The following is a 70,871-nucleotide window of genomic DNA, read 5'->3' as shown; positions in this document are numbered from 1 at the left end:
TTACTTATTTATTATATTTATTTATATTTATTTATAATATTTACTATATTGTCTTTATATTATATTTGCTGATATTGTCATATATTATAATATATTATGGTATATAATATATATATTATCTTATATATGCTTGACAAAATAAAAGGGTTTTTATTATGTTAAGCATATATGTAACATATATGTAAGGCCCTTCATGGCATTGGACCAGAATATCTCTGGGACCGCCTTCTGCCGCACGAATCCCAGCAACCAATTAGGTCCCACAGCATGGGCCTTCTCCAGGTCCCGTCGACTAAACAATGCCGTCTGGCGGGCCCCAGGGGAAGAGCCTTCTCTGTGGCGGCCCCGACCCTCTGGAACCAACTCCCCCTAGAGATTAGAACTGCCCCCACCCTCCTTGTCTTTCGTAAGCTATTGAAGACCCACCTATGTCGTCAGGCATGGGGAAGTGGAGCCGCTGGGTTATTTATTTATTTATTTATTAGATTTGTTATATTATTTATGTATGGTACGAGTGTGTTGTATGGTTTTCAAATAATGGGTTTTAGATTTCTTTTAATGTATTAGATTTGGGCCGCTTTAAGATGTGGACTTCAGAATTCTGGGAGTTGAAGGCCACAAATCTTAAAAGTGGCCAAAATTGGAGACCCCCTCCTCCAAATCACCCTCTAATTGGAATTTATGGCTTTATACTACATGCTGCCCTCTGACACAAAAAACACACATCCCCCCCCCCCCCCCGTTCAACACCTCTGATTGCAACCCCACCAGTATGATTTGAACAATGGACTTTATTCCCCTCATTTTTCCAAACCAAGAACTGATTAACTTTCCTGCTTGCTAAAAGAGACCAAAAAAATTTCTGTGAGGAGAAATGATCGATGCCTTCTTGGTATAGCCAAGCCGTTGGCCGCCATCTTGAAATTGTATTTTCTCCTTTCTTTCGCAGCCTAAAAAGCCATGATTGCAAACTAGTAAAAGATGTAGGTTTATTTCATGGTTGGCATTGTCAGATACAGCCCATAATGGGCACTGAACAATTTATTTAATGTAATGTAATGTAATGTAATGTAATAATTTATTTATTTATTTATTTAATTTATTTATTTATTTATTGGATTCCGCAGACTCGGGGTGGCTAACAACAGTAATAAAACAGCATATAATAATAATCCAATACTAAAAACAGTTAAAAACCCATTATTATAAAAACCAAACATACATACAGACATACCATACATAAAATTGTAAAGGCCTAGGGGGAAAGAGTATCTCAATTCCTCCATGCCTGGCGGCAGAGGTGGGTTTTAAGCAGCTTACCAAAGGCAAGGAGGGTGGGGGAAATTCTAATCTCGGGGGGGAGTTGGTTCCAGAGGGCTGGGGCTGCCACAGAGAAGGCTCTTCCCCTGGGTCCCGCCAAGCGACATTGTTTAGTTGACGGGACCTGGAGAAGACCCACTCTGTGGGACCTAACTGGTCGCTGGGATTCGTGCAGCAGAAGGCGGTCCCTGAGATTTGATTTGATTTAATTTAATTTAATTTAATTTAATTTAACTTAATTTAATTTAATTTAATTTAATTTAATTTAATTTAATTTAATTTATTGTCAAAACATGTACAAGATAGCAGGTATTGGTATGAACATAAACAAAAGCAAAATAGGTACAGGAAAATTTGGACAATAGGACTGTAAGACAGGGACGGTAAGTACAATGGTGCGCTTATGCACACCACATACAGACTTCTTGGGAATGGGGTGAGGTCGACTGCAGATAGTCTCAGGTTAAAATTTTGGGGGTTTGGGGAAGAAACCACAGAGTCGGGTAGTACATTCTAGGCATTGAGCACTCTGTTGCTGAAGTCAAATTTTCTGCAATCGAATTTGGAGCGGTTTACCTTACGCTTGTATCTAGTGTGTGCTCGTGTATTGATGCGGTTGAAGCTGAAGTAGTCATTGACAGGTAGGATATTGTGGTGTATGATTTTATGAACTACATTTAGATCAGTTCAAAGGCAACTTCAGATCGTGCAGAATGCAGCTGCGAGAGCAATCATGGGCTTCCCAAGGTATGCCCATGTTACACCAACACTCCGCAGTCTGCATTGGTTGCTGATCAATTTCCGGTCACAATTCAAAGTGTTGGTTATGACCTATAAAGCCCTTCATGGCACCGGACCAGATTATCTCCGGGACCGCCTTCTGCCGCACGAATCCCAGCCACCGGTTAGGTCCCACAGAGTTGGCCTTCTCCGGGTCCCGTCGACTAAACAATGTCATTTGGCGGGACCCAGGAAAAGAGCCTTCTCTGTGGCGGCCCCGACCCTCTGGAACCAGCTCCCCCCAGATATCAGAGTTGCCCCCACCCTCCTTGCCTTTCGCAAGCTCCTTAAAACCGACCTCTGTCGTCAGGCATGGTGGAATTGAAATTTTTTTCCCTTCCCCCTAGGCTTATAGAATTTATACATGGTATGTTTGTATGTATGATTGGTCTCTTAAATTGGGGTTTTTTAGATTATTTTTTAATATTAGATTTGTTAGATTGTCTTTTTTATTGTTGTTAGCCGCCCCGAGTCTTCAGAGAGGGGCTGCATACAAATCTAATAAGTAAGTAAGTAAGTAAGTAAGTAAGTAAGTAAGTAAGTAAGTAAGTAAGTAAGTAAATAAATAAATAAATAAATAAATAAATAAAGGAACAAACAAACAAACAAACATAGCTCTAAGCTATCCAAGCCCAAAATTTCAAGTCTGGTGGAATAAGGTATTCTGTTATGAGCAGAGGAGTGGAGGACTCTTCTCATGAAATATTTCTGGACTCTCTCAATTGTATTCATCTCCGATATGCAGTGCAGATTCCAGACAGGGGGAGCTGTATTCGAGAATTGGTCTCGCAAATGTTTTGTATGCTCTGGTTAGCAGTGTAATATTGCCAGAGAAGAAGCTAAGCAGGATTAGATTGACAACTCTTAGTGCCTTTTTGGCAATGCTGTTACAGTGGGCTCTGGCACTTAGGTCATTGGATACGAGTACTCCAGGTCCTTAACTACCATTTGGTGTCTGAAAGCTTTACAAAAGCTAATTAACTTGGTTAATTCGTGGATGAGTGATCACAAAGGGCTCCTCTGGGATGGTTTAAAACAGAAAAAGAAAGAAAAAAAATCCAAGAAGGCAATTAGCCAAACTACCCCAAAAATACCTCCATGGACTGATCAGGTGCAAACCTCAAAATTGCAAAATAAAATAAAATAAAGCACTTTATTACAAGCTAAGATCAGGGGAAACTTCTAAATCCGTGATTTGAGACAATCCGAGACGAAGAAAAACAAAGAGGAGGAGGAAGTAAGAATGATAGATTGGAAATAATAATGTGGTGGTTTGGAGATCCTATCTAAAGGACGGAATCTAAAGGAAGGAATCCCTGACGACACAAGGGTTTGTTTTTGGAAATGCACTCTGCACATGTTCAGAGGACTCTCCATATTTATTAACACAGCAATAAATCATTGTTATCCCTGTCCACATACACCCCACCAGTGAGGCTGTCTTAGCTCAGAGATCATCCAACCTTGATTTGGGGGTGCGGCAAAATACAAGAAAAAGAGAAAAACGAACGAAAATAAGGTTCCTTTAAAATTAAAAAAATTAAAAACACATGTTCAGAAACATCCTATCTTCCACCTTTTGGACACACATTCATAAAACGAGCTTTAAAAGCTTTGTTTCCAGGATCAAGTGGTCAGCAGGCTTCTTTGAACAGAGATCTTTCTTGCGTCTGAAGCAGGATTTTCTCTTGGGCAATCTCTTCGTCGTTCGCCTTTTTCGTCTTTTTGGATCTGGGGTTTGAAAGGGGAGAATAAATCTTAGGTCAGCTGAAAAGCATCTCCATCATGTCATTCAATTGATATCGATTCATTAAGATGGATGGACTTCAATTCCCAAAATTCCCCAGCCAGAATGGATTCAATTCCCAGAATTATCTAAGTAGCATAACAACAACAACAACAATAATAATAGCAGGAGGAGGAAGAGAGTTGGAAGGGACCTTGGAGGTCTTCCAGTCCAACCTCCTGCTTAGGCAGGAAACCCTACACTACTTCAGACAAATGGTTATCCAACATCTTCTTAACAACTTCCAGCATTTGAGCATTCACAACTTCTGGAGGCAAGCTGTTCCACTGGTTAATTGTTCTAACTGTCAGGAAATTTTTCCTTAGTCCTAAGTTGCTTCTCTCCTTGTTCAGCTTCCACCCACTGCTTCTTCTCCTACCCTCAGATGCTTTGGAGAATAGGTTGACTCCCTCCCCTTTGTGGCAACCCCTTCTTCTCATCAAACTAGCCATGCCCAATTCCTGCAACCGTTCTTCATATGTTTTAGCCTCTAGTCCCCTAATCATCTTTGTCGCTCTTCTCTGCACTTTCTCTAGCATAGATGGACTCAAATTCAATTCCTAGAATTCCCCAGGCAAAAACTTCCTTTGTTTTAACATATTTTAGTCTTTATCTTCTTACTTAACACTTTTATTTGTACGTTTGTTAGATTTATGGGCCATCCAGACAGTCAAGAAGCAATTTTTAAAAATGATGTCAATAAAAAGGATTTGCAAATTTGCTCAGCTGTTTGGCTCCAAATCGCCCAACATCATCCCAACCCTAACCACTCACCTGTTCTCAACATCTTCAATCGTATCTGGCAACGGGACATTCAAAGTCTCTGGCAAAAGACAGGCAATAATTCCGGCCGAGATGGGGAGCACCCCATACACAATAGGTGGAAGGAAGGAGTAGTAATCATATAACAAGTTGGTCAGTGGTGACACCATGCCTCCTACTCGGGCCATTGTGCTGCCGAAACCCAGCCCGGTCTGTCTGGGGAGGACAAAGGAAGGGGATGCAAAGATCAGTGAGATTAGGGTGGAGTGGGGTGGGGTGGGGAGAGGGTCCAGGATCCTGAAACTCTAGATCCCTTCCTTCACCCAAGTGAGATGAACCACAGACAGTCCTGGACTTACGATCGTAATTGGGACCAGAATTTCTGTGGCTAAAAAAAGCATTTGATAAAGTAAGTTGTGCCCAATTTTACAGCTTTTTCTGCCACGGTGTTTAAATGAATCAACTTGCAGTCGTTAAGTGAGTCAAATGACTGTGAAGGGAATACTGTTTCCCCCATTGACTGTGCTTATCAGAAGCCAGCTAGGAAAGTCACAGATGGCGATCGTTTGAACCCAGGACCCTACCATTGTCTTAAATGAAAGGCCGTTCGCCCAACTCTCCTATTTTGATCCTGTGGCCGTAGAGATGCTGGTGGGAAAACCGGTTATAAGTCCCCTTTTTCACTTCTCACCTGACAGGGGTCGGGTACAGTTCGGTCGTAAAGAGGAAGACACAGTTGAAAGCCGCTGAGAGGCAGCCTTTGCCAATGACCGCCAGTGCCGTCCGTAGTGTCTGCATTTCTGAGGGAAGAAAAGGAAGAAAATGTAATTACAGATAGTCCTCAACTTACAATGGTTCGTTTAGTGACCTTCAAAGTTACAATTCTGGGAGTTGAAGTCCACCCCTCTTAAAGCATGCTGGCTGGGGGATTCTGGGAGTGGAAGTCCACCCCTCTTAAAACATGCTGGCTGGGGGATTCTGGGAGTGGAAGTCTACCCATCTTAAAGGATGCTGGGTGGGGAATTCTGGGAGTTGAAGTCTACTCATCTTAAATCATGCTGGCTGGGGGATTCTGGGAGTTGAAGTCTACCCATCTTAAAGGATGCTGGGTGGGGAATTCTGGGAGTTGAAGTCTACTCATCTTAAATCATGCTGGCTGGGGGATTCTGGGAGTTGAAGTCTACCCATCTTAAAGGATGCTGGGTGGGGAATTCTGGGAGTTGAAGTCTACCCATCTTAAATCATGCTGGCTGGGGGATTCTGGGAGTTGAAGTCTACCCATCTTAAAGGATGCTGGGTGGGGAATTCTGGGAGTTGAAGTCTACTCATCTTAAATCATGCTGGCTGGGGCCTGGGGGATTCTGGGAGTGGAAGTCTACCCATCTTAAAGGATGCTGGGTGGGGAATTCTGGGAGTTGAAGTCTACTCATCTTAAATCATGCTGGCTGGGGGATTCTGGGAGTTGAAGTCTACCCATCTTAAAGGATGCTGGGTGGGGAATTCTGGGAGTTGAAGTCTACTCATCTTAAAACATGCTGGCTGGGGGATTCTGGGAGTGGAAGTCTACCCATCTTAAAGGATGCTGGGTGGGGAATTCTGGGAGTTGAAGTCTACCCATCTTAAATCATGCTGGCTGGGGGATTCTGGGAGTGGAAGTCTACCCATCTTAAAGGATGCTGGGTGGGGAATTCTGGGAGTTGAAGTCTACCCATCTTAAATCATGCTGGCTGGGGGATTCTGGGAGTTGAAGTCCACCCATCTTAAAGGATGCTGGGTGGGGAATTCTGGGAGTTGAAGTCTACTCATCTTAAAACATGCTGGCTGGGGGATTCTGGGAGTTGAAGTCTACCCATCTTAAAGGATGCTGGGTGGGGAATTCTGGGAGTTGAACTCTACTCATCTTAAATCATGCTGGTTGGGGGATTCTGGGAGTTGAAGTCCACCCATCTTAAAGTCGCTAAGCTTGAGAAACACCAGTCTAAAATAAACAATTCTGTTCTCTGGGTGGGATACCCTTGAATAAACATGCTACAATTTGGCTTTCTCAGCAGAGAATATCCTGATCTGGCTCCAAGTTTATTTATTTATTTATTCGTTGTATTTATATGCCGCTGACTCCAAAACGGACTCAGGTTGCTGGTGGTTCTTCTTCTGAAGGACGCCCCTGAGGAAGGCACCTAAAGGCACAGGACACAGGAAGGAAAGCAACACACACAACAAGCAGATCACCCGATTACCCACCGAAGGGCACAAATAAGTTGGTGATGATGATGGTGCCGGCGGTCACCAGGAAGGCGGTGAGGCTGACTCTCCGCCCGATGTAGCTCATGGTGATCGTGACGATCAATTTGGCGGGAAAGTCCACTGCTCCGAAGATCACCTGGATGAGGTAAATGCTGACCCCGAAATTTTGGAGGTCCATGACCAGCCCGTAGTAGGAGAAGCTGACAGAGAACCTGAAGTACACAGAACACAATGGCTCCTGGTTGTTGTCGTTTCCCCACTGTCGAACTTTTTTTGGTCCAACCAACCAACACGGAGTTCCACTATTATCGGTCAAGATAATTACTATACCTTCTTTTCTATTCTTTCTTAGATATATTTTACTATGAGTATCTCCTCTATAACCTTCATCATGTATTTTACTATGTGTATATAGATAATATACCCACTAAACCCCTCATTGTGTATTGGACTAAATAAATAAATAAGAAAGAAAGAAAGAAAGAAAGAAAGAAAGAAAGAAAGAAAGAAAGAAAGAGACTGACTTTCTCTCATGAAACCCCAGAAAGCAAATCAGAAGATAGCCACCTCAAAGGAGGGAGATTTATTGACTTGTTTATATTCCATGTTTCTAGCCCTCACCATCTTCCTCAAGGAGACCTTGGTGGAACTCTTCTAACAGGTGGTCCTTGAGTTATGACCATCGTGCACTCTACATATAGTTGTAACAGTCATCAAATCAGTCGTTCACAGAACCAACTCAGTTTTACAATGATTATTTTTTGCAATGGTTATCAAGCGAATGTGGTAGTCGTAAGTATGAATGCTAAGGTTGCTCATTATAATGGATGTTTTAATTTAAAAAAATAATAATTTTAGTGGGGTTTCTAAAAGCTATTTTTATTGATTTGAAATGCTTGTCAGACTTTACCAGTAGATATATGTTTTGTTGAGAGGCACTGCAGAGATGGTTAGTGAAAGAATGGAAAGGAAGGGAGGGAGGGAGGAAGAGAGAAAGAGAAAAAGAAAGGAAGGAAGGAGGGAAGGAAATGAAAAAAGGAAAGAAAGAAAGGAAAAAAAGGGAAGAGAAAAGAAAGAAAGAAAATAAGAGAAAGAAAGAAGGAAGAGAGAAGAAATAGAAAGAAAGAAAGAAAAAGAAAGAAAAGAAAGAGAAACAAAAAGAAATAAATAAAAATAAGACAAATAAAAAAGAGAGAAGAAATAGAAAGAAAGAAAAGAAAGAGAAACAAAGAAAGAAAGAGAAATAAGAGAAATAAAAAAGAGGAAAGAAAGAAAGGGGAAAAAAGAAAGAAAAAGATTAAATTCCTTGTTCACTATGATGTGAACACTTGCTAAAGAAAACAATTCATCCTTGAAAAAGCCTTATGCAGTTTCTCCCCAAAGTTGTTTTATTCCTGCTTTTTTGACTGGGGATCAAACGGTGGGCTTTTCAAATATAGAGCATATCCCTCCCTCTTCCTGTTCCCGGAAAACTGACCAACAGGGAATGGTTTCTTTAAGGACGCCGTCCTTCAGGCTGACCCTCTTACCAGACCATGGAGAGACAGAAGAAAATGCGACGGATGGTCGGGGTGCGCACCAAGTCGGAAATGGAGTAGGAGGATTTGCACGAAGCCAATTCCTTCTCCATACTGGAAAGCAGAACCTACCAGGAAGAAGGGAAAAAATGCTTGAGAAAAAGGAAGCTCCAACTGCCCAAGGAGCTGCTGATCCAGTTCTACAGAGGGATCATTGAGTCTGTCATCTGCACCTCTATAACGTTCTAGTTCGGTTCTGCAACCCAACAAGACCGACACAGACTTCAGAGGAGAATCAGAACTGCGGAAAAAACAATGGCTGCCAATCTGCCTTCCGTTGAGGACCTGTAGACTGCACAAGTCAAAAAGAGGGCTGTGAAAATATTTACTGACCCCTCGCATCCTGGACACAAATTGTTTCATTTCCTACCCTCAAAACGTCACTACAGAGCACTGCACACCAAGACAACTAGGTACAAGGACAGTTTTTTTCCTGAACGCCATCACTCTGCTAAACAATTTCCTCAACACTGTCAAACTATTCACTTTGTGGCTTGTATCCTTACAATTTTTTTTGACTGGTCCCTAAAATGATTTGATTGCTTATTTATATGTAATGACAATCACTAAGTGTTGTACCTCATGATTCTTGACAAACGTATCTTTTCTTTTATGTACACTGAGAGCATATGCACCAAAGACAAATTATTTGTGTGTCCAATCACAACTTGGCCAATAAAGAATTCTAATCTAATCCAATCTGGTTCGGTCATCGGGACCAGACATTTTGTCTTTCGAGCTTTTGGACTCATGCCGGCACCCTTTATCAAGGAACTTCTCTCTAGCAAGTGTGTGTGTTTTGGGCTGTGTAGTATTTGCAGGGTGTCTATTGTATGTAATTTTCAGATGTTGATTGGGGTGTGGGTGGCCAGCTATTAAGTTGTACCTTGTTGTTTCCTTGTGCTCAGCTCCTAAGTACTTGATAAGCTGGTGGTAAATCAGCAGTCCGGCTTCAATCATTTCCCTTGCTGTTTTTGTCCCTGCTCTGCCAACAATCTTAGTAGCTGCGAAATTGAATATATGTCTTTGTTTTATTGCAGTGCAAGACTACAAATGAACTCGGGTCTCCTCGTCTGATTGCTCGCTTATCACTTCGACGAGGGAATAAGAAGTTGGGATACAAAGTGGATTAATTTGACTAAGGTAAAAATATCTGTGTTGCTATTTCTGTATGCTCTTACTGGATTTGTTGCTGATGAGGACTGAGTAGTAAGTTTTTTACAATTTGTTTACTGACAAGAAATAAGAAAGGAGAAAAATATTTTTTTTTAAAAACCCCTGAACTACCGTACTAGAAAAGTTGTGAAGTTACATGAATTGTTTATAGTTAGTGGAGGGCCATTTATATATCTTTTTTTAGTCATTTTACTTTATTTTACTCTCTCTTTGTGGTCTTTTCTTTTTTATACTTTATTTGAACAATTTTATTTATTAGGTTTTTTTTCAACTTTAAAAACATCACCATAGTTTAATACAGATCTATGCCAATTTTCTTACATTTCTTACGTTTCTTGCAATACATAGTTTTATATATTGTATTTCATATTTATACATTTCTCGTTTTTCATGCGTCGTTTCACATTTTATCACAGTTCTTTGCTTCTATTGTCAATCCAGTTATACCAATTGTTCCAAATCTCATAATATTCTGAATTACTTGTTCCCTTAATCTCCATTATCAGCCTGTCCATTTCCGCACATCTATAAATTTTATCTATAATATTATTTTCTGACGGGATAGCTTTATTCTTCCCAAATTGTGCATATGATATCCTTGCAGCCATTATTATATGGGTCATTAAATATTGGGTTGGGTTTTTTTTTAAATATTGTTTCTTCCTAATTCCTAATAACATGAATTCCGGGTATACAGTGATCCCTCGATTTTCGCAGGTTCAAACTTCGCGAAACGGCTATACCACGGTTTTTCAAAAAATATTAATTAAAAAATACTCCGGGTTTTTTTTTCTATACCACGGTTTTTCCCACCCGATGACGTCATACGTCATCACCAAGAGTCACTTCTGTCTCTCTTTCTCTTTCTTTCCTGTCATTCTCTGCTTCAATCATTTTCTCATTTCTCTTTTTTCTCCCTTTTTCTATCATTTTTCTCTCTCTCTCTACCTTCCACTCTCCCCCCTCTTGCTCTCTCTCTCTTTCTCCCTCTCCATCTCTGTGAGAACGCCTGCCCCACCTCTCCTGCAGCCCCCTCGCTGATAGCTGGGACGAAAGTGCTCTCAGCTAAGGGACTGTGAGAGGGGCGAGGCAGGCATTCTCAAAGCGCTCAGAGCGGCTACCGGCCGAATGAGGAGGATGAGAAGCCATAGCCGCCAGCGCTGCTGCAGGAGGACCCGTGTCCGAAGAAAGCCGGTGAGAGGGGTGGATCGGGCGGGCGGGCGGTAGCGGCGAGGGGGCCAGAGGTGCTGGGGGGCCGGGGGCAGCCGACATTCAAAGCAATCTTTGCCGGCCTCCGCACTTTCATTGCTCCCTGCCCTAATTTCAAGCCCGGCTCCTTGCGCTGCCTTGAAAAAGGGTGCGTAGGGGTAGTTTTTGGCTGTCCATAGCCAAAAATGGTGTTTTTACTTCCGCACCGCTACTTCGCGGAAAATCGACTTTCGCGGGAGGTCTTGGAACGTAACCCCCGCGAAAATCGAGGGAACACTGTATTCCATTTCTATGTCTGGAGATAACATTTCTATGGTATAAATCTATTTCTATGGTATATTCTATTTCTATGTATATTTCTGGGCTCCATTCATTCTTTCCTAATCTGGAACAACCTCTCAAGGTTGCAAAGATTCAGAAATTTTTTTACAACTGCTTGTTGATTCTCCTCACCCTCATCCCCACCCTTGTTTCCTCCATACCTCCGTGGTGATTCTCGCACCCGCTTCCTGCTTTTTGTTGATCCTGGCCACTCTCTGGAGAACCCCAACAGCCTTATTGGCCTGGCCGGACTGGATCAACCAGCGCGCCGATTCAGCGTACCACCTGCAAGATAGAAACCCAAGTGGCTGTGAGTTCCACGGGTTATCAAGTCTTCATTCATTCATCCATTCATTTGGGGCCCGCCCAATTCCTTGCAGACTCTGGGAGGCGGACAGCAGAATAAAAACAACAAGAATTGTATTGTTGTAAAATGGTACTTTTAACTGGAGCATACAAAACATTTGCTAGACCAATTCTTGAACACAGCTCATTCGTCTGGAATCCACACTACATATCGGACATTAACACAATTGAGAATGTCCAGAAATATTTCAAGAGGGGAGTCCTCCACTCCGCTGTTTGTAACATAATACTTTATTCCACCAGACTTGAAATTTGGGTTTAGAAAGCTTAGTACTACATCGCCTTCAATCTGATGTAAATGTAGTTCATAAAATCATCTACCTGTCAATGACTATTTCAGCTTCAACCACAACAATACACGAGGACACGTTAGATAAAAACTAAATATAAACTGCTCCAAACTCAATTGCAGAAAATACAACAGAGTGATCAGTGTCTGGAATGCACTACTCAACTCTGTGGGTTCTTCCCCAAACCCCCAAAACTTTAACCTTACTGTCTACTGTTGACTTCACCCCATTCCTAAGAGGTCTGTATTGGCAGTAGGGCTGATATTCCTGGAGGCATCTGTAATATGGCAAATGAATTAGCTTTACTAGATAAGTGGTCAAAGCAATGGAAACTGCAGTTTAATGTTTCCGAATGTAAAACAATGCAAAAGGAATCCTCAATCTGAGTATTGTATTGGCAGTTCTGTGTTAGCAAAAACTTCAGAAAAGAAGGATTTAGGAGTAGTGATTTCAAAATGGATGAACAGTGTGGTCAGGTGGTAGGGAATGTTTGGCTGCATAGCTAGAGGTATAACAAGCAGGCAGAGGGAGATTATGATCCCACTATAATAGAGTGCTGGTGAGACCCCATTTGGAATAATATTGTGTTCAGTTCTGGGGACCTCACCTACAAAAAGAGATTGGTAAAATTGAACGGGTCCAAAGACGGGCTACAAAAATGGTGGAAGGTCTTCAGCATAAAACCTATCAGGAAAGACTTCATGGACTCAATTTGTAGAGTCTGGGGACAGAAGGGAAAGGGGGGACATGATCGAAACATTTAAATATGTTAAAGGGTTCAGGAGGGAAGTGTTTTTAATAGGAAAGTGAACCCAAGAACAAGGGGGCACAATCTGAGGTCAGTTGGGAGAAAGATCAGAAGCAACGTGAGAAAATATTATTTGACTGAAAGAGTCGTAGATGCTTGGAACAAACTTCCAGCATACGTGGTTGGTAAATCCACAGGTACTGAACTTAAACATGCCTGGGATAAAACATAGATCCATTCCAAGATAAAATACAGGAAATACAGTAGTATAAGGGCAGACTAGATGGACTATGAGGTCTTTTTCTGCCATCAATCTTCTATGTTTTTATGTTTCTATCCATATCCATCGCATGTATAGATGTTTCTATTTTTACCGTCATCTTATATATCTTATATATTTAGCTGTATTTTAATTATTAGATTTGTGCTACATGCTTATGTTTGTATCTACACTGTGAGCCCCCCCAAGTCTTCAGAGAGGGGTGGCATACGAATCTAATAAATAATAAAAATAATAATAATAATAATAATAATAATATACTTGACAAAATAAATAAAATAAATAATAAATAAAGATCGCCCAACCCATCATCCCTGCACGTACCAGGAATAAAGGAGGAAGATGAAAAAAGGGGCCGAGACGGCCACTTGCAACCATCGCCAATCCCGGAGGACGTAGGCGAAACCCGCAAGAAGGATTTGCCCCACCGTATAAGCCAACCCGGTGACGGCAATGGTGATTGTACGGTGCTGGGTGGGGATCCATTCCACAACTGGAAAAAGAAGGAATCCATTTGTGAAAATACTCTGCATCAGTTCTGTCTTAATATTAGTAATGTTAACTTAGGAAGGATAGGACAGGACAGGACAGAACTAATAATGGAATGGAAGTAATGAGAGGAGAGGGGGAGAGAAGAGAAGAAGAGAACAACAGAGAAGAGAAGGAGAAGAGAAGAGAACAGTAGAGAAGAGAACAGCAGAGAAGAGAAGAGAACAACAGAGAAGAGAAGAGAACAGTAGAGAAGAGAACAGCAGAGAAGAGAAGAGAACAGCAGAGAAGAGAAGAGAACAGTAGAGAAGAGAACAGCAGAGAAGAGAAGAGAACAACAGAGAAGAGAAGAGAACAGTAGAGAAGAGAACAGCAGAGAAGAGAAGAGAACAACAGAGAAGAGAAGAGAACAGTAGAGAAGAGAACAGCAGAGAAGAGAAGAGAACAGTAGAGAAGAGAACAGCAGAGAAGAGAAGAGAACAACAGAGAAGAGAAGAGAACAGTAGAGAAGAGAACAGCAGAGAAGAGAAGAGAACAACAGAGAAGAGAAGAGAACAGTAGAGAAGAGAACAGCAGAGAAGAGAAGAGAACAGTAGAGAAGAGAACAGCAGAGAAGAGAAGAGAACAGTAGAGAAGAGAACAGCAGAGAAGAGAAGAGAACAACAGAGAAGAGAAGAGAACAGTAGAGAAGAGAACAGCAGAGAAGAGAAGAGAACAGCAGAGAAGAGAACAGCAGAGAAGAGAAGAGAAGAGAACAGTAGAGAAGAGAACAGCAGAGAAGAGAAGAGAACAGCAGAGAAGAGAAGAGAACAGTAGAGAAGAGAACAGCAGAGAAGAGAAGAGAACAGTAGAGAAGAGAACAGCAGAGAAGAGAAGAGAACAGCAGAGAAGAGAAGAGAACAGTAGAGAAGAGAACAGCAGAGAAGAGAAGAGAACAGTAGAGAAGAGAACAGCAGAGAAGAGAAGAGAACAGTAGAGAAGAGAACAGCAGAGAAGAGAAGAGAACAGTAGAGAAGAGAACAGCAGAGAAGAGAAGAGAACAACAGAGAAGAGAAGAGAACAGTAGAGAAGAGAACAGCGGAGAAGAGAAGAGAACAACAGAGAAGAGAAGCCCCTCAAATATTAGAAGATGCTATCGTCTCTCCCCTGGTCCTTCTCTTCTCTAGAGCCAGGCCTACTTCCTGCAACCGTTCTTCATAAGAGGAAGAGAAACAGTCTGGACTGCACTCAGATCGAAGAACTTTCAGCTCTAACTTGAATTTCTGACTTGGATTCTTGGTTTCTAACTTGAAAAATCTTTGTCGGGAGAGCCCAGGGGATCCACCCAGAGCTAGCTTTCTCTCGACCTTGTCATAACCCGCCCCCGCTTTGAGATCCTTGAGAAAGTTGAGCCTCTTACCCAAACAGGCAATGCTGAGGCCGAATCCTGATAGCGCCATGCCAGTGAGGAAGCGGAAGAAACAATAGGAGGCATAATTGGGCGAGAAAGCAGCGCAGGTTCCAGTCACGGCCATTTGGAAAAAGGACCAGATTGTGAGGGCCCGGCGGCCAAATCTGCAGGAGGAACAAAGAGACCATCATCCACCACCCTATCTAGCTATCATCTGTCTGTCTGTCTACATTATATATTTATATATTCTATTCTGTTCTGTTCTAATCTATTCTATTCTATTTTTTATTCCTATTTCTTATTCTATTCTATATTCTATTCTATATTCTGTTCTTTCTATTCTATTCTATTTTTTATTCCTATTTCTTATTCTATTCTATTCTATTCTACATTTTATTCTATTCTATATTCTATTCTGTTCTAGTCTATTCTATTTTTTATTCCTATTTCTTATTCTATTCTATTCTACATTTTATTCTATTCTATATTGTATTCTGTTCTTTCTATTCTATTCTATTTTTTATTCCTATTTCTTATTCTATTCTATTCTACATTTTATTCTATTCTATTCTATATTCTATTCTGTTCTAGTCTAGTCTATTTTTTATTCCTATTTCTTATTCTATTCTATTCTACATTTTATTCTATTCTATATTCTATTCTGTTCTGTTCTAGTCTAGTCTATTTTTTATTCCTATTTCTTATTCTATTCTATTCTACATTTTATTCTATTCTATATTCTGTTCTGTTCTGTTCTAGTCTAGTCTATTTTTTATTCCTATTTCTTATTCTATTCTATTCTACATTTTATTCTATTCTATATTCTATTCTGTTCTGTTCTAGTCTATTCTATTTTTTATTCCTATTTCTTATTCTATTCTATTCTATCCCATCCCATTCTTTCTCTTATCCTTCCTCCCTCTATCTCTCCAGATAGTATTTTTTAATTTTGTGTCTTTAATTTTTTTTAGCTTTTAAAATTATTGTTTGTATTCCACCCTTCTTATGCTGGTCTAGGACCTCAATAAGAGTTGATTGACAGTTGCTGATTTTTGAAACTGTTTGGAACAGAACCTCGCTCCACAAACCAGCATGCCAACCCCCTCCCCCGCTTGATTCATCAGTGGCATTGGCTGTTAATAACGAATCAACATCTGGAGAGATTTGATCCATTTCCTTTGAGCTGTGCAATTTGGGATGTTCACCCTTTGAACAGTGTGGGAGTAGGAATGGATTTCCGGAGGAAAAGAAATTGCAGACTACAGAAAACATTTGCACCATTCAAGTGACCTTGAGGACACAGATAAAACCTCCAAGTGGCCTCAGCGACCCTCTAAAAGGATGCAATGACCAGCTGTCTGCAAGGAGCATCAATCCTTCCCTTCCCCATCATCCATTCAGAGTGGAAGAAGGTTCTTAGATGAGAAGCGAAATGTCTTCAAATTAAAAAACAACAACAAGAAATTCCATTTGCTTCTTTAAAAAGCACCTTTGGGACAACCAGGACTTTGAGAATCTCTACAGCTTTCCAAAAAAGAAGGAATCTCAATGCAGGTGTCAATCAGAACTGAGAGGTAGGAAGCAGTTAGTGCCCCCTTGTGGCCAACAACCAAACTGCACTTCCCAGCTTACTGGTGGGGTTAAAAAAAAAAGTGATTTGATCACCAAGTGGTGCCCTGACCAGCGGAGCTCACCCGCTACTCCCCTCTTCCTCCCAGTGCTGCCCCCTGCTGACCAACCTACCTGTCAGCCAGCCCGCCTAGGACCAGAGCGCCGATCAGCACCCCCGCCATGTAAATGGACTGCGCCATCTCCCGAAGTTTACGCCGGTCGCACACCAGGTCCCACTGTCACGGGAGAAAAGGAGTTTCATGAAAAAGGTGTACCAGTGGAAATATTGAATATTTGCAGCTCAGGGTTGAACTGTGGGAGTCCTTGGTGAGCTCTGAGCTGGGAGGTTCTATTGCAGAAGTTTCATGGCCCAACTAGGTAGCATGATCAGTGCTCATCGAGAGCAAACCCTGTGGGGAGAGAGTTTTGCGCATGAGGAAGGTAACCCATCAGCTAGCCACAGTTCACCACCATACCTAATGGAAGCCTTCACTTGGCTTTCTTGTAAATATATACAGTGGTACCTCGAGATACGAGTTTAATTCGTTCCGGACCTGGGCTCTTAAGTCGAGCAGCTCTTATCTCGAACGACTTTTCCCCATAGGAATTAATGTAAATAATTTTAATTGGTTCCAGCCCTCAAAAAACTCACAAAGTTAGTCTAAATTATGCAGAAAGACATGTTTTTAATGAAGAAATGTACATGTACATATAAATGAATAATGAGTTTCTTTCACTTAACTTGTAAACTTTCTTAAACTTTTAAATTTACATATGTTCAACTTCTCTGCCACCCAATCCTGTAGGACAGAGGTCCCCAACCCTTTTTGCACCAGGGACCGGCTTTAAGCGATCAAGAGAGGAATGGGTGAATGAATGGACGGAGGGTGGGAAGGAAGGAAGGAAAGAGGGAAGGGACAGGAACAGAGGAAGGAAGGAAGGAAACTTATGAAAGGGGAGAGTAAGAGAGGAATGAGTGAAGGGAGGGAGGGAGGGAAGAAGGTGGGAAGGAGAAAGAAAAGAAGAAATAGAGGAAGGGAAGGTAAAAGAGAGAAAGAAAAAGAGCAAGAAAGAAAGCAAGAAAGAAAGAAAGAAAGAAAGAAAGAAAGGGGGAAGGGACAGGAACAGAGGAAGGAAGCAAGGAAACTTATGAAAGGGGAGAGTAAGAGAGGAATGAGTGAAGGGAGGGAGGGAGGGAAGAAGGTGGGAAGGAGAAAGAAAAGAAGAAATAGAGGAAGGGAAGGTAAAAGAGAGAAAGAAAAAGAGCAAGAAAGAAAGCTGCAAGCACCCCCCCGAGCCCCCCAGGCCGGCTGCAACCTTTTAAAACACGCGCGCCGCTTCGCAGCTGTCTCCTGAAGCCGAACGCGGAAGTTAGCGTTTGGCTTCAGGAGACAGCTCCTTGGCGCTTGTATCTCGAATTTGGGCTTGTAAGTAGAACAAAAATATCTCTCCCCTCCCAGCTCTTATCTCGAGTTGCTCTTAAGTAGAGCAGCTCTTATGTCGGGGTTCCACTGTATTTTACTTTTCCTCTTATCAAAATGCTTCTCTAAATAAACTATCACCTTTACATTTAACCACTATAACAAACTATCCACAATACTATTATATATCAGTATTATTATTATTATTATTATTATTATTATTATTATTATTATTATTATTGTATGACACCCCTCTCCAGGGACCTGGAGCGGCTCACAACATGAAATACAAAACAATATGTATACAAATCTAATAGTTAAAACAGTAAGCTAAAAATCCCCATTATGTATACTCAATCACATCCACACATAACATACAATGGTCAGAGAAGAAGGGGGCATGGTCTAGCTGCCCCATGCCTGGCGGCATAGATGGGCCTTAAGGGTCTTGTGAAAGGCGAAGAGGGTGGGGGCAGTGCGAATCTCCAGAGGGAGCTGATTCCAGAGGGCCGGGGCCACCGCAGAGAAGGCTCTTCCCCTAGGCCCCGCCAGACGACATTGTCTGGTTGGCGGAACCTGGAGAAGGCCAACTCTGTGGGCCCCAGGGGAAGAGCCTTTTCTGTGGCGGCCCCGGCCCTCTAGAACCAACTCCCCCCAGAGATTAGAATGGCCCCCACCCTCCTTGTCTTTCGCAAATTACTTAAGACCCACCTTTGTCGCCAGGCATGGGGGAGTTAAGTTATCCTTTCCCTCTAGGCTACTACAAGTTATGCATGGTATGTTTGTGTGTATGGTTTTTTTTTTAAATAATAAGGGTTTTTTGGTTGTTTTTATTAATTGGATTGTTCATGTTGTTTTACCACTGTTGTTAGCCGCCCCGAGTCTGCGGAGAGGGGCGGCATACAAATCCAATAAATAATAATAATAATAATAATACTGAAGTCATATTTTTTACAGTCAAGTTTGGAGCGGTTAATATTAAGTTTAAATTTGTTGTGTGCTCTTGTGTTGTTGTGGCTGAAGCTGAACTAGTCACCGACAGGCAGGACGTTGCAGCATATGACCTTGTGGGCAATACTTAGATCTTGTTTAAGGCATCTTAGTTCTAAGCTTTCTAGGCCCAGGATTGAAAGTCTAGTCTCATAGGGTCTTCTGTTTCGAGTGGAGGAGTGAAGGGCTCTTCTGGTGAAACATCTTTGGACATTTTTAAGGGTGTTAATGTCTGAGATGCGATATGGGTTCCAAACAGATGAGCTGTATTCGAGGATGGGTCTGGCAAAAGTTTTGTAAGCTCTGGTAACCCATCAAGCTTATAGAGCACCGAGTACTTCAAATTCCTCCTCCTCTTCCATTCCCATTCTCTTCTAACACTGATTACTGTGTAACAGCAACAGTACTACTTCTCAAGCTTTGTATCAAGGCTTATTCCACGTCAGAAGGTATAGAGTAGTCCTTGACTTACAACCGCTTGCTAAACAACCCGTTCAAAGTTACAAAGGACAGGCCAATGAAATAAATTTCACAAACGTCCGCTTGGTGGTTGTTTTTTTTTAATTGAAAAACAAAACTAAACACCAAAGAATTATTTTTTCAAATACTTGCATTGCTCCCCAGTGAGTTTCCAAAATATTTCGGCTTGCCAGAATTCTGGAGCCCCGGGACTAAGAAACTCAATTGCTTCTCTTGTGATCTTGACAGAAAGAAAAAGATTTTGCTCCCAATGCAAAGCAATTGCATTTTTTGCAATTTGCAATTTTCTGTTGCAGGCCGCCCAGAGTCCTTTGGGAGTTGGACAGCATATAAATTGGATTGATTGATTAATTAATTAAATTCAAATCTTTTGAAACGAGGCCCGAAGACCCTACCGCGCAAATCTTGCCAGTTTAGCAAGAGTACAAAAGTTGCATTCTTGGTTACCTGACTTTGAAAGCTCGGGAAGGTGGCAGGATGGGGGACCAAGGAGAGAAATATAAATGGGGGGGGACAGATAGAACATTCTCTCCCCCCCCCCCTCCGGGAACAGAGAAAAAAAGGGAATTGAAGACAGCCTCGGAACAACATTATTGCTGGAGAAAAATTTGCCAGTCCTTCTCTTAGAACTGGTGCCAGGTCAATACCGCCCACCGATTTGAGATTTTGCTGTGCCCAGCAGGGCCTTCAGATTGCATTAGGACTGGGGGGGGGATGCCGGGGTGGGGGGGCTTGGAACAAGCCCCCACCCCCTGATTTCCACACCAACCAAAAACATTTCCTGTGGTTTCTGCAACTAAACGCAATTATTTGCTCGGTGTGTGTGTGGAATTGGTTCATCGCTATTAAGACAGTTTCTAAAGACCGTCAATGGTGGCAAATGACAACTTTGCAAACAAAAAAACCCCCAACCTTTGTCTTTATATCAGGGATGCAAGAGGGCAAGCAGAAAGCCCCAGCTTCGAAAGGTGACGTCTCCAGTTGAATCCAAACGCCAGCAAGGTGCTGTGTTAATATTAGGATTGGTCGCCCAGCCCAGCCAAATGTTTAGGCTGGATTTGGCATTTTTGCCCACCTTATCCAGCTGTTCCCAAGGACCTGGGATGCACAAGTGTGGTTGTTTGATGGTGTTAAAGCTATAGGGTTTCCTGCCTAAGCAGGGGGTTGGACTAGAAGACCTCCAAGGTCCCTTCCAACTCTGTTATTATCCTATCCTACCCATCCCATCCTATCCTATTCTCATTTTACTATTCTGTTCTGTTCTATTCTCATTTTACTATTCTATTCTATTCTATGTTGTTCTATTCCCATTTTACTATTCTATTCTATTCCTCTCCTATTTACTATTTACTATTCTATTCTATTCCTCTCCTCTCCGAGTCTTCGGAGAGGGGCGGCATACAAATCTAAGTAATAAATAAATAAATAAATAAATAAATAAATAAATAAATAAATAATTTCCTTTTTTCTGTTCTTCTCATTTTACTGTCCTATTCCTATTCATTTTTATTTTCTATTTATTTTCTATTTTCTGTTCTATTCTAGTTTCATTTTACTATTCCATTCCATTCCATTCCGTATTTTCTGTTCTGTTGTTGTTCTGTTCCATTCCGTTCTCTTCTATTCCATTCCATATTTTCTATTCTATTCTGTTCCATATTTTCTGTTCTGTTCTGTTCTACTCTACTCTACTCTACTCTACTCTACTCTACTCTAGAAACATAGAAACATAGAAGTCTGATGGCAGAAAAAGACCTCATGGTCCAGTGATTTTCAACCTTTTTTGAGCCGCGGCACATTTTTTACATTTACGAAACCCTGGGGCACATTGAGCCGGGGGGGGGGGGGTGGCTAAAAAAAGTTTGGACAAAAAAATTATCTCTCTCTCTCTTCCTCCCCTTCACTCTATTTCTTTCTCCCTCCCTCTTTCTCTCCCTTCCTTCCTCTTTCTTTCTCTCTCTCTCTCCATCCATCTTTCTTTTCCTTCCTCTCTTTTTTGCTCTCTTTCTCCCTCCCTACCTCCCTCTATGTCTTTCTCTCTCTCTCCTTCCCTCCCTCTCTTTCTCTCTCTCTCTCTTGCTTTCTTTCTCTTGTTTTCTCTCTCTTGCTTTCTTTCTCTCTCTCTTGTTCTCTTTCTCTCTCGCTCGCTCTTTCTCTTGCTTTCTTTCTCTCTCTTGCTTTCTTTCTCTCTTTCTCTCTCTTGCTTTCTTTCTCTCTTTCTTTCTCTCTCTCTTGCTTTCTTTCTCTCTTTCTCTCTCTTGCTTTCTTTCTCTCTGAGCTTCGCGGCACACCTGACCATGTCTCGGGGCACACTAATGTACCACGGCACACTGGTTGAAAAACACTGATCTAGTCTGCCCTTATACTATTTCCTGTATTTTATCTTAGGATGGATATATGTTTATCCCAGGCATGTTTAAATTCAGTTACTGTGGATTTATCTACCACGTCTGCTGGAAGTTTGTTCCAAGGATCTACTACTCTTTCAGTAAAATAATATTTTCTCATGTTGCTTTTGATCTTTCCCCCAACTAACTTCAGATTTTGTCCCCTTGTTCTTGTGTTCACTTTCCTATTAAAAACACTTCCCTCCTGGACCTTATTTAACCCTTTAATATATTTAAATGTTTCGATCATGTCCCCCCTTTTCCTTCTGTCCTCCAGACTATACAGATTGAGTTCATGAAGTCTTTCCTGATACGTTTTATGCTTAAGACCTTCCACCATTCTTGTAGCCCGTCTTTGGACCCGTTCAATTTTGTCAATATCTTTTTGTAGGTGAGGTCTCCAAAACTGAACACAGTATTCCAAATGTGGTCTCACCAGCATTCTATATAGCGGGATCACAATCTCCCTCTTCCTGCTTGTTATACCTCTAGCTATGCAGCCAAGCATCCTACTTGCTTTCCCTACCGCCTGACTGCACTGTTCACCCATTTTGAGACTGTCAGAAATCACTACCCCTAAATCCTTTTCTTTTGAAGTATTTGCTAACACAGCACTGCCAATACACACAGAACTGCCAATACTCGATTCTGTTTTATATTCTGTTTGTCCCTTCTTGTCACAGGATGTCAGCAGTTCCGAGTGAACCTGCCTTTTACAATTGACCGATGGGGATTTTGTCAATTCAATGCAGTTCAATTTATTAGACTTGTGTGCTGTCCCTCTCCGAGGACCTGGAGCGGCTCACAACATGCAATACAAACAATATGTTTACAAATCTAATAGTTAAAAACAGTAAACTAAAATCCCATTATATAAAAAAAATAGTCAGTCTACTCAAACCCATCCATACATAACATGCCCAGGGCATTCAAAATGGGCTCCAGATGTTATTAGAATTCTTATCATTTCCTGATTTCTACAGATCTACCCATTTCGGTCTCCACGCTTGCAGCTCTGCCCAATTTTGTTTCTGTGTTTTTTCAGTTTCTCGTTTTTAATTTATTTATTGTTTCCTTGCTGTGTCGCAGGTTTTTTTTTTAAAATCTCCCCTTCCTTTGTAAATTTGGTCCCTTCTTTTTCCATACATTTAAATTTAGGTCTGCGTATGAAACCAGTATTGTCTGGCACGGGAAATTGCCTTATGATACACCCGCTTTTTGTACATCCAGGTGTTATTATAATTCTTATCATTTCCTGATTTCTACAGATCTACCCATTTCAGTCTCCGCTCCTCTTCCCTTCCCTTCCATTCCGAATCCTATTCTACTCTATCCGTCCTTTTCCTCTGACAAAGTTCCATGTTCTGTGACCCTTAAAAGAAGCCGTCCACCCTATGCCTTGCATCTGAGAATCTCTCCCCATCACAATTTTTATTTATTTATTTATTTATTATTTAGATTTGTATGCCGCCCCTCTCCGGGGACTCGGGGCGGCTCACAACAAGGCATAACAAATCGTAACAAATCCAAATAAATTTAAAATATTTAAAAAAGTTTAAAAAGAAGCCCAATATACTAACAAGCACACACACAAACATACCATACATAAATTGTACATGCCCGGGGGAGGTGTTTCAGTTCCCCCATGCCTGACGGCAAAGGTGGGTTTTAAGGAGTTTACGGAAGGCAGGGAGAGTAGGGGCAGTTCTAATCTCCGGGGGGAGTTGGTTCTAGAGAGTCGGGGCCGCCACAGAGAAGGGTCTTCCCCTGGGACCCGCCAACCGACATTGTTTAGTTGACGGGACCCGGAGAAGGCCCACTCTGTGGGACCTAATCGGTCGCTGGGATTCGTGCGGCAGAAGGCGGTCTCGGAGGGATTCTGGTCCAATGCCATGAAGGGCTTTAAAGGTCATAACCAACACTTTGAATTGTGACCGGAAATTGATCGGCAGCCAGTGCAGACTGCGGAGTGATGGCGAAACATGGGCATACCTAGGTAAGCCCATGACCGCTCTCGCAGCTGCATTCTGAAGTTTCCGAACACTTTTCAAAGGTAGCCCCATGTAGAGAGCATTACAGTAGTCGAACCTCGAGGTGATGAGGGCATGAGTGACTGTGAGCAGTGAGTCCCGGTCCAGATAGGGCCGCAACTGGTGCACCAGGCGAACCTGGGCAAACGCCCCCCCTCGCCACAGCTGAAAGATGGTTTTCTAATGTGAGCTGTGGATCGAGGAGGATGCCCAAGTTGCGGACCCTCTCCGAGGGGGTCAATAATTCCCCCCCCAGGGTAATGGACGGACAGATGGAATTGTCCTTGGGAGGCAAAACCCACAGCCACTCCGTCTTATCCGGGTTGAGTTTGAGTCTGTTGACACCCATCCAGGCCCTTCCTTCCTTCCCAATAACGCTTCTCACGATTCACACCTCCTCGATCGTCGCTCACCTCGCTGATGATGGTGGAGGTAAACTGAGTCTGGTCATAGAACCACCCGTCGGCGCACGGCTCGGTTTCCATCTCTTCTGCCCCGGTGGCGCTCTCGTTGAGGAGGAACCACTGAGCGTCCGTGAAGCGCCGGCACTGCTCCAAGTTCCTCTTGCTGTCCATGGGGATGCTGACCCGCAGGAGTTGGCCGGAGCCTTGCAGGTGGGTGATGTTGGGGTGCTCACTGCCATTGGGGGCGAGGTGCACCTGGCAACGGTGGCCTGGGATGCCAGCCGTGAAGTTCTGGAGGAGGTTATGACTGGCCATGAGGAAGATGGGGATGGTCAGCAGCAAAGTGTGGATGAATTGAAAGCGCCCCATGCCGCCGACTTGTTCCAGGAGCTCCCCGAAAGCCATGATGAGCCCGAAAAGATCCTCAGAAGGACCCCCCAAAACCTACAGGCCAGATCGTGCTCCCGAGGCCGAAGTCTGTTCACATAAAGTGGAAGGTCAAGAGAAGGAGAGGTGTAGAAGAAGAAAGGGGGAGAGAAAAGAGGTGAAGAGAGAAGAGAAAGAGATGGAGAAGAGAAGAGAAAGAGAGATGAAGAAGCGAAGAGAGAGAGATGAAGAAGAGAAAAAAGGGAGAGATGGAGAAGAGAGAGAGAGAGAGAGAAGAGAGAGAGAGAGAGAAGAGAGAGAGATGGAGAAGAGAAAAAAGGGAGAGATGGAGAAGAGAAGAGAGAGAAAGATGAAGAAGAGAGAGAAAGATGGAAAAGAGAAGAGAGAGAGATGGAGAAGAGAGAGAGTTGAAGAAGAGAAAAAAGGGAGAGATGGAGAAGAAAAAAGAGAGAAGAGAAAAGAGAAAAAGATGGAGAAGAGAGATGGAGAAAAGAGGGGAAAGAGGGAGAAAAGAGGGAGAGATGGAAGAAAAAGAGAGAGATGGAGAAGAGAGATGGAGAAAAGAAAAGAGAAAGAGATAAAGAAGAGAAAAGAGAGAGAGATGGAGAAGAGAAAAGAGGGAGAGATGGGAAAAAAGAGAGAGATGGAGAAGAGAGATGGAGAAAAGAAAAGAGAAAGAGATAAAGAAGAGAAAAGAGAGAGAGATGGAGAAGAGAAAAGAGGGAGAGATGGAAAAGAGAAGAGAGAGTTGGAGAAGAGAAAGTTGGGAAAGATGGAGAAGAGAAAGAGATGCAGAAGAGGACGAGATGGCAAGATAGAAAAAAGAGGAAAAAGAAAGAAGAACTTTGTCGAATGGGCAGCAACTTGAAAAAAGAAAGATTTTTTTTTTTAAATGAAGAATTAAGGCTAGCAGATTCGGTTTGCTGGAAATAAACCACTTTTCTAAAAAAAGAGGACCCTTAATTCTTTTGCCTAAAAATAAGATCTAAAAAGCTCGGAGCTTCTCTCTCCTTTCATCTGGCGATGCTGCAAAAAACCCCGATCCGTACAGTGTTCAGGATCGGAAAACTCCTTCCTTTCTCTTCCTTCGCCCTTACGCGATGAAACCTCCTTTTCGCCAGGGGGTGATTTGAGGACCTGGCCAACGAAGGGGTTTTTTGGAGTCCAGAAATACCCTATCCAATGAAGAAAGGGTAAAAAAAAAATATATTGAGATTCTTGGCACTTGCTCGCCTTGAAAAGAGAAAAGGGAAACGTTTTTGCCCTGTTTGTGCCAAGTCCGACAGAGCTGCCGCTGAGCCTTCGGTTTCCCGCTAAGCAAAAAGTGGTTTGGAAACCTTGCTTGGCGTGGATTATTTATGAAAAGCGACAAGCAAGCTGACTTGGTTAAAGTTTGACGCGGGTTTGGAGGGTGATAAACTGGGGGGGGGGGGGGGGATTGACGACCGGGAGGGGGGGAGAAATATTGGGTTAAAGGGGAAGAAAGTACATAAACTCTCAAGAGGGAAGAAGGGTGAAATGTGCAATTTAAGGATGTAGAATGTGGCACAAACTTTGGGCAGGGGAAAAAAAATAGAAGAACAAAAGTTTTTTTCAAAGTTTTCCTAGAAAAGCCTCCCTTGTCCACTATTTGTCCTCCTGGAGTCCGAGTTCAAATTCTGATGTTTCTCCATCTGGAATGCAGGTGGTCCTCGACTTGCGACCACAACCGAGCCTCTAAATCCTGCTGTGTGTTTTTTTTTTAGAGAAAATATAATCTTTATTAAAGATAAATAGGGGAGGGGATACATAAAGCAAAAAGTCTATGAGAGATTAGGATTTCCCCCACCCTCCTTGCCTTTCGTAAACTTCTTAAAACTGAGACATCTCCCCTTGCCTATGTATTTTTATGTATGGTATGCTTGTGTGTATGTTTAAATAATGGGGGTTTTAGGCTTTTAATGTTAAATTGTTATTTTAGACTTTTAATATTAGATTTGTTATTGTATATTGTTTTATCACTGTTGTGAACCGCCCCGAGTCTGCGGAGAGGGGCGGCATACAAATCTAATAGATAATAATAATAATAATAATAATAATAATAATGATAATAATAATAATAATAATAATAATAATACAGTTATAAACCAAAATACACGCTTACATATATAGAAGAAAATAAGTCGAAAGAGAGAGAAAGAAAAAGAGACGGTCTCAAAATGGGTGAGCAGTGTGGTTGGGCGATAGGAAAAGCAAGTAGGATGCTTGGCTGCATAGCTAGAGATATAACAAGCAGGAAGAGGGAAATTGTGATCCCCTTATATAGAGCGCTGGTGAGACCCCATTTGGAATACTGTGTTCAGTTCTGGAGACCTCACCTACAAAAAGATATTGACAAAATTGAACGGGTCCAAAGACGGGCTACAAGAATGGAGGAAGGTCTTAAGCATAAAACGTATCAGGAAAGACTTCATGAACTCAATCTGTATAGTCTGGAGGACAGAAGGAAAAGGGGGGACATGATCGAAACATTTAAATATGTTAAAGGGTTAAATAAGGTTCAGGAGGGAAGTGTTTTTAATAGGAAAGTGAACCCAAGAACAAGGGGACACAATCTGAAGTTAGTTGGGGGAAAGATCAAAAGCAACATGAGAAAATATTATTTTATTGAAAGAGTAGTAGATCCTTGGAACAAACTCCCAGCAGACGTGGTTGGTAAATCCACAGGAACTGAATTTAAACATGCCAGGGATAAACATAGATCCATCCTAAGATAAAATACAGGAAATAGTATAAGGGCAGACTAGATGGACCAGGAGGTCTTTTTCTGCCGTCAGACTTCTATGTTTCTAAGAGAGAGAAGGGGGAAGGAAAGAGAAGAGGAAAAATTAAAAATAAAAAAGAAGAAAAGAGATAAAATCATATCTATAAATTTATCAGATGTCGTAAATAGTGTCAACTTATCTCTTGACCCGATTACTCTACAGCTTTTAAGATCTTTACTATCAATATTTAGAAGTGTTTTATATATTGTAATTTTAGAGGGCCGCCATATAAATCTAATTAATAAACAAAATAAATAATAAATACAGATGAAAAGTTTCCTGCTGTTAAATGAGACGTTTGTTGGGTTTGTTGGATGATCTTTCCCGCCAGAGAATTGCTGCTGTGGCTAAGCGGATCTGGCTTCCCATCGAATTTCCTTGTCCGAAAGTCGTAACACCGTCATAAATTTGAATCGGGGATATGGATCGCATAGGGATGCTACAACGGTTGTTAAGTGTGAAAAACAGCCGTAAGTCCCTTTTCTCAGTCCTGTTGTAACTTCCAACAGTCACTAAACAAACAGTTGTAAATCAAGGACCTTCTTTATTAGCATCAAGACTAGAAGACAGGTAGTCCTCAAGTTATGACCATAAAGAAGCTTTGCAATTTTGTGACGTTCCTAAAATGGTTCGGTTGCGTGGCCGAGCTGAATTTTACGACTTGTTTTGTGACCGTCCATGGTTGTTAAGTCAACCCGGTGGTCGATTAAAGAGGAGCCAAAGGAAAACAAGACAACCGTAGCCGGCTCAGGCAAGCGAGCCAAGCTGCAGACGAACAAGCAAAGCTCTAGTTTAGGACTCGGATTTCACCATTCATATTTTAATATCTTCCCCGGGCAAGAAGACTTACATCTGGCACGGCTACAAAAATAACGCATCTTGTTTTTCTGGAGGCTGTCTGTCAGGAAATCTCCGAGACAGTTAATAAATGCACATCAATAAGGACTTGCAACTTGACTCTTTGAAACCATGAAATCATCAAGCCAAACTTGAACCTGAGTCATTGTCAGCGAAGGCTTTTTTTTTTTTAAAGCGAGCTTGCTGATTTGTGCTCCATCCAACCCCTTTGGTGTTACAGCCACCAGGGGGCAGCGCCTCTCCATCTGGGCTCAACGGCTCAGATATGGAGAGGAGACCACCAGGAAATCACAGAATAAAAGAATAAGAAGAATAAAAGAATAAGTATTGAAAACAGAATTCTTTATTGGCCAAGTGTGATTGGACACACAAGGAATTTGTCTTTGGTGCAGATGCTCTCAGTGTACATATGAGAAAAGATACATTTGTCAAGAATCATAAGGTACAACGCTTAATGATTGTCATAGGGGTCCAATAAGCAATGAAGAAACAGTCAATATTAATAAAATTGTAAGGATACAAGCAACAGGCTACAGTCATACGGTCCTAAGTGGGAGGAAACGGGTGATAGGAATGATGAGAAAAAACTCGAGGTAATAGTAGTGCAGACTTAGTAAATAGTTTGACAGAGTTGAGGGAATTATTTGTTTAGCAGAGTGATGGCGTTTGGGGAAAAACTGAAGAAAAGAAGAAGAGAGGAGGAGGAGGAGAAGGAGGAGGAAGAAGAAGAAGTAGAAGAAGAAGAAGAAGAGGAGGAGAATATAGAATATTATTATTATTATTATTATTATTATTATTATTATTATTATTATATTTTTTTTGGATTTGTATGCCTCCCCTCTCCGCAGACTCGGGGCGGCTAACAACAGCAGTAAAACAGTACAACAAAATCCAATACTAAAAAAAAAAAAGCAGTTAAAAACCCATTATATAAAAACCAATCATACATGCAAACATACCATACATAAAATTGTGAAGGCCTAGGGGGAAAGTGTATCTTAGTTCCCCCATGCCTGGCGACAGAGGTGGGGTTTAAGCAGCTTATGAAAGGCAAGGAGGGTGGGGGCAATTCTAATCTCTGGGGGGAGTTGGTTCCAGAGAGTCGGGGCCGCCACAGAGAAGGCTCTTCCTCTGGGTCCCGCCAAGCGACATTGTTTAGTTGACGGGACCCGGAGAAGATCCACTCTGTGGGACCTAACCGGTTGCTGGGATTCGTGCAGCAGAAGGCGGTCCCTGAGATATTCTGGTCCGGTGCCATGAAGGGCTTTATAGGTCATAACCAACACTTTGAATTGTGACCGGAAACTGATCGGCAACCAATGCAGACTGCGGAGTGTTGGAGTAACATGGGCAGATTTGGGAATAATATAGAATAGAGAAGCTGGAAGGGACACCCTGGAGGTCTTCAACCATTCTGAACAAGTGACTGCCCAGCCTCTTCTCAAAACCCTCCAGGGATGGAGCGCCCACAACTTCTAGTGGCAAGCAGTTCCACTGCTGAATTGTCCACGCTGTTAGGAAGTTTCTCCTTCATTCCAGGTTGCTTCTCTCTTCAATTAGCTTCCATCCATTGTTTCTTTTCCCTGCTTTGGAGAATGACCATCATTATCGTGGGTGTTGCTCCCCCCCCCCCCGGTGCCCTGCAAGTCAGCCAAGATGCCTCGCTAATGAAATGTCAACATGTTGCAACGACAAGCTCATTAGTGGCGCAGGTTGGCCATTACGTGGCGCAGACGGGCGCTCGGCTGGCAAGGTTTGGACTCTGCTCTTAACCGCCCGGCCAGAACTTTCGAGACCCCAGCAAGAGACAGGACAGAGGGCATCCACAATATAAACTTGAGTGACCTTTAGCCAGCTGTACGGCTGCGTCCCAAAAAACACGGTGGGCCCAGGGTTGAAGCTGCGGGTTTTGGGGTGCTACATTTATGGGGCCACGGTGGCGCAGTGGTTGGAATGCGGTACTGCAGGCTATTTCTGCTGGCTACCTTCAATTTGGCAGTTTGAATATCACTTGGCTCAAGGTTGACTCAGGAAGAGTGAAATCGGAAGGAAGGAAGGAAGGAAGGAAGGAAGGGTGAAATTGGAAGGAAGGAAGGAAGAGTGAAATCGGAAGGAAGGAAGGAAGGAAGGAAGGGTGAAATCGGAAGGAAGGAAGGAAAGAAGGGTGAAATCGGAAGGAAGGAAGGAAGGAAGGAAGGAAGAAAGAGTGAAATCGGAAGGAAGGAAGGAAGGGTGAAATTGGAAGGAAGGAAGGAAGGAAGGAAGGAAGAAAGAGTGAAATCGGAAGGAAGGAAGGAAGGAAGGAAGGAAGGAAGGAAGGAAGGAAGGGTGAAATTGGAAGGAAGGAAGGGTGAAATCGGAAGGAAGGAAGGAAGGGTGAAATCGGAAGGAAGGAAGAGTGAAATCAGAAGGAAGGAAGAGTGAAATTGGAAGGAAGGAAGGAAGGAAAATAGCAATGTCTTATTGCTATTTTCCTTCCCTCCCTCTCTCCCTCCCCTTCCTCTGCTCACTGCCAGGAGTTCAATCCTGACCAGCTCAAGGTTGACTCAGCCTTCCGTTCTTCCAAGGTTGGTAAAATGAGGACCCAAATTGTTGGGGGCACGAGGCTGACATTGTAAACTGCCTAAAGAGAGCTGTAAAAGCACGTGAAGTGTATGTATAAATCTTCCTTCCTTCCTTCCTTCCTTCCCTCTCTCCCTCTCTCCCTCCCTCCCTCCTTCCCAGTGGTTAGAATGCAGGATTGCAAGCTAACTCTGCCCACTGCTGGCAGTTCGATCCTGACTGGACTCAGTCTTCCTTCCTTCCGAGGTGGGAAAAATGAGGACCCAGATTGTTGGGGGCAATATTCTGGCTCTGTAAACCGCTTAGAGAGGGCTGTGAAGCACCGTAAAGCGGTATATAAGTCGAAGGGCCATTGCTATTTAAATTCTGGCCAGGGAGAGATGCTGGTCTTAAAAGAGTTGTGGGGCTCCTGGCTTATTGCAGAAGGAAGGAAGGAAGGAAGGAAGGAAGGAAGGAAGGAAGGAAGGAAGGAAGGAAGGAAGGAAGGAAGGAAGGGTGAAATAGGAAGGAAGGAAGGAAGGAAAGAGAAAGAAAGAAAGAAAAGAGAGAGGGAAGGAAGGAAAGAAAGAAAGAACAGCTTACATTGAGCATTCTGCGTTGTTTAAAAATATGGATAAGCAATAGAAATAGGCAGATAAGCCTCAACTTATGACAACAATGGAGCTCAAATTCATGTTGCTGTGCGAGACATTTCTCCAGTGAGTTTTGACCCACTGTACGAATTTTCTTGCCGATGATTCTTAGGTGACTCCCTGCAGTTGTTAAGTGAGTAACCCGGTCGTTAAGTGAATCTGGTTTCCCCATTGACTCGGCCGATCAGAAAGTCACCACCCGGGACTCTGCAACCGTCATAAATCTGTGTCAAGGGCCATGCGGTGGCCATGCGGTCGTAAGTGTGAAAAATGCTCCTTTTCCCCAGCGCCGTTGTAACTTCGAATGGTCATTAAAATGCACCGTTGTAAGTCGAAGACTGCCCAAATAGACATTGCCCACCGCTTATGACTGCAATTTGGACCATTGCTAAGCGAGGAGGGGGTTAAGTCAGCTGTGCTGGATTTTGTGACCTCTTCCCCCCCCCCCCTGTAAGTTGAATCCCTGCAGTCCTTAAGTAAATCACAGAGTTGTTAAGTGAATCCGCCTCCTCCTTTTGACTCTCTGCTTGTCGGAAGCCAGCTGAGAAGGTTGCAAATGGCCGTCATGTGACCCCCAATAAATACAACCCAAAATCTGAATTATCAAACTGAATGGTAATCGGCAGCGGTAGGGAAGAAGCAGGGAATTTTGCAATTATTATTTCTCTCTTCTTTTTTGTTTTCCCTTGTAAATCTTAACAAGAAAAATCTCTGCGTGGGCCCAGCTGCCCTTTTAAAAGCCAAGCGCCAAGCTGCTAGCCCTCAGGATAGGTTTAAAGCAACGTATCTAAACATTGGCAGAGATTTGGCAATGCTTAACCACAGGAGTCCACACCAATCACCAACATTGTATATATGGTTTTTACATTAGTGTTTTTTTAATTGCATTGTTGATTCTATTGCTGTATTTTTATTTATTTATTTATTATTTAGATTTGTATGCCGCCCCTCTCCGCAGACTCGGGGCGGCTCACAGCAAAATAAAACAATTCATGACAAATCTAAATTATAATTTAAAATATTTTAAAAAACCCATTTACTAAGCAAACATACATACAAACATACCATGCATAAATTGTATATGCCCGGGGGAGATATCTCAGTTCCCCCATGCCTGATGACAAAGGTGGGTTTTAAGGAGCTTACGAAAGGCAAGGAGAGTAGGGGCAGTTCTAATCTCAGGGGGCAGTTGGTTGTAGAGAGTCGGGGCCGCCACAGAGAAGGCTCTTCCCCTGGGGCCTGCCAACCGACATTGTTTAGTTGACGGGACCCGGAGAAGGCCCACTCTGTGGGACCTAATCGGTCGCTGGGATTCGTGCGGCAGAAGGCGGTCTCGGAGGTATTCTGGTCAAATGCCATGAAGGGCTTTAAAGGTCATAACCAACACTTTGAATTGTGACCGGAAATTGATATGGCAACCAATTATTGCTTCTTTTTTTTTTACCACCGTTGTATTTATGATTGCTGTTCGTCGTTCTGAGTCCATTTTGGAGTGAGCGGCATACAAGCAGAACAAACAAACAAACTTCAAACGCTCAGACTGATTTGTTGCCTTAAACTTCCCCAACCCATCCTGAGGACTAGAAACTTGGCGTTCGGCGTTTGAAAACCAAACACTTAAAAAAGACAAAAAATGTTTGCTTTCCTAAAAGACTTTTCCTGGCATGTCAGCCCGGGAAGGTCTGTACCCTTTGTCCGTTCCTTGAAAACTCAGTTATTTATTTTTATTTTATTTATTTATTCATTTGTCCAATACACAAATGCATAGGAAGAAAAATAGACATGTAGTAATATATACGTAAGGGTAAAAGTGAACTTAGAGGAGAGGATATATGAAAGAAAGAGGATATATATGATAAGTGAGAGAAAGGAAAGACAATTGGACAGGGGACGAAAGGCACACCAGTGCACTGATGTACGCCCCTTAACAAACTCCGGTTCGAATCCCAATGAAGTAACAACCTAACTTAAACCCGTTTCTCGGCTGTCTAAATTGGGCAAGTGCTTTTCGCTCCTGGCTGGGATTCCGGATGCCAAAATCAACCCAGCCTTTTGCTGTTAACATTCCTCACTAAACACCCCCCCCCTTTTTTTCCCCGCCTGGTGTTAAACAACCCGGCAAGTTCAGTGCGTTCTTCCTGAATTCCGATGTTCCCTGGTTTCCTCCGCGGAAGAACAGAAAGTTCTTCTGCTATGGTTCCCGACTTAGGACCGAGTCAGCTCACCAGCCACGTTTGTGCAACATTCAGGGAAAAAAGTCAGAAGCCAGAAACCCTTTGTCCCGGGACACCAGAAGTGGGAGGGGGCGGCGGCGATGGGCTTCTGAGCTTTTCTGGTAGACGTTTCATGACCCAACTATCAGTGCTCACTTTTTAATATGTTTGTGAGTGAAGGTTTGGTAGGGAAGGTTTACCTCTAAAGTGTGCAGTAGGGCTGATATTCCTGGAGGCGTCTGTAATATGGCAAATGATTTAGCTTTACTAGTTAAGTGGTCAAAGCAATGGAAACTGCAGTTTGTTTATTTATTTATTTATTGGATTTGTATGCCGCCCCTCTCCATAGACTCGGGGCGGCTAACAACAGTGGTAAAAACAACATGCGACAATCCAATACTAAAGCAGCTAAAACCCCTTATTTTAAAACCAATCATACATACAAACATACCATACATAAATTGTAGAAGCCTAAGGGGAAAGAATATCTCAGTTCCCCCATGCCTGACGACAGAGGTGGGTTTTAAGAAGCTTACGAAAGGCAAGAAGGGTGGGGGCTATTCTAATCTCTGGGGGGAGTTGGTTCCAGAGGGCCGGGGCCGCCAGAGAGAAGGCTCTTCCCCTGGGTCCTGCCAAACGACATTGTTTAGTTGACGGGACCCGGAGAAGGCCCACTCCGTGGGACCTTATTGGTCTCTGGGATTCGTGCGGCAGAAGGCGGTCCCGGAGATAACCTGGCCCGGTGCCATGAAGGGCTTTATAGGTCATAACCAACACTTTGAATTGTGACTGGAAATTGATCGGCAACCAATGCAGACTGCGGAGTGTTGGTGTGACATGGGCATATTTAGTTTAGTGTTTCCAAATGTAAAATAATGCACTTGGGGAAAAGGAACCCTCAATCTGAGTATTGTATTGGCAGTTCTATGTTAGCAAAAACCTCAGAAGAGAAGGATTTAGGGGGTCATGATTTCTGAGAGTCTCAAATGGGTGAACAGTGCAGTCAGGCAGTAGGGAAAGCATGTAGAAGGCTTGGTTGCATAGCTAGAAGTATAACAAGCAGGAAGAGGGAGATTGGGATCTGCTGTATGGAGCGCTGGTGAGACCGCATTTGGAATAATACCGTGTCCAGTTCTGGAGACCTCACCTACAAAAAGATATGGATAAAATTGAACGGGTCCAAAGACGGGCTACAAGAATGGTGGAAGGTCTGAAGCATAAAACGTATCAGGAAAGACTTCATGAACTCAATCTGTATAGTCTGGAGGACAGAAGGGAAAGGGGGGACATGATCGAAACATTTAAGTATGTTAAAGGGTTAAATAAGGTTCAGGAGGGATGTGTTTTTAATAGGAAGGTGAACCCAAGAACAAGGGGGCCCAATCGGAGGTGAGTTGGGGGGAAAGATCAGAAGCAATGTGAGAAAATATTACCTGACTGAAAGAGGAGTAGATGCCTGGAACAAACTTCCAGCAGACGGGGTTGGTAAATCCACAGGAACTGAATTTAAACATGCCTGGGATAAACATGTATCCATCCTAAGATAAAATACAGGAAATCGTATAAGAGCAGATGGACCCTGAGGTCTTTTTCTGCCGTCAATCTTCTATGTTTCTCAAAGGGATTGGGAACTTGCTGCAAATGTCCCTTCTAGCAGTGATGACGTTACCAAGCTGGGTCAGGAAACGTCTATTAAGAAAACAACCAACTTGATAAGAGTACTAAGGGTGTGGGTGTTTTTAGGGGAAGGTGACGAGGACGACAACGATGATGACTATGGGGTCCTTGGTGGTCTCTTAGCTTGGTTGTTTTCTTTCCAATAATAATGGCAACTTACCGGATCACAAAAGGTAGATTAACAGAGTTGGAAGGGAACTTGTAGGTCATCTAGTCCAACCTCCCCTGCCCAGGCAGGAGATCCTACACTAGGTACCACTAAAAGATAATATTTGTAACTCAGGGTTGAACTGTGGAATGCTTGGTGCTTTCTAAGCTTGGGTTGCTCCTCGCCTCCTTTTTTCCTTCCTAACCTGGTTCCACAGGTTTAAAAAAGTACAGAATGTATATATATATATATACTGTATATATTTTTGGAAAAGTACAGAATGTATTTTTATTTTTTTGGAAATGAGCCAGGGGTGGGTAACCAAGACTATTTCTCGTAATTTTTTTTATAAGAGAGAATTAAATCTTTCACCAGCATTCAACTCCGACCTTCATCCCAGACTTGCCAATTTTTAAAAGCCGCTTCGGTTTCAAAACCGGGTTAAAAATTGTGGATGAAAACTTATTTATTGAGAAATGCTGTGTATTGCTACCTGCGGTCCCCTCTCGCCCCCTGGTGGCCACTCAAGGATATTTCCAGCAGCAAGTTCAATTTAGAGTCTAATTAACGTTTCAGATGATTAAATTCGGCATTACCTAAGCTGTTGTCTGTTGCTTTCCACTTCATTAGAGGTGTTTACGCCAAAATCTAAGCAAAGCTTGGGCGTGCCAAACATTATCCCGACACCCACCTCCCCTAAGGGATAAAAACTTCTTTTATTTCTCTCTGGTGGGGCAGGAAATTTAACAGTCGATCTTTGGAGCAATGTTTTATTTATCAGGCCGTTCCCAACTCGCAGTTGTTTAAGAATAACATTACAAGTCGGCCCGGTGTCTTGCTGAAACGAAGGCTTGGGGTAAACAGGCAAAGGGTTTTCGTTGATTTGCTAGCTTGTGTTGGGATCACAGCTCCCTATTATTATTATTTTTACACAACAACTCTGTAAGGGAGGCTGGACTGGACGGGGTCTGGCCAAAGGGAGATTTTGTAGCTGCGGGAGGATTAAAATCCAGGTTTCACAGCTTCTCTCTCTTGCCCCGTTCACCACCCTGTTTTTTTAAGATATAAAAGATCTCTGCTAGAAGGAAGTGGGGTTTGTGGGGAGGAGGAGGAGAAGGAGGGGGGGAAGGAAAGAAGGGAAGAGGAAAGGAAAAATAGAAGGGAAGGAAAGGAGAAAAGGAAGGGAAGAAGAGAAGGGAAGGAGAAAAGGAAGGAAAGAAGGGAAGAGATGAAGAAGGGAAGGGAAAGGGAAGAAAAGGAAAGGAGAAAGGGAAGGGAAGGAATGAAGAAGGGAAGGGAAGGAGAAAGGGAAGCAAAAAGGGAAGGGATGAAGAAGGGAAGGGAAAGGGAAGAAAAGGAAAGGAGAAAGGGAAGGGAAGGAATGAAGAAGGGAAGGGAAAGGTAAAGAAAAGGAGAAAGGGAAGGGAAGAAGAGAAAAGTAGGAAAAACGGAAGGAAGGGGAAAAGAGAAAGGAAGAAGGGAAGGGAAAAGGGAAGGAGAAAGGGAAGGAAAGAAGGAAAGGGAAGGAAAAAAGAAGGGAAGAGAAGGAAAAAAGGAAGGGAAGGAGTAAGGGAAGGGAAGGAGAAAGGGGAGCAAAGAAGAAGGGAAGGAAAGAAGGAAAGCAGAACATGGAAAAGAAAGGATAAGAAATAAGGGAAGGGAAGGAGAAAGAGGAAAGCGGAAAGAAGTGAACGGAAAGGAAAGGAAGAGGATGAAGGAAGAGAAGGAGAGGGGGAGAACAAGAAGGAAGAAAAGGAGGGAGGCAAAAACGAAGGAGAAAAATCCTGGTTGGTCTCTGAGCTCGGTAGTTTTCTTCCACATGTAGACGTTTCATTACCCAACTTGGTAACAACCTCAGGGCGAGGAGGGAGTGGAGTTTGCTCATTCTAATTCTGGTGATGTTACCTAGTGAAACTTCCACAAGAAAACCACCAAGCTCAGAGGGCACCAAGCAACCCCACAACCCTCCTCCTCCTCCACTCTAGAAGCCCCCTCTCCCTTTGAGCCCTGAGGCTGTTACCCACTTGGGCCATGAAACGTCTTCGGGAAAACAACCAAATTCGGAGAGACGCAGTTCAACCTTGAACTACAGATGCTCTCCTTTATCAAAATGTTTCTTAATCTGATGAGCAAGTTCTGATTTAATCCACATTCTGATTCCACTGGATCGGTTTCTTGAATTAATCCCCAATTTTGTCTGTTTGCACCAGACACCGAACCGGGAATTTAAAAACCAGACGTTGGCTGAACAACCCAAAGTTAAAAGCCGCAAAAGCTATTATCCCACTTGCAAAAACAGCCCCCTGGGTTAATTACTGACCGGGGTTAAGCGCATTTGGGCAAAGTCAGTCGAAGAGGGCAACGTCTCCGCTCCGACCGAAGAAGTCTGGAATTCCACTGGAAAAAGCAAATCCCGACAAGTCAGATTCCCGGTTCTGAAGGCAAAAGACACGGAATTGCCACTATAGGGAGGCCTTGGCTCAGAAACGTAATTTTTTCCCTTTTAAGCAAGACACTTGTGAAGGGGATTTTGTACATTTTTGCCAGAATTCTACACTTTCCTTTCCCTTTCTTTTTGCTTTCCTTTTCCTTCCTTTCCTTTCCCTCTTTTTCTTTCCTTTTCTTCCTTTCCTTTCCCTCTTTTTGCTTCGTTTCCTTTCCCTTTTTCCTTCATTTCCTTCTTTTCTTTCCCTCTTTTTCCTTCTTCTTTTCCTTCCTTTCCTTTCCCTCTTTTTCCTTCTTTCCTTTCCTTCCTTTCCTTCTTTCCTTTCCCTTTTTCCTTCTTCCTTCTTTTCCTTTCTTTCCTTTCCCTCTTTTTCCTTCTTTCCTTTCCTTCCTTTCCTTCTTTCCTTCTTCCTTCTTTTCCTTCCTTTCCTTTCCCTCTTTTTCCTTCTTTCCTTTCCTTCCTTTCCTTCTTTCCTTTCCCTTTTTCCTTCTTCCTTCTTTTCCTTTCTTTCCTTTCCCTCTTTTTCCTTCCTTCCCTTCTTTTCTTTCCCTCTTTTTCCTTCCTTCCTTCCTTTCCTTCTTTTCTTTCCCTCTTTTTCCTTCCTTCATTTCCTTCTTTTCTTTCCCTTTTTCCTTCTTCCTTCCTTCTTTTCCTTTCTTTCCTTTCCCTCTTTTTCCTTCCTTCCCTTCCTTCCTTTCCTTTCCCTCTTTTTCCTTCCTTCATTTCCTTCTTTTCTTTCCCTCTTATTCCTTGTTCCTTCCTTCTTTTCCTTTCTTTCCTTTCCCTCTTTTTTCTTCCTTCCTTTCCTTTCCCTCTTTTTCCTTTTTCCTTCCTTTCCTTTCCCTCTTTTTCCTTTCTTCCTTTTCTTTCCCTTTTTCCTTCCTTTCCTTCTTTCCTTTCCCTCTTTTTCGTTTTTCTTTCCTTCTTTCCTTTCCCTTGCTTTTCTTTCCTTCTCTTTTTCCTTTTTCTTTCCTTTCCTTCTTTCCTTTCTTTTCCCTTGCTTTCATTCCTTTCTTTTCCTTTCCCTCTTTTTCTTTTTTCCTTTCCTTTCCTCTCACTCCCTTCTCTTCTCTTCTGCATTCCATTCCATTTTACAAACGTTCTTGCTGCCGTTGTGGCACGAAGATTTTGCCTTGTGTGTCCAGCTGGGTTTTAGCCTTGGGAAAGGCCATTTTGCCCTCCTGGAAGCCCAACGGACAAACGGACTTCTGGTTTGCCCATTGTGGGTTTATTTTGCACTCTGGAGGGCTCAGAGAAGCTTCTGGAAAGGGTGTTTCCCAAACTTCCGGTTTGCCCGTTGTTCTGTTTTTTGCACACCAGAAACTTCAGGAAGCTTCCTGAACCCTCCGGAGTGCAAAAAATCCCAGCACGACAGCAAACCTGAAGTGCATTTTCCCGAACTTCTGGTTTGCCCATTCGGGCAGTTTTTCACGTACCAGGCTTCAGTTAGGCTCCGAGTCTTCGGAGAGGGGCGGCATACAAATCTAATAAATTATTATTAATTATTATTATACACCCAGGGGGTAGCAGGGGGGCAAGGTTGTGGGCACAGGCACGCAAACCCCAAAAAGGTTTGCCATCACTGGCCTAGGGCCTCCTGTTTGAGCAGGGGGTGGTGTGGACTAGAACAATGTTTTTCAACCAGTGTGCCGTGGCACACTAGTGTGCCGCGAGACATGGTCAGGTGTGCCGTGAAGAAGGAAGCTCAGGTTCTGGTCTCGCAACTTTTTGTTGAGAGAGAGAGAGTGAGAAAGAAAGAAAGAAAGAGAGAGAGAAATAAAGAGAGAGAGAGAGAGAGAGAGAAATGAGCAAAAAGGGGAGGAAAAAAGAGAAATGAGAAAATGATTGAGACAGAGAATGAGAGGAAAGAGAAAGAAACAAAAGAGAGAGAGAAGTGACTCTTGATTTAAAGCATATGATAAAAAGCACCCAAAAAATAAGAGAGAAACCCCCCCCAGCCCTCACCTGTTTTTGGAAATGGTCCAAGAGTGTGTATACACACGCACACGCACACACAAAAGGGTGGGGAGGAGACAGGGATGGAAAAAGAGGGGAGAGTGTCTTAGGGTGTCATTTTGTGTCATTTTGGTTGGTGGTGTGCCCCAGGATTTTGTAAATGTAAAAAATGTGCCGCGGCTCAAAAAAGGTTGAAAATCACTGGACTAGATAGAAGACCTTCGAGGTCACCTTCCAACTCTTGCGATGCCATACATTCCGTTTCCCATTCGAGACGCGCCTTGGGAAATCCAAAACAACGTGCAACTTGTCTGGCTCACAGAGAGAGAATTAAGTTCCTTTATTTTAATTAAACAGGTAAAGGAGGGGGAAGAATAATAAGATTACGAATAATACAACAACATTAAAAGTTCACAGGCCAAGCTTCCCTCAAAGTCAAGAGAAAACACGGCCGATATGTAAACAAGATTCACACCCTGGTCTTGGGCGCAATGCCTCTTATTCCCATAAGATGCCAAACAAATATTAGCTTCGGTAGTCTCGCCACGCTGCAGTAGAGACATTCACACATTCATCACATTAAATAAAAACAGTACCCCTTTCTCATCAGTCTTCAGAAACCATTGGTCCTTGCTTAATAATTCATATTTTTTTGACTCTGCCCCGATTCAAAAAAAAAAGCTAGGTCTTCCGGTCAGAAATTATGAGTCCTCTCAGCGATCCAATACTGTCCTGTATATCTCTTTTTAAAAAATAATAATAATAATAATAATAATTCCTAAAACTAAAAATCCATGGCTGCTCAACTCTGGATAAATAATACATTTTTCGTATCGGTTAAAAAGGATCGCATAAAATTAAAAATAAAAACCACTCAGCAGATTTCAGAATGCTTGAATTCTGGGGAGAAAAGAGAAAGGTTGGGGGTGTATCATGAAAAAAACCTCATCTGGACACCCCCAATTGGCTCCTGAGATTTATTCCTGTTTTAGAATTAGATTCCCGTTCAAACTCTGTCCCGGTAGCCAACAAACGAGTCCAGGCACTTAATCTCCAAGGTCAGACTAGTTTTGATCGGGCCCCGAGGCGGAAAAATCCTAACGCAGCTGAAAATGATGTTATGAGGTCATCTAGCCCAACCCCCTCCTTAATCCAAGGCGGGAATGTCTTCCATCGCTTCTCGAACCCCAGGCCTCTTCTTGAGCATACCCAGTAAACGGGTAACTCGCCAATCTTTCGGATGCCGGGAACGATTGCTAAATAAATTTTTAACCCTCGAAAGCTATTTTGCCTTGAAGCGCCTCCCTTAATCTTCATTCCTCGGACGCGGGTGCGAGAAAATAGGCGACGGATTCAACAAACGATTCTAAATCCAGGCTTTGGTGACACGATTGTATACCACCCCAGCGAGGATTGAAAAGCCAGCCCCCAATGCAGGGAACTAAGCCGCATTCAATAACTTTCCCGGCGTGGGCCGGAGTGGGGTCAGACTAGATGACCTCTGAGAATCATCCCGCCCCGCAACTCCCAAGGCTTGGCCTGCCATGGAGCCCTCTCTGACGTTTGTAATATCTGGAAGTCCGATCCAGATTTTTTTAAAAAAATTAAAAATTCTCAGCACTTCATGAAAAATTCACTGAGAACTTTTCCGGATCCGGCGGTCGAGTCCGGCGGACAAACTCATCCAGTCCTTGGCCCGGGGGGAGGGAGAGAAAGGGTCTTTTGAAGTTCAAAGGAGTATGGGTATCACTCCCCCCCCCCCCAAAAAAGGGCCAGGATGTTTAGGAACAAGGACCAGAGCCCTGGAGGATGCTCGGCGCGCCCATGATGCCGTGGAGGGCCGTTGCCGCTTTGCGCGAGGCTTTCCGTAGTAGCGGGCTGTCGGGGTGTTGCTCCTGGAGGTGACGCAGGTGCGCTTCCTGGCTATCCGCCGTCGAGCCGCAATCCTCGCAGACGTAGAGTTTAGCCCGCCGCTCCTTGTAGGCGTAACTCTGCTGCACCCCATGGATCTTCTTGAGATGGGACTCCAAAGAGCAGCGTTGGGTGAAGGCTTTGTCACATAGCTCGCACTTGTAAGGACGCACACCTGTGGGGGGGGGAGGAGGAGGAGGAAGAGGAAGAATCCAAGTTGAGTTCGGACGAACTAGATTGCCCGAGAACAATTGCTATACTCACAGTGACTACCTTATTTTTCGGAGTACAGTGTTCCCTCGCTTTTCGCGGGGGATGCGTTCCGAGACCGCCCGCGAAAGTCGAATTGCCGCGAAGTAGAGATGCGGAAGTAAATACACTATTTTTGGCTATGAACAGTATCTCAAGCCATCCCTTAACCCTTTAAGCCCCTAAATTGCAATTTTCCATTCCCTTAGCAACCATTCAGATTATTACTCACCATGTTTATTTATTAAAGTTTATTTAAAAAAATATTTATTAAAGGCAGACGAAAGTTTGACGATGACATATGACGTCATCGGTTGGGAAAAACCGTGGTATAGGGGGGGAAACCCGTGAAGTATTTTTTAATTAATATTTTTGAAAAAACGTGGTATGGACTTTTCGCGAAGTTCAAACCCCACGAAAATCGAGGGAACACTGTATTTCCTCCCTAAAGGAGGCTGATAATTTGGGTGCGTTTTATACTCTTAATGTAACTTTTTTTTCAGCCCTAACTAGCTGCTAACAATCTCCCCAACTTTTACCTTGCAGGCTCTTTCATTGTTTCTCTCTGCGAAGAATGTTTTCCAAACCCTGTCTTTGTAAGTTTTTTTATTGCTTTACTTGCTCCAAATGTTTCTTTCCAGCCCTAACCAGGTGCTAACAATGTTCCCAGCTATTACCGGCTTGCAAGCTCTTTCATTGTTACTCACTGCAAAGAATGTTTTCTAAGCCCTAAGTCTTTGCAGGATTTTTACCATTGCTCTACTTGCTCCGAATATTTCTTTCCAGGTGCTAATGATGTTCCCAGCTCTTACCAGCTTGTAAACTCTTTCATTGTTACTCTCTGCAAAGAATGTTTTCCAAGCCCTAAGTTTTTCCAGGGTTATTTTCATTGTTCTACTTGCCCCGAATGTTTCTTTCCCGGTGCTAATGATGTTTCCAGCTCTTACCAGCTTGCAAGCTCTTTCATTGTTACTCTCTATGAGTAAAGATTTTTTAAAGCCCTTAACCAGGGGATAAAATAATGTGCTGAAGCTGACCACACTAAGGATGCTAGCCAGATGAATATCTGGTAAGCAGATTCTTTTCCCTAATTTCCTCCCAAAAACTAAGGTGTGTTTTATACTCCGGTGTGTCTTATACTCTGAAAAATACAGTATGTCTTCCTTGGGAGGATGGCTAATCCTCTTTTCTTTTTAATTTTTTTAAAAAAAATTGAAATATATATTTTAAAACAAACATTACATTGAATAAAAACACAACACAGCAACAACAAAACAACAAAAATTTTAAAATATTACAATCTTAATTGGTGTATTCATATTTTACATTTGACCCCATAGAGTTTTCTTACGGCTATTCCTATCGAAATATTAATTACTTTGGTTATTTATATTATATCTAATATTGTTGTGCTTTTTCCCGCCTTTTAATTATCATTTTCCAAGTAGTTCAATTAATACAAATCATATCTCCTATTAAGTACCATTTTTTAAACCAAATTATTCTTTAATCAAAATTAGTGTTTATACTTTTAGAGTCATTTCATTAACATAGTCTAGTTTGGTATTTTTCTTGCTTCTAACCATTCGTAAAATATGTTCCAAATTTTATAATATTCCGAGTCTTCTCCGTTGTTCAATTTCATTGTCAGGGTATCTGCTTCTGCACAATCCATAATTTTTTAAAATCAGCTTATGTTCATCTGGTATCTCTCCTTCCTTCCTTCCTTCCTTCCTTCCTTCCTTCCTTCCTTCCTTCCTTCCTTTCTCTCTCTCTTCCTTCCTTCCTTCTCCTTCCTTCTCCTTCCTTCCTTCCTCTCTCTCTTCCTTCCTTCCTTCCTTCTCCTTCCTTCCTTCCTTGTTCATTCATTCATTCATTCATTCATTCATTCATTCAGTCAATCATTCATTCATTCATTCATTCATTCATCCATCCATTCATTCATCCATTCATTGCATTTATATGCCACCTCTCTCCAAGGACTTTTTGCACGATAGTGCATTCTGCAATCAGAAAGTGTAAAATTATATAATAATGTCCCCCCCCCCCCTTTGGTGATGGCTAATCCTCAATTTACAGCTGGAACTAGAATTTCGGTTATTAAGCAAGGCGATCGGTTGCGCCTGATTTTATATCCCAAAGGTGCTTATTTTTTCAAGAGGCAACTGGACTTCCTGTTTTTTCTTTGAAGACCTTTCGCTTCCTATCCAAAAAGCTTCTTCCGCTCTGACTTTATTTATTTATTTATTTATTGGTTTTGTCCAATATACAATAATACACTATGAGGGTTATAGAGGATATAATCAGGTAGAATGTATTAAAGGGGGAATAGAGGAGAAAATAAAGGAGTGAAATACTGTATAACGATGAGAGAATAACAGAAAAAGATATAGGTATAGAAGAGAAGATATAGGAGAGACAATAGGACAGGGGACGGTAGGCACTCTGGTGCGCTTATGCACGCCCCTTACTGACCTCTTAGGAACTTGGTGAGGTCAACCGTGGATAGTCTAAGGGTAAAGTGTTGGGGGTTAGGGGATGATACTACAGAGTCCGGTAGTGAATTCCACGCTTCGACAACTCGATTACTAAAGTCGTATTTTTTACAGTCAAGTTTGGAGCGGTTAATATTAAGCTTGTATCTGTTGTGGGCTCTTGTGTTGTTGCGGTTGAAGCTGAAGTAGTCTTTGACAGGCAGGACGTTGCAGCACATGATCTTGTGGGCAATACTTAGATCACGTTTGAGGCGTCGTAGTTCTAAGCTTTCTAAACCCAGGATTGTAAGTCTAGTTTTGTAGGGTGTTCTGTTGAAGGGCTCTTCTGGTGAAGTATCTCTGGACATTTTTGAGGGTATTCATGTCAGAAATGCAGTATGGGTTCCAAACAGATGAGCTATATTCTAGGATGGGTCTGGCGAAGGTTTTATAAGCTCTGGTAAGTAGTGTGAGATTGCCAGAGCAGAAGCTACGTAGGATTAGATTAACAACTCTTAAAGCCTTCTTGGCAATGTTGTTGCAATGGGCTTTGGCACTTAAGTCTTTAGTTATTAGTACTCCGAGGTCCTGGACCGAGTGGGGATTATCTGGGATAATTTGTTGATTCGGTTTGTATTTGGAGTTTTGATTCTTTTAAACAGAAATAGAAAAGAATGGAATAGAATCAGAAATAGAAAAAGAACAGAATGGAATAGAAATAAAGAATAGAATAGAACAGATCAGAATTTTTAAATCACTTTGTATGTACAAGAACAGAACGAATAGGAACAGAACAGACAGTAACAGAACACGAACAAAGAATAAGAAGTTCAGAATATAAATAGAATAGAATTCTTTATTGGCCAGGTGTGATCGCACAGGTAAGGAATTTGACCTGTAAGGAAACTCCGCAGTCTGCATTGGTTGCCGATCAGTTTCCGGTCACAATTCAAAGTGTTGGTTATGACCTATAAAGCCCTTCATGGCATCGGACCAGAATATCTCCGGGACCGCCTTCTGCCGCACGAATCCCAGCGACCAGTTACGTCCCACAGAGTTGGCCTTCTCCGGGTCCCGTCGACTACACAATGTCATTTGGCGGGACCCAGGGGAAGAGCCTTCTCTGTGGCGGCCCCGGCCCTCTGGAACCAACTCCCCCCCAGAGATCAGAATTGCCCCCACCCTCCTTGCCTTTCGTAAACTTCTCAAAACCCACCTCTGCCGTCAGGCATGGGGGAACTGAGATATCTTCCCCAGGCCTATATAATTTATGTATGGTGTGTTGTGTGCATGTTTTTTAAATTATGGGTTTTTAACTTCGTATTATTAGATTTGTATTGTACATTGTTTCTATCACTGCTGTGAGCCGCCCCGAGTCTACGGAGAGGGGGGGCACACAAATTTAATAAATAAATAAATAAATAATAAACAAACAAACAAACAAACAAACAAACTGTCCTGCTTAACAGCAGGAATTTGGGCTCCATTGTTGTAAGTCAAGAACTAACTGTAGTATAGGATAGTGAGGGCACAACCGCCATTTCTTGGAGTTCTCGTAGAGGGGCGGCATACAAATCTAATACAGTGTGGTCGGGCGGTAGGAAAAGCAAGTAGGATGCTTGGCTGCATAGCTAGAGGTATAACAAGCAGGAAGAGGGAGATTGTGATCCCCTTATATAGAGCGCTGGTGAGACCACATTTGGAATCCTGTGTTCAGTTCTGCAGACCTCACCTACAAAAAGATATTGACAATATTGAACGAGTCCAAAGACGGGCTACAAGAATGGTGGAAGGTCTTAAGCATAAAACGTATCAGGAAAGACTTCATAAACTCAATCTGTATAGTCTGGAGGACAGAAGGAAAAGGGGGGACATGATCGAAACATTTAAATATGTTAAAGGGTTAAATAAGGTTCAGGAGGGAAGTGTTTTTAATAGGAAAGTGAACCCAAGAACAAGGGGACACAATCTGAAGTTAGTTGGGGGAATGATCAAAGGCAACATGAGAAAATATTATTTCACTGAAAGAGTAAATCCACAGTAACTGAATTTAAACATGCCTGGGATAAACATAGATCCATTGTAAGATAAAATACAGGAAATAGTATAAGGGCAGACTAGATGGACCATGAGGTCTTTTTCTGCCGTCAGTCTTCTATGTTTCTATTATTATTACGGTATTCTCCTTTTTTTGATGTTCTGGGGGAGACCTCCTTGATGTTCATCACCATCCCAACCAACCACAGTCTCCCCCTCCCCTATGTATCCATAAATCTGGGTCTAAGACCTTGAGTTATACACCCATTTTTTTCATGGAACTATCACCCCCAGCCCGATCTCGCGATAGGGTGGCCTAGAGGTCGAGCTCTTGCCTCCCAATCAGGAGCCTGTGAGTTCGATCCTAGGTAGAGGCAGATATTTCTCTCTCTGCGCACAATGAGAATATATCTGCTGGGAAAACTAGACATTCCTTCCTTTCGTATCCAAATAAAATGAAAATATAGAAACACTGCACCATAAATCGATGGAACATAAAACCCCTAAAAACGAATTCGTACCTTCCTCAGAAATACCAAAAATGAATACAATATAATATACAGAACTATAGAAAACAAACACACAACTCCACACAGTAGATACAAATACAGTGGAACCCCGACATAAGAGCTGCTCTACTTAAGAGCAACTCGAGATAAGAGCTGGGAGGGGAGAGATATTTTTGTTCTACTTACAAGCCCAAATTCGAGATACAAGCGCCAAGGAGCTGTCTCCTGAAGCCAAACGCTAACTTCCACGTTCGGCTTCAGGAGACAGCTGCGAAGCGGCGCGCGTGTTTTAAAAGGTTGCAGCCGGCCTGGGGGGCTCGGGGGGGGGGGGGCTTGCAGCTTTCTTTCTTGCTCTTTTTCTTTCTCTCTTTTACCTTCCCTTCCTCTATTTCTTCTTTTCTTTCTCCTTCCCACCTTCTTCCCTCCCTCCCTCCCTTCACTCATTCCTCTCTTACTCTCCCCTTTCATAAGTTTCCTTGCTTCCTTCCTCTGTTCCTGTCCCTTCCCCCTTTCTTTCTTTCTTTCTTTCTTTCTTTCTTTCTTTCTTGCTCTTTTTCTTTCTCTCTTTTACCTTCCCTTCCTCTATTTCTTCTTTTCTTTCTCCTTCCCACCTTCTTCCCTCCCTCCCTCCCTCCCTCCCTTCACTCATTCCTCTCTTACTCTCCCCTTTCATAAGTTTCCTTGCTTCCTTCCTCTGTTCCTGTCCCTTCCCTCTTTCCTTCCTTCCTTCCCACCCTCCGTCCATTCATTCACCCATTCCTCCCTTGATCGCTTAAAGCCGGTCCCTGGTGCAAAAAGGGTTGGGGACCTCTGTCCTACAGGATTGGGTGGCAGAGAAGTTGAACATATGTAAATTTAAAAGTTTAAGAAAGTTTACAAGTTAAGTGAAAGAAACTTCATTATTCATTTATATGTACATGTACATTTCTTCATTAAAAACATGTTTTTCTGCATAATTTAGACTAACTTTGTGATTTTTTTGAGGGCTGGAACCAATTAAAATTATTTACATTAATTCCTATGGGGAAAAGTCGTTCGAGATAAGAGCTGCTCGACTTAAGAGCCCAGGTCCGGAACGAATTAAACTCGTATCTCGAGGTACCACTGTACTTAATATTAGGTCGCTCGATAGTGGTAGTCAACAATAATGTTGACAAAATATGTCTTTTATATAACAAATATGTATATAGCGAAAGAAAATATTAATCGATGATAAACAAATAACTATCTACGTGCATATAATAATAATAATAATAATAATAATAATAATAATAATAATAATTTATTAGATTTGTATGCCGCCCCTCTCCGCAGACTCGGGGTGGCTCACAACAATAATAAACAGTGTACAATAAACAAATCTAATATTTAAAAGAAGAAAAAATATCTGAAAACCCATTATATAAAAACATACAACACAAGCATACCATACATAAAACTATATAAGCCTGGGGGAAATGTCTCAATTCCCCTATGCCTGGCGCTATAGGTGGGTCTTAAGCAATTTATCGAACACCACTGAAACTGAACGCGGTATATGTTCTATAAATTTATAAGCCAATTTGTCTGTCTACTTTCTTTCATTTTTCTTTTTATTCTTTGTTTAGATTTTTATTTATATGTAGAAACGTAATAAAGATTATTTTTTAAAAAAAAGATAGAATATATCTGCTGAACAAAACTCCGCATTGGCAACAAGAAGGGCAATGGGCCAGTAAAACACTCGGCTATCTCCATTCAGTTGCCCAGGCTCCATCCCGGAAGGGATTATAAGGTTGTTAAATGGCGATGACTCTTCCCACCCACACACCGCCAGTAAGGATCTCGAAAGCCATTCCTGGCACCGTTTACCGGATCAATCTCAGCCCCGCGGGAACCGATTGACAGCGCGAGGCTCACCTGTGTGCGTCCGAACGTGTCGCTTGAGGTCAAACGTGTCGTTAAACCCTTTGTTGCAGTACGGGCAGAGGTGGCGTTTGATCTCGCTGTGGCATTTCAGGTGTCGGTTGAGCATCCGCTGGTAGGAGAAGCCTTTTTGGCAAAACGGACAGGAAAACTGTTCGGCGGGACCGTCGGCTGAGCTCACCTGCGGGAGGTCAAAGAAACCACTTTGGTTGGACGCTCGGTTCCGACCGGCCGCAGCCTATATCCCGGCCACTTCCCTCCGAGATGTGGTCCTCGCCGGTCAGAGCGAAGCTAAGATTCTAGTCCTCATGATCGCCGGTAGATTTGGGGTGGGGGCACTGCGCTATCTAGTTTGGCATTTCCAAACCCTTTAAAAAAATTATTATTATTATTTAAAATCAATTTTATTTAAATGCATATATACACACAACACATAAAACAAAACAAAAATGTTTAAAAAGAAAATTGGAAGAATGTGTAGCAAATCTATATAATGGTTCTAACTATATACATATTCTATTAAATATTCCTTTTTTAAATATTTGTTAAATACTTTTGAAAAAAAAACCCCAATAATCATAATTTATACAGTACAGTATAAGCAATTCCAAACCATGATGGCATTTTTAATAGGTAGGAATTTTGAAAGGGACTAGCTGGTTTGCCAATATATAACTTAAGCCAACAATGTATGGTTAAGACAGAGAATCAGTATAATGTTATTTTAAGGGCCAGAGCTGCAATTAGCCATAAAAGGGAGTCAGATGTGTTACTCTTGTGGTTGTTGGTGGCTATTGTGGTTAGTCTTGCTAGTGCTTGCTATTGCTGTGTGCTATATATTGCTGTGTGCTAAATTATTGTTGTGTGCTAAGTATTGGTCTATGTATTGTATGGAACTGTGTGAGAATACTGTCGGTTAGCTGCTGTGTGTATAGAACAATATATACTGATATCTATATTTTATCTTAGGATGGATATATTTATCCCAGGTGTGTTTAAATTCAGTTCCTGTGGATTGACCAACCACGTCTGCTGGACATTTGTTCCAAGCATCTACTACTCTTTCAGTCAATATTTTCTCACGTTGCTTCTGATCTTTCCCCCAACTAACTTCAGATTGTGCCCCCTTGTTCTTGTGTTCACTTTCCTGTTAAAAACACTTCCCTCCTGAACCTTATTTAACCCTTTGACGTATTTAAATGTTTCGATATCTATACTGCTCAAAAAAATAAAGGGAACACTTAAACAACACAACATAACTCCAAGTAAATCAAACTTCTGTGAAATCAAATTGTCCAATTAGGAAGCAACACTGATTGACAATCCATTTCACATATTGTCAGCCCATTCAACTTTGTACAGAACAAAGTATCCAATGAGAATATTTCATTCATTCAGATTTAGGATGGGTTCTTTGAGTGTCCCCCTTTATTTTTTTGAGCAGTGCAGTTTGTATATGATTGCTTGACTTGGATATGTATGTAGCTGACTGTTTACGGATTGATCTATGGTATACATTGTAAATAATATTTATACTGAGACCCCATTTGGAATATACTGTGTTCAGTTTTGGAGACCTCACCTACAAAAAGATATGGATAAAATTGAGCGGGTCCAAAGACGGGCTACAAAAATGGTGGACGGTCTTAAGCATAAAAACATATCAGGAAAGACTTCATGGACTCAATCTGTATAGTCTGGAGCAGTGTTTTTCAACCAGTGTGCCACGGCACACTAATGTGCCGCGAGACATGGTCAGGTGTGCCTCGAAGCTCAGAGAGAGAAAGAAAGGAAGTGAGAGAGAGAGTAAGAAAGCAAGAGAGAGAGAAAGAGAACAAGAAAAAGCAAGCAAGAGAGAGAGAAAGAGAGAAAGAAAGCAAGAGAGAAAGAGAACAAGAAAAAGAAAGCAAGAGAGAGAGAAAGAGAGAAAGCAAGAAAGAGAGAGAGAGAGAGAGAAAGCAAGAGAGAGAAAGAGAGGGAGGGAAGGAGAGAGAAAGGCAGCAAAAAGAGGAAGGAAGGAAGAGAAAGGAAGAGGGATGGAAAGAGAGAGAAAGAAAGGAAGCGAGAGAAAGAGGGAGGGAGAGAGAAATAGAGCAAAAGGGAGGAAGAGAGAGAGAGAGAATTTTTTTGTCCAAACTTTTTTTAGCCGCCCCCCCCTACTCAATGTGCCCCAGGGTTTCGTAAATGTAAAAAATGTGCCGCGGCTCAAAAAAGGTTGAAAATCACTGGTCTGGAGGACAGAAGGCAAAGGGGGGGACATGATTGAAACATTTAAATACGTTAAAGGGTTAAATAAGGTTCAGGAGGGAAGTGTTTTTAATAGGAAAGTGAACACAAGAACAAGGGGGCACAATCTGAGGTTAGTTGGGGGAAAGATCAGAAGCCACGTGAGAAAATATTATTTGACTGAAAGAGTAGTAGATACTTGAAACAAACTTCCAGCAGACGTAGTTGGTAAATCTACAGTAACTGAATTTAAACCTGCCTGGGATAAAACATAGATGCATCCTAAGATAAAATATAGGAAATAGTATAAGCGCAGACTAGATGGACCATGAAGTCTTTTTCTGCCGTCAATCTTCTATGTTTCTATGTTTCTACTCTTACTTATTATTCTGTGTTAATTGGCCGAACAACTACCACTGCCACATATACTCTGTTTCTAAGTTTAGGATTCTAACATGGGTTACAAGCCCAGTGTTGGAATGCTAGCAATCAGAACTCTCTTTAGAAATATCCCATCAAATGTCTAAATAAGTCCTCAACTTACAACAACAATTCATTCAGTGACCACTGAAAGTTCTAACCAACGGCACGGAAAAATGACTGGCCACATGATCAAAATCAAATGCTTGGCAACTGATTCATATTTACCATGGTTGCATTGTCCCGGGCTTATGCGATCCCCTTTTGTGACCAGTCATAAGTGTGAGGACTGGTCCTAAGTCAGTGTTTCTCACCGTAACTTTGCATCGATGGTTTTTAAGTCTCTCCGTTAAGCCTTTTCTCACACCTTTGCTTGCCCTCAGGAAAACTCACCCCCCAACCAGGCCAACAAACCTTCATTCAGGGTTGGCTGGTCCTGGGATAGAATCAAGGTCACGCGAAGTGTTAATACTACTTTAAGAGGCCTTGCTAAGGCCATACTTGGAATACTACATTCAGTTTTGGTCGCCATGATGCAAAAAGGATGTTGAGACTCTAAAAGTGTGCAGAGAAGAGCAACAAAGAGGATTGAGAGACTGGAGGCTAAAACCTATGAAGAACAGTGGAGTATGTCTAGTTTAATGAAAAGAAGGACCAGGGGAGACATAATAGCAGCCTTCCAATATCTCAGAGGTTGCCACAAAGAAGAAGGAGTCAACCTATTCTCTATGGCAGTGTTTCCCAACCTTGGCCACTTGAAGATATCTGGACTTCAACTCCCAGAATTCCCCAGCCAGCGAACGCTGGCTGGGGAATTCTGGGAGTTGAAGTCCCGATATCTTCAAGTGGCCAAGGTTGGGAAACACTGCTCTACGGAGAGGGGCGGCATACTAATATAATAAATTGAATTGAATTCAAAGCAGTAGGTCAAGAAGCAATGGGTGGAAACTAAACAAGGAGAGAAGCAACTTAGAACTAAGGAGAAATTTCCTGACAGTTAGAACAATTAATCCGTGGAACTGCTTGCCTCCAGAAGTTGTGAATGCTCCGACACTGGAAGCTTTTAAGCAGATGTTGGATAACCATCTGTCTGAAGTGGTGTGGGGTTTCCTGCCTAAGCAGGGGGCTGGAATAGAAGACCTCCAAGGTCCCTTCCAACTGTTATCATTGTTGTTGTTATAATAATAATATTATTATTATTATTATTATTATTATTATTATTATTATTATTATTATTAGCTCCTTCCCAACTTGCTTTTGTTCTGCTCTTTTAATTACAAATAAAAGAAAGGGGGGGGGGAGTTCTAACCAACCCAAGCACAGCAAAAAATGCCTCCTCGGTTACAAATCTGTCCCTCTCCTCCCATTTCTTAGCCAATAAACAAAGGCACTGAGTAAACTAGCCATCTTTTTTTTTGTTGCATGCAGCTACCATTTTGTGAGCGCGCCTGCAAGCATCACCGGGGCATCCCAGGTCCCCGGAGCCTTTTCCCCCCCCATATGACTAACTTCCTTCCCTTTATCTGTACCTCGCCCCTGATTTAATCAAGCGCAACCTAGGAGCGGTTTCAACACAATCACACACCTCCTTACCCCTTCATTAGTGTTATTTGCTCTTTCAGGAGTCCAACCTCCCTTTTTCCCTGAGGCCCCATTGAGAAACGGCGTCGTAGGGTCCCCCGGGGGCTGGACTAGATGACCGCCAAGGTCCCTTCCATCTCTTGTTAAACCTGTAATTAAACCGGTCTGCGAAGCTTCCGGCCGGTCTTACCTTGATTTTGGAGTGCGCGAAGTCGGACTCGGCGTCCTGTCGTGTCCCGCTAGATACGTGGGCTGCGCCGTGGGGCTGAGCTGCTGTGTAGATGGAGTTGCGGATAGTCATGTCCAGCGGCATCTGGAAAGATGGCGGCTCGGCCACCGAAGGTTCCGGGTCTTTCCAGAGCGCATATCCGCCTAGAGAGACTGTAGAAAATAAAATTTATTTATTTTTAAAAGGAGGGGGGGATATGAAGTTCCTAGCAGTCATATAGACTACTGGTGGACCTCTACTTACGACTTCTCGCTTAGTGACCCTTTGAAACTTTCAAAAGCTGAGCTTTTGACCCTTAAACTACAGGACAAAGAGGAATCGGAGTTCTACAAAGTGTGGAATAAATGATAAATAACCCTCACTCAAACAACTATCCCACAAACCCATAAAATAACACTACGAATCATTGATAAAAGGGTGAACCCATTCAAAAGGATCCAAATTTAGACTCTAACTTAGAAACTCAAAATTTTCATTTATAAGCATAGTAAAGATCTTAAGTGCTGTTGAGTAATTGGATCAACAGATAAGTCGACGCTATTTATGACATCGGATAAATTTATGGATATGAATTCACCTCTTCTTTCTTCTTCTTTCACTCCTCCCTTATTTTTTCCTTTCTTTTACCTTCTTTCTCTTTTTCTTTACTTCTCTTCCTTGCCCTTTAGTTTTTTCCCCCTTTTATATATATTTATTTATTTTATTTATTTATTTTGTCCAATACACAATAATACACAATGAAGGTTATAGAGGATATAGTAGAGAAGATATATGAGATATAGGAAAGACTCTAGGACAGGGGACAGAAGGCACTCTAGTGCGCTTATGTACGCCCCATATATATATACTTGAACCTGCAACCTTACAAGGCAAAGGTTGCAGGTTCAAGACCCAGTGGGTATGGCTAGCTGATGAGGCCAAAATAAGGCCGAAATAGATCTATCCTTGTCTCCCTTAATTTTCAAATTCAGCAAAAAAACATGTCACACACACACACACACACACACACACATATATGTGAAGGGATTGGATATTGTAGCCTAGAGGATAATTCTCTGCCTTACAAGGCAAAGGTTGCAGGTTCAAGTCCCAGTGGGTATGGCTAGCTGATGAGGCCAAAATAAGGCCGAAATAGATCTATCCTTGTCTCCCTTAATTTTCAAATTCAGCAAAAAAACATGTGACACACACACACACACACACACACACACACATATGTGAAGGGATTGGATATTGTAGCCTAGAGGATAATTCTCTGCCTTACAAGGCAAAGGTTGCAGGTTCAAGTCCCAGTGGGTATGGCTAGCTGATGAGGCCAAAATAAGGCCGAAATAGATCTATCCTAGTCTCCCTTGATTTTCAAATTCAGCTTAAACATGTGACACACACACACACACACACACACACACACACATATATATACAGTATATGTGTTTTCGTAGATTTTCACGAGTATATGTATGTAGATTGTTCTGAGTTTGGGTTTTGCCCTCTGTAATATTTTGAGTGTTTGTGCGATGTTTCGGTGAAATCACATTCACCATCATCAGGCTGAAGTTATAAGCTTCGTGCTGCTGTAAATATATGTCAAATGTTTTTTTAGCTGGAATTTTAAAATTAAGGGAGACTAGGATGGTCCCATTTCAGCCTTGTTCTGGCCTCATCAGCTAGCCCCACCCTTCCTTACTGGGATTCGATCCGGTGGACTCTGCCTTGTAAGGCAGAGAATTAGCAGTTGAGCTATCAGATCAGATCCCTTCCAGCTCTGTACCAGGGAGGGGCTATATGTTTTTTTTATGTCGGATCACCCTGGTATATTGAAGGAACGTCACAGCTCCTTTTTGCCTCTAGGCCCAACCCAGGACCATTTCAAGGCTGTTAATTTATTTATAGCCGACAACTACATTCTGTATGTGTCAAATGTTTTTTTAGCTGGAATTTTAAAATTAAGGGAGACTAGGATGGTCCCATATATATATACACACACACACACACATATACTTTCACTTATAACTGTATACTCAAATTCATATACATTTGTACCAATATCTGCATAGTCCTTTTGCTTTATGTATCCCCTCCCCTATTTATCTTCAACAAAGATTATATTTTCTTTTAAAAAAAAACTTTAAAAAGCGACTTCACGTTGATGATCATTGTTGTGGTTGTTTGATGCAAAATTCAGACGTTTATGATGGTTACAGCATCCCGGTCTCACTTAGATTCACTTGGGCACTAACTTTACGCCTTGCAGGGATTGACTTATCAAGGGCGGTAAGACAAGGTGGCAAAATGGGGTGAAATTCACTTTTAACGACCGCATTCCACACCAATGGAAATTTAAGCCTCCCTGACGGTCGTGAACCGAGGACTTGTGCACTTTTAAACAGGCTAGCATAACTTTGAACAGTCACTAAACAAGTGGTCGCAAGTCGAGAACTCACTATAACCCTCTTGCCTGATGCGGGAAAATCAAAAATAGGATTTGTGGCTTGAAAGTCCCCAAGACAGTTTGCAATGATCTTCGCGGGGTGACCAACGGCCCAGTTCTGGCTATGTTAAGCCAGGATTAAGCTACGATGAAACGTCACCGTGCAGAATTGAGCCAAACCACGTTCGCTTAAATCCACCCCTTTTTGTCCTTGCTTAAATTCTACCCAGCTTCTCTAAAATGCCCTAAAATTAGCAAAAGGCATAATCGTGACAGCCCAAGATATCGCACGATATTCTGCGAACCGCAACAAACACAGCCCCTCCATGCTACTGGCCCTCATTGTCCACAACGTTTCCCAAAATCCTTTTTTTTCTTAAATAAGTTTTTTTTAAAACTCTCCTCCTGGCTCCGTGGTAGAGGCCGGGCTCCAAATAACAACTAACCGGAGCAGAATTTTAATGGCACCACTCAAAAAAAAAAAAAAGTCGGGGTGGAAAAAACCGAGATTCTAGGAAGACTTATCAAAAGCCGCATTCGGGGTTTATTTCTCCCGCCCCACGGACGCCTCTCGGAGCTGGCTCGCCTCCAGAAAATATACCTGGAAAAACCAGCCCAGGTTGGAGAATGAAAAAAAACCGAGGCAAGCTCAAAACAAGCCCCAAAAAGAAGGGAGGGGGGGGGAATTCAATTTCGCAAGGCTGGCCAAGAGGCTAGTCCTCATTGACTTCGCAACCGGTTTTTTTGGAAACAAGCGCAAGAGTCCGCTCCCTAAAATAATAAATAAATAAGTAAGAATAACAATTTAAAAAAACACAGCTATCTCCCTCCTTCAGCGTCCCTCTATCGGGACCCAACCAACGCCAGCTGCAATAAGCAGTAAACAGCCTGGAACCGGTTGACCGGGATGTTATTGGAAAGCGCGGCCCAACCCAACAGAGTTAATTAACCGTTTCCGGGGCTGGCGCCACTTTCCAAGGGCCCATCACCTGCCTCCAGAAAGGTGGAGTAAGGAAGGAGGAGGCCCGGCGGTGTTGCAACTGGCCTTAAAAAAAATGCATGGCAAAGAACATTATACAAAGGCTGCCCCATTCTTCCCCGACTCCGTTGCACGACGACGGAAAGGAAGAAAGAAAATGTGACAGCTCAGCGGAAGGGATGTCAAAACAAGGCCTCGACATGCAACGGTTCTTTTTAAGCAGATTGTAATCCCCTCTGGGGGATCTTTGATTTGGGATCACGATCGGAGCGCCAAAAGCCCATTGTTAAGTGAGCTTTGCCCTGTTTTACGGCTGTTTCTTGCCACAGTAGTAAATCCCTGAAGTTGTTAAATGAAATTCCGAAGTTGTTAAGTGAATCCCTGAAGTTAAGTTAGTTACACAGTTCTTAAGTGAATCCCTGAAGTTGTTAAGTGAATCCCTGAAGTTGTTAAGTGAGATTCTGAAGTTGTTAAGTGAATCCCTGAAGTTAAGTTAGTTACACAGTTCTTAAGTGAATCCCTGAAGTTGTTAAGTGAGATTCTGAAGTTGTTAAGTGAATCCCTGAAGTTGTTAAGTGAATCCCTGAAGTTATTAAATGAAATTCTAAAGTTGTTAAGTGAATCCCTGAAGTTAGGTTAGTTACACAGTTGTTAAGTGAATCCCTGAAGTTGTTAAGTGAATCCCTGAAGTTGTTAAGTGAATCCCTGAAGTTGTTAAATGAAATTCTGAAGTTGTTAAGTGAATCCCTGAAGTTAGGTTAGTTACACAGTTCTTAAGTGAATCCCTGAAGTTGTTAAATGAAATTCTGAAGTTGTTAAGTGAATCCCTGAAGTTAGGTTAGTTACACAGTTCTTAAGTGAATCCCTGAAGTTGTTAAGTGAAATTCTGAAGTTGTTACGTGAATCCCTGAAGTTAAGTTAGTTACACAGTTCTTAAGTGAAATTCTGAAGTTGTTAAGCTAGTTTCCCAATTCATAAGTGAGACAAGAGGGGATCGCGTAAACCCAGGACGCTTCAACAGTCATAAACACGAACCATTTAGTGACCGTTCAAAGTTACAACGGTACTGAAAAAGGGGGGTATATTTTTCACACTTAACAGCCATTGCAACATCCACACCACCCTGTGTTCAAACTCCAGGGGCTGGGCAGCTCACCCAGTTGCAGTGTCTTAGTAGTGGCGCTGGTGGAAGATTTCACCTGATTCCCTTTTGCGACCAAGTGATCAAAACGGAATCCTAAGTTGTTAAGTGAGTTTTGCTCCGTTGGATGGCCTTTCTTACCACAATTGTTAAGTGCATCGTGTGCCGTTGTTAAGTTAGTCATATGGTTGTTAACTGAACCAGGCCTCCCCACTTAATAATAATAATAATAATAATCCCTGAAGTTGTTAAGTGAATCCCTGAAATTGTTAATAATAATAATAATGATAATAATTATTATTATTAATTGGATTTATATCCCACCCCTTTCCGAGGAATTGTCAGAAAAGTCACAAAAGAGGAATTGGGTGATACCCGAGACCACAACCGTCATAAACATGGGTAAGTCCTCGACTTACGACCCCAACGGAGCCCCAGATTTCTGTGGCTAAGTGTGGAATTTGTGAAGTGTGAAATTCACCCCATTTTACGATGTTCCTTGCCACAGTTGTTAAGCAAATTGTACATGTTGTTTTTATTATTGTTGCGGCATACAAATCCAATAAATTATTATTATTATTATTAAATCACTGCAGTGGCTAAGTTAAGCACACGGCTCTTAAGTGAATACTGGTAACTGTATTATGCAGCAGTTTCTGCTGATTTTTCCAATCCAGAAATAAAAATCCCACTCCCGCAAATCCAACGGCGTTCTTCGCCCAAAACTAATTTCACGTTTCGCTTTCATTTAAGACGGGAGAAGCCCGAAGTGAACTGGCAAGACAGAAGAGGCCTGTCAAATTTGTCAGCGTTTATTTGCCTTTTAAGTCGGCTTTTTTAATTAAGGCGACGTTTTGTTGCCTAAACCAAAAAAAAAGAATTAAAAGAAATCTCAAATATAAATTGCATCGCATTCCCAAGCAAAATAACTTGAAGGAATAATAAGCAAGCACGTTACTTGGGATGATTTATGGTAGAAACTGTTCAAAAATAAATCAATCTCTGTGAACGCGTCGCTCTGCGTGTTCTCAGAAGAACCGTTTTGCTCGACCTGCAGATCATAATCGCAGCCGGCGTTCTCACCGTCCGCCTTAAGGACCACAATCGGCGCGCAAAATTCCCGTTGCTAAAGCGAGAAAGCTGTGAAGTGGATTTTTAACAGCCTTTCTTGCCATAGTTGTTAAGTGAGCTAGTTACACAGCGGTTGAGTTAGCCAGCTTGCACAGGGGGTTGGACTAGATGACCTCCAAGGTCCCTGTTAAATCTCTTAATCCCCATTGACTTCCTGACAAAGGTCGGAAAAGTAGATCATAGAAACATAGAAGATTGACGGCAGGGAAAAGGCCTCATGGTCCATCTAGTCTGCCCTTATACTATTTCCTGTATTTTATCTTAGGATGGATCTATGTTTATCCCAGGCATGTTTAAATTCAGTTACTGTGGATTTACCAACCACATCTGCTGGAAGTTTGTTCCAAGCATCTACTACTCTTTCAGTCAATATTTTTTTCACATTGCTTCTGATCTTTCCCCCAACTAACCTCAGATTATGGCCCCTTGTTCTTGTGTTCACTTTCCTGTTAAAAACACTTCCCTCCTGAACCTTATTTAACCCTTTGACGTATTTAAATGTTTCGATCATGTCCCCCCTTTGCCTTCTGTCCTCCAGACTCTACAGATGGAGTCCATGAAGTCTTTCCTGATACGTTTTATGCTTAAGACCTTCCACCATTCTTGTAGCCCTTCTCTGGACCCCTTCAATTTGATCCATCTCTTTTTGTAGGTGAGGTCTCCAGAACTGGACACGGTATTATTCCAAATGGGGTCTCACCAGCGCTCTATACAGCAGGATCATAATCTCCCTCTTCCTGCTTGTGATACCTCTAGCTATGCAGCCAAGAATCCTACTCGCTTTCCCTACCTCCTGACCACACTCTTTTTGTAGGTGAGGTCTCCAAAACTGAACACAGTATTCCAAATAATAATAGTAATAATAATAATAATAATAATAATAATAATAATAATAATAATAATTTATTAGATTTGTATGCCGCCCCTCTCCACAGACTCGGGGCGGCGCACAACAAAAAAACACACAATATACAGTATAAAAAAATCTAATATTAAAAGAAAGCACGTAATTAAAATTCAGATGCTTTTGCCTCTGACTGGTATTTATGATGACCTTTTGCGACCTTTGGACAAGCCAAATCAACAGGGGAAAGCCAGATTCACTTAACGGACCATGTGACTAACTAATTTATCCACCACAATGATTCACTTAACAACCGTGGTAAGAAAAGTTCATAAAACGGGGCAGAAATTCACTCGACTACTTTCTGGCTTAGCGACGGGAATTTTGACCCTATGTCCATGGGGGAAGGTGCAAAGGGTCATTTCCCCCAACTAACCTCAGATTATGGCCCCTTGTTCTTGTGTTCACTTTCCTGTTAAAAACACTTCCCTCCTGAACACTTCTCCTGAGAAATAGTCATTGGTTCCTTTTTAAGTACCGTTGTAACTTTAGAACGGTCACCAAATATGGTGTCTAGGGACAGAGATCGATCTACAGATCTTCTCCGATCTTTAACTGGACTGACGGCAGAAAAAGACCTCCTGGTCCATCTAGTCTGCCTTTATACTAGTTCTTGTATTTTATCTTAGGGTGGATCTATGTTTATTCCAGGCATCTTTCAATTCCGTTCCTGTGGATTTACCAAACACGTCTGCTGGGAGTTTGTTCCAAGCGTCTGCTACTCTTTCAGTCGCATAATATTTTCTCACGTTGCTTCTGATCTTTCCCCTACCTAACCTCAGATTGGGCCCCTTGTTTTTGTGTTCACTTTCCTATTAAAAACACTTCTCCCCTGCTTCCTCAACATTTTGCAATGGAAAGAAATAAAAATTGACAAAACTTTGGGTTTCAAATCCTAGCGTCTTGGGTGAGCAATCACAAGGGGTGGGGATGGAGGTTTCAGGCGGTCTCCCTGCTTTTTGGGGTGGGTGGGTGGCTAATATTCAACCTGCCCTAATTCCCACTTCTTAAGTCAATCACCTAACACCATCAGTCCAGGCAAGACAACGGGGTCCAAACCCCCCAAGTTTGCCATCTCTATTTTGAGGCCCAAAACGGAGGTCTTAAGACCCCTTGTTCAAAGACCCCACACACAATCCCACCCCCACAACTCAGTCACAAAACCTTTGGGGAGAATCAATTGCTGTTTCTCTCCTACTTTCTCGCTCTCTCTCTCCATCTCTTTTCCGTCTTTCTTTCCCTCCCTCCCTTCTGCTCTCGCTCTTCCTGTGTCTCCCTCTCTCCTCCTTCCCTCTCTCCTTCTCTCTCCTCCCTCCTTCCCTCTCTCCGTCTCTTTTCCCTTTCTCCCTCCCCATCCCTCTTTTTCCTTATCCTTCCTTCCTCCCGCTCTCCCTCCCTCTTTCCCGCTCCTTTCCCCCTCTCTCTTTGTCTCTTTCCCTCCCTTTCTCTTTCCCTCTTCCTCTTTCCTTATCTTTTCTCCTTCCTTCCTTCCTGCGCTCTTCTCCCTCTTTCTCCATTTCTCTCCCTCCTCCTCTTTCATTCCTTCTCCTCCTTCCTCCCTTTCCTTCCCTCTCTCCTGCGATCTCCTGCTGTTTCCCCTCTTCTCCCTCCCTTTCTCTCCTCTCCATCCCTCTCTCTCTCTTTCCCTCTCCTCCTTCCTCCCTCTCCCTCGCTCCTGCTCTCCCCCACTCTCTTTCCTCTTCTCCCTCTCTCTCTCTCCCCCTTTCTCTCCTCTCCATCCCTCTCTCCATTTCTCCCTTCTCCTCTCTCTTTGCCTCCTTCTTTCATTCTCCTTCCTTCCTGTCCCTTCCTTTTCCTTCTCCTTTCTCTCTCTCATTCTTTCCCTCCTGCGCTCTTCTCTGCCCCTCTCTTTCTCCGTTTCTCTCCCTTTCTTTCCTCTCTCTCCCTCTTTCCATTTCTCTCCTTTCTACTCTCTCTTCCTCCCTTTCTTTCCCTCTCTCTTCCTCTTTCCTTCTCCTTTCTCCCTCTCCTTCCCTCCCTCCTGTGCTTCCCCCTTTCTTTCCTCTCGCTCCCTCTCTCCGTTTCTCTCCCTCCTCCTCTCTTCCTCCCTCTTTCTCTTTCTCTTTCCCTCCCTTCCTCTCTCCTTCTCCTTTCTCCCACCTTCCCTCCCGCTCTCTCTCCCTTTCTCTCCTCTCCCTCCCTCTCTCCGTTTCTCTCCTTTCTTCTCTCTCTTCCTCCCTCTTTCTCTTTCCCTCTCCCTCTCTCTTTCCTTCTCCTTTCTCCCTCTCCTTCCTTCCCTCCTGCGCTCTTCTCCCACACTCTCTCTCTCCCTTTCTTTCCTCTCCCTCCCTCTGTCCAGCCTTCCCTGCAGGGTTGTTTGTAGGATACCAGAAGCCCGGAAGAAGCTTCCATCTAAAACTGTTATCGTGGGTTTTTTTTTATCGTCTTTCTCAAAAGATGTTCTGCTGGTGCGCCAGCTAACAGGTACGTCAATGTGCCTCCTTTGGCCTTCTGGATCATTCTGGATGCCTCCAGAATGCAAGATGGCGGGAACCCCGCTGGAATGCGCCTCTGCCAGCATGATTAATTAGATGCTAATTACAGAGTCCTAAGTGGAGGCCAGAGCAGCCTGCCAAGTAATGCAAAAAATGATCTACGCCAAACGTTAGCAGCCTCTCCTAAAAATCACTTATAGGTGTGTCCCCCCCGACCCCCATCTTCCCCCTAACCCCACGGCCGGAGGGAGATTCATTTTCAGAGATTGGGGGAACTTTTTTTTTTTAATAAAAAGAGCCATCATTGGCAAAAAAAATGAAAGCAGCCAGACTGACTGTCCTCAATCAGAAGTTTACTTTAAAAAAAAAAATTGTAGCTCGCCTTTTATTCTTTTTAGAAATAACTTGAAGGGAGGTGAATACTGTATAACGCATCCCATTTTCCTTTTCCTATTTTCCCCCCCACAACAACCTTGCAAGATGGGCTGGGCTGAAACAGTGAAAATTGGCCCAAAGTCACCCAGCTAGCTTTCATAGCTAAAATGGGACTAGAACTCCCTGTCTCCTGGCAATTGGCCCAAAGTCACCCAACTGGCTTTAATGTCCAAGGGAGAACTAGAACTCACCGTCTCCTGGTCATTGGCCCAAAGTCACCCAGCTAGTTTTCATAGCTAAAATGCGACTAGAACTCACTGTCTCCTGGCAATTGGCCCAAAGTCACCCAACTGGCTTTAATGTCCAAGGGAGAACTAGAACTCACCGTCTCCTGGCAATTGGCCCAAAGTCACCCAACTGGCTTTAATGTCCAAGGGAGAACTAGAACTCACCGTCTCCTGGTCATTGGCCCAAAGTCACCCAGCTAGTTTTCATAGCTAAAATGGGACTAGAACTCACTGTCTCCTGGCAATTGGCCCAAAGTCACCCAACTGGCTTTAATGTCCAAGGGAGAACTAGAACTCACCGTCTCCTGGTCATTGGCCCAAAGTCACCCAACTGGCTTTAATGTCCAAGGGAGAACTAGAACTCAGTCTCCTGGTCATTGGCCCAAAGTCACCCAACTGGCTTTAATGTCCAAGGGAGAACTAGAACTCACCGTCTCCTGGTCATTGGCCCAAAGTCCCCCAACTGGCTTTCATAGCTAAAATGGGACTAGAACTCATGGTCTCCTGGTTATTGGGCTAAAGTCACCCAACTGTCTTTAAAGGCCAAGGGAGAACTAGAATTCACCGTCTCCTGGCCATTGGCCCAAACTCACCCAACTGGCTTTTATAGCTAAAATGCGACTAGAACTCACCGTCTCCTGGTTATTGGCCCAAAGTCACCCAGCTAGCTTTCCTAGCTAAAATGGGACTAGAACTCATGGTCTCCTGGTTATTGGGCTAAAGTCACCCAACTGTCTTTAAAGGCCAAGAGAGAACTAGAACTCACAGTCTCCTGGCCATTGGCCCAAAGTCACCCAACTGGCTTTTATAGCTAAAATGGGACTAGAACTCACCGTCTCCTGGTCATTGGCCAAAGTCACCCAACTTGCTTTCATAGCTAAAATGGGACTAGAACTCACCGTCTCCTGGTTATTGGCCCAAAGTCATCCAACTGGCTTTAATGTCCAAGGGAGAACTAGAACTCACAGTCTCCTGGTCATTGGCCCAAAGTCACCCTGAGAGCCTTCATGTCTAAGGCAAGACCAGAACTCCCTATGTCCTGGTGATTGGCCCAAAGTCACCCAGCTAGCTTTCATAGCTAAAATGGGACTAGAACTCCCCATCTCCTGGTGATTTGGCCCAAAGTCACCCAACTGGCTTTAAAGCCCAAGGGAGAACTAGAACTCACCAGCTCCTGGTGATTGGCCCAAAGTCACCCAGCTGTGTTTCATGCCTAAGGGGGGGACTAGAACTCACTGTCTCCTGTTGAAAACTTCTAGGCACCCTGTCCTCGAAGATTTCAGCTCCCAGAATTCCCCATTTGCTGAAAATTGGATTTTTTGCGCTGAGCATTTTGGGATTACACCTGGCTAGATGACAGTTCCAAAAAAACCAGGGCCAGCCCAGGAGACAGGTGACGGGTTGTAAACAAGCGATGCCTCAACTTGGTCAGCAAAACCAGCCAGCCACAATTCATAAAGTATTAAACCAGTTAAACCTGGCCTGAGCCCACACACCCATCGTGAGGCTGCGGAGAAGGAACGGTTCTTTTTTCACAATCGCAAGGGGGCGGGCAGGATTTCCAACAGACCAGCCATCGCACCCACACACCCCATTTAAAAAACAGGGATCCAACATTGCGTGCGATATGAACGTTAGAGCTTAACAATCCTGGTTAATTGTTGGGGAGGGAGAGAAAATGGTTGTCACTGGGGTTTTAGATTTTGGGCAGAGGTTTTGCGCTCCGAACTGGTTTCAATTCCGTTTTCTGAACGTTTCGCTACCATACTAGGTAATGTCATCGGCAGGATTTTTCCTCTCTGATTCTCCTTATTTGAAATTTGTGATGAACATTCAGAAACAAAACTGAAACAAGCTTGGAGGGCCAGCCACCGCCAAAACCTGGTTAATTGTTATTCTTATAGACTCTTCCTCTAAGACTCTTTAGGGGGTTGGACTAGATGACCTACAAGGTCCCTTCCAACTCTGTTAATCTACCTTTCATTCTTCAGCAAGTCTCCATTGTTATTAAGAAGGGGGGGGAAACGTTACAGAGGACGAAACCGTTTCCCAACTTGAATATATTTTATAATATATTTTATGTTTTATAATATTCTTTAGGGCAGTGTTTCCCAACCTTGGGAACTTGAAGATATCTGGACTTCAACTCCCAGAATTCCCCAGCCAGCAAATGCTGGCTGGGGAATTCTGGGAGTTGAAGTCCAGATATCTTCAAGTTCCCAAGGTTGGGAAACACTGCCCTAAAGAACATTATAAAATATACTGCTCAAAAAAATAAATAAAGGGAACACTTAAATAACACACCCTAGATCTGAATGAATGAAATATTCTCATTTGCACAGCTATTCCATTCGCACAACAGCGTGTGAAATTGACGGTCAATCAGTGCTGCTTCCTAAGTGGACAGTTTGATTTGAGAGAAGTTTGATTTACTTGGAGTTATATTCTGTTGTTTAAGCGTTCCCTTTATTATTATTTTTTGAGCTGTGTATTTTCCTGTGGGTCCAGGGATTGTTACTGGAGCAATTTTTAAAGAGGGGATTGGATAGTGTCTTTGTCTGGGATGATATATAGAGTCTCCCAATTGAACAGAGTTGGACTAGATGACCTCCAAGGCCCTTTCGAACTGTTATTATTCTGTGAGAGTGCTCTCTCATGCTTGGTTGTTCCGTTGTGGATGTTTTATGACCCAACTATGGAATATCATCAGCTATACTACAAGTGGCTGATAAACGGAGAGCAAGCCCCATTCCCTTGATGATGATATTCTATTCTATTCTATTCTATTCATTCTATTCTATTCCTTCTCTTCCTCCACTCCACAACCCCCTTCCCTTTTAGCACTGATGGCATTACCTAATTTGGTAACAAAACGTCTACGAGAAAATTACCCAAGCTCAGAAGGCACCAAGTTCAACCCTCCAGAGTTACAAATATTATCTTTTATTGGTACCTAGTGTAGGATTTCCTGCTTGGCCAGGGGGAGGGGGTTGGACTAGATGACCTACAAGGTCCCTTCCAACTCTGTTAATCTACCTTTCATTCTTCAGCAAGTCTCCATTGTTATTAAGAAGGGGGGGGAACGTTACAGAGGACGAAACCGTTTCCCCCTTTTAAAACAACCTCTCCGATCCAGTAAGGGCAAAGTTCACTTCCTCCCCTGATCCTAACCTTCAACTTGCCATCCTATCTTGCTTGGAAAAGAGAGAAAAAGAAGAAATTGCTCCCCACTCCTCTTTTTCCAGAACCCCCTTCCCACTCCTTCCTTCCTTCCCTCCCTTCTCCCCTTCCTTCCTTCCACCCTCTCTTCCTTCTTATTTCCGTCAGTCTCTCTCTCTCTCTCTCTCGTTCTTTCTCTGACTCTTTCTCCTCTCTCTCTCCTCTTTCTCTCTCTCACTCTTTCTCCTCTCTCTCTTTCTCTCTCCTCTTTCTCTCTCTCACTCTTTCTCTCTCTCACTCTTTCTCTCTCCTCTTTCTCTCTCTCTCTTTCCTCTTTCTCTTTTTTGTTCTCTTTCTCCTCTTTCTCTCTCCTCTCTCTCCTCTCTCTCTTTCTCTTTCTCTCTCCTCTCTCTTTCTTCTTTCTCGTTCTCTTTCTCCTTTCTCTCTCCTCTCTCTCTTTCTTTCTCTTTTTCTTTCTCTCTCTCTCTCTCTCTTTCTTTCTCTCTCCTCTCTCTCTCCTCTTTCTCTCTTTTTCTCTCCTCTCTTTCTCTTTCTTTCTCTCTCCTCTTTCTTTCTCCTCTCTCTCTTTTCCCATTTGCGCCCCCCCCCGCCTCCCCCAACTCAACCAGCCACTAAATTGCCGGCGCGTTCAAACATTCCAGAAGGCGGAGTAGGCTGCGCTTAACTGCGCTTCCCAAGCCGGGGGGCGAGAGGAGGGGGGGAGAAGACAATGGGATCGCTGGGCAGGTGTGATTAGCAGCTTTTCAACCTCTCCCCCACCCCCTTCTCCCACCCACTCCCCCCACCCACCCAAAAAAAAAAAACCCCGACGGGGACACAACAGCCCAGAATTCCTCTTTTTAAGCGCTGCCTGATAACGGATTTTTCCTGCCACCCCCCCTCCCCGCCTTGAAAAATGAAGGTGGAGCGTATAGGATCGCGACTCCCAGCCTCGGGCAGTGGAGGGAAACGACCCCACCCCGAGACAGGAGCCCTTGCTCACCCCCTGGGCCTCCTTCCCCATTTTCTCCACCCCCCTCCCCTCCCCCGTTGGGCCCAATCCACTATGGGACATCCGCTTGACTCGCTTAATGGTTTCCAAGCGGTTTTCCCCCCCGACTCAAATAGAACACTTAAAAAATAACTTCCAAGTAACAAAACCCGGAAAGTCGTTGTGTTCTTGTTGACAATAACAACGGTGCCAAAAAGAAAACAAAAAGCAACCCTTCTTTCTTGCCTCCCCCCTCAAGTCCCCGCCTCGAGACTCACCTGGCACGTAAATCTCGCCCCGTTCTTCGTCGGGAAGCTCGCTCCAGTTCCTCCGGCCCGAAACGCACGTTTTTTTCACCAGGAAAGCTCGGGGCATTTTGGGGGAGCTCGAGGTCAGCTAGTCTGGCCGCCTGTTGGGACTTCCCAAATTGGCTCTCCTCGCCAGGGCGGAGGAAAGAGGAGGAGGAGGAGGAGGAGGAGAAAACGAAACAGGAACGAAAGAAAGAAAGAAAAAAAGAAAGAAAGAAAGAAAGAAAGAAAGAAAGAAAGAGGCTAATACCAATAACCAATCAATCAATTAATTCCAAGGCGAGTTCCGATTCCATCCATAAAGGATCCGGGACGTTTTCTGGGTTCCGATGGAACGTTGAGCCGCGCCGGATCGAACCTTGGCGCCACGAACGTTCGATCCTCGAACGTTGGTTCCGTGCGAAGGTTCCAAAACTTTTCCCCTTGGCGCGCGAGGCGCAAACTCGGATCAAGGTTCAAAGGAAAGTGGGGGAAGGAAAGGGAAGGAAGGAAGGAAGGAAGAGAAAGAAAGAAAGAAACGGGAGGAGCGGCCACCAGGTGAGCAACAGGCCAGGCGCTGATATATATATGCAGTATATATCTTTTTTTCGTCTTCCTCTTCCAGTCTTCGCTTCGCTTCCCTCGCCTATACGCTCGCCTTTACTCCGGATTAAAGCGGGGCTCTTGCGCCGGCTCTCCCCCCCCAAAAAATCCCAAAAATATTCTTTATTAATTTGTTTTTCAAGAGTCGGGAAGACGGGCCAAAGAAAAAAAGCGCCTCGTCCCTCTCCTTAATTTGATCTGCTGGGTTGGGAGGCGGGGTGCGGATGGCGCATGCGTTTGGAAATAACGGTGTCTTTACTTCGGCTTTTACCTGCTTGCTGAACCGGTTTGGGAAGGTCGGCGGAGGGAGGGGGGAGAGAGGAGGAGGAGGAGGAGATGGCAGTTTTTGACACCCACGACTTCTGAGTCGGCTCCTGTTTTCCCCCCCACCCCTTCCAAAAAAGGCCCCAGCCCAGAGCTCTGGAGGGGGAAAATAGGAATATTTAAGGGGACTTAAATATTTAAGGGAATATTTAAGACAGGTAGTTCTCGACTTGTAACAGCTCAAAGGTTTTACAGAGGCTCTGTTTTTTTTTAAAAAAGGAACTTGCCACCAAAGGTTTTTTTCCTTCTGTTTAGGACCGTTGCAAGCATCAAAATTCAGTCGCTTTGTCTGTGGGACAGTTGCGGTGGCCCCCGTGGGGTGGGTGGGTGTCACCTGACAGGCAAACTGGCTGTGGGGGGGAGACAGATTCACTTAGTGACTGCGTGACTTTACCAACGGCGGGAGCCTTTGTAGCGGTGGCCCCCCCTGGGCAGCAGATTCTTACTTGCTTTGAGACCATTGCTAGGGCTCTTGAGAGTCATGCGCTCTCTCTCTCTTTCTCTCTCTCCCTCTCCCTCTTTCTCTTTTTCTCCATCTCTTTCTCTCTCTCTCTCTCTCTCTCTTTCCCTATCTCCCTTTCTCTTTTTCGCTCCCTCACTTTCTCTCCCCCCACTTTCTCTCTCGTTTTACCCATCTCTTTCTCTCTCTTTCTTCCTCTCTTTCTCTCCCCCCTCTCTCTTTTTCTCCCTCTCTTTCTCTCTCTCTCTTTCCCCATCCCTCTCTTTCTCTTTTTCACTCCCTCTCTTTCTCCCCCCTTTCTCTCTTTTTCTCTCCCTCTTTCTCTTTTTCTCCATCTCTTTCTCTCTCTCTCTTTCTTCCTCTCTTTCTCTCCCCCTTCTCTATCTCCCTCTCTCTCTCTTTCACTCCCTCTTTCTTTTTTGCTTTTTTCCTCTTTTTCTCTTCCTCTCTTTCTCTCTCTCTTCCCCCTCTCTCTTTCTCTTTTTTCTCTCTCTTTCTCTCTCTCTCCTTCTCTCTCTTCCTGTCTTTCTCTCCCACTCTCTTTTTTTCTTTCTCTTTCTCCCTCTCCCTCTTTCTTTTTTCTTTTTTCTTTCTTTCTCTCTCTTTTTTCTTTCTCTCTCTCTCTCTTTCTTTCTTTCTCTTTCTCCCTCTCCCTCTTTCTTTTTTCTTTTTTCTTTCTCTCTCTTTTTTCTTTCTTTCTCTCTCTCTTTCTTTCTCTTTCTCCCTCTCCCTCTCCCTCTTTCTTTCTCTTTTTCTTTATCTTGCTCTCCCTCTCTCTTTTCCCCCCTCTCTCTTTCTCTCTCTCTCTTTCTCTCTCCCCCCCCCTCTGTCTCTTTCGAGGTCTAATTAATAACATTAATTAATTAGCGCTAGATCCAGGGTCTAACAGAGAGAAATGGTGGGATTGACTTGTAATTAAAAGGGGCTGGGATCAGACCCTCGGGTCACCCTGGGGGAAATATAAAGAACTAAAATCCCTTTAAAAAGGCCCCTTCTTCACACACTCAAAAAAAGAAGCGGGCAGCTTTGATTTTTTTTCAGCCCTCCCCTCCCTGCCCCAATGGGAGACTTTAGTAAACATGGAAAACAAAGCTTTAGCAAACAAGAGGAGGGGGCCTGCAGATAGACAATTGGAGCCGATCCCACCCAGGGGGGGAGAAGGGGGGGGCGGCTGGCCCTGCCCCCAAAGCCTGAGGACTAGCTGCCTTGAAGGGAGGAAAAATAGATATAGAGATAGCAGCGTTGGAAGGGACCTTGTAGCCATCTAGTCCAACCCCACCACACCATTTCTGACAAATGGCATTCCAAAATATACAAATTAAACTCCCCCCCCCTCATTTATCTACTGGCCCTCCCCCTGGATTTAAGTGGGGCAAAGAGAACAGGGTAGATTATTTTGATTGGATCACCCACCTCCTGGGCTGAATATACATTTGAAAATACATCCCCCCCCCCCACACACACACATAAAGGCATTTAAATGTGTGAGAATGAAGCTAAAAAATAGTGGTGTCCCCTCCCCCCCACAGGAGGAATCTTTTTTGGTTCCCTTTCCTGCAAAAACTCGATGGCCATTGCCAAGTTTACCGACGTGGGTTGTGTTGCCAGGCTGTTGTGTTGTATTATGGCCATTGGGATTGGGGGGCATAGAAGTCGAATAAATAAATAAAAAAATGACAGATAATAAATAAATTATGGAAATGATAGAAACATAGAAGACTGACGGCAGAAAAAGACCTCAGGGTCCATCTAGTCTGCCCTTATACTATTTCCTGTATTTTATCTTAGGATGGATACATGTTTATCCCAGGCATGTTTAAATTCAGTTCCTGTGGATTTACCAACCACGTCTGCTGGAAGTTTGTTCCAAGGATCTACTATTCTTTCAGTAAAATAATATTTTCTCACATTGCTTTTGATCTTTCCCCCAACGAACTTCAGATTGTGTCCCCTTGTTCTTGTGTTCACTTTCCTATTAAAAACACTTCCCTCCTGAACCTTATTTAACCCTTTCACGTATTTAAATGTTTCGATCATGTCCCCCCTTTTCCTTCTGTC

The 70,871-nt window shown here is 43.1% G+C and overlaps 2 protein-coding genes across 2 annotated transcripts; both read right to left on the bottom strand.

Moving 5' to 3' along the window:
- Positions 1-3,631: 3,631 nt before the first annotated feature.
- On the bottom strand, positions 3,632-25,778 carry LOC139175310 (solute carrier family 22 member 6-A-like). Its single transcript, XM_070766350.1, has 10 exons — positions 24,071-25,778; positions 16,482-16,585; positions 14,748-14,902; positions 13,184-13,352; positions 11,337-11,460; positions 8,422-8,537; positions 6,890-7,104; positions 5,340-5,448; positions 4,661-4,864; positions 3,632-3,831 (listed from the first exon to the last, which is right to left on the bottom strand). The coding sequence occupies exons 1-10, from the start codon at positions 24,464-24,466 to the stop codon at positions 3,735-3,737; spliced, it is 1,689 nt and encodes a 562-aa protein (XP_070622451.1). The 5' UTR covers positions 24,467-25,778; the 3' UTR covers positions 3,632-3,734.
- A 14,291-nt stretch (positions 25,779-40,069) lies between these two features.
- OVOL1 (ovo like transcriptional repressor 1) lies at positions 40,070-68,246 on the bottom strand. The gene is made up of 4 exons (XM_070766356.1): positions 67,418-68,246; positions 53,247-53,437; positions 48,824-49,010; positions 40,070-41,830 (listed from the first exon to the last, which is right to left on the bottom strand). The coding sequence occupies exons 1-4, from the start codon at positions 67,512-67,514 to the stop codon at positions 41,526-41,528; spliced, it is 780 nt and encodes a 259-aa protein (XP_070622457.1). The 5' UTR covers positions 67,515-68,246; the 3' UTR covers positions 40,070-41,525.
- Between the last annotated feature and the right edge of the window lie 2,625 nt (positions 68,247-70,871).

Source organism: Erythrolamprus reginae, chromosome 13, assembly GCF_031021105.1.
Source record: "Erythrolamprus reginae isolate rEryReg1 chromosome 13, rEryReg1.hap1, whole genome shotgun sequence".
Taxonomy (NCBI): domain Eukaryota; kingdom Metazoa; phylum Chordata; class Lepidosauria; order Squamata; family Dipsadidae; genus Erythrolamprus; species Erythrolamprus reginae.
The sequence above is the reverse complement of the archived record's forward strand: the minus strand, read 5'-3'. Positions and strand labels throughout refer to the sequence as shown.

What these genes read in the sequence shown, in the direction of transcription:
- LOC139175310 (XM_070766350.1), bottom strand. Translation starts at nt 24,466, where the DNA reads ATGGCTTTCGGGGAGCTCCTGGAACAAGTCGGCGGCATGGGGCGCTTT. An exon ending in ATCTTCCTCCTTTATTCCTG is followed by an intron (nt 11,461 to 13,183) that starts GTACGTGCAGGG and finishes TCTATCTTGCAG; the next exon opens with GTGGTACGCTGAATCGGCGC. An exon ending in GTGCGAGAATCACCACGGAG is followed by an intron (nt 8,538 to 11,336) that starts GTATGGAGGAAA and finishes TCTTCCTGGTAG; the next exon opens with GTTCTGCTTTCCAGTATGGA.
- OVOL1 (XM_070766356.1), bottom strand. Translation starts at nt 67,514, where the DNA reads ATGCCCCGAGCTTTCCTGGTGAAAAAAACGTGCGTTTCGGGCCGGAGG. An exon ending in GGGCGAGATTTACGTGCCAG is followed by an intron (nt 53,438 to 67,417) that starts GTGAGTCTCGAG and finishes TATTTTCTACAG; the next exon opens with TCTCTCTAGGCGGATATGCG. An exon ending in ACACGTTCGGACGCACACAG is followed by an intron (nt 41,831 to 48,823) that starts GTGAGCCTCGCG and finishes CCCCCCCCACAG; the next exon opens with GTGTGCGTCCTTACAAGTGC.